Raw genomic sequence first — 61,971 nt, 5'->3', positions numbered from 1 at the left:
GTTTTGAAGTTCAGACTGTTTGACCTTCATCTCTCTGTCTTTTTGCATGTCCAGCTATGAAATGGCCTAACAGCTGATGCAACATAGATATGGGAGTAAACTACAGGGATAGCAATGGCATTTGACTTGAGAATACAGTCACTTGGCCAACTCATCCAGTGTGGCAGAGGCCAGCCCTATTCCTGCATGTTGCATCTTTATCATAACACTAATAGAAGTTGAAAGTCCCCTAGATCCTAGAAGGATTGTATAATTATGAGCAGAATTCTTTCACTTTTAGTTTAGCAATTTTGCAGTTTTAATATTTTCTGTATTCCAGAGTACCTATTTATTTAAACTTTTTCCTTTTTTTTTTGTGAGTGCTTTTTGCATTTTTCCTCATTTTTAGTGATTTTAGCAGTAGAGCATTTTCCTTTTGCCTTTTTCTAAGCCACGGAGTACTTAGAAGCAATAGAAACAGCAGGCAACAGCAGTCTGTCCCCTGGCTACATCAGCCTAATCATCTATTTACTCATTTCTGAAGATAAACCAGCAGATTTTCCAAGATCCTATCGAAGCCACAGAGAAAAGTAGAAAAAACATTCTTAAGAACAGCCTATTTTTAAAATTGATAAACAGAAATTAACATTTTTTTTTCTTATTTCACACCTCTTGTCTGTAGAAAGTATTTATGAACCTGCCCTCTTCAAATGGCTGGGAGGAATTCAGAAACCAGAAAGCCAAATTAGAGATGATGCAGAATAGTCACAAATTACGGATAACCCAGTGAGGAGTTTGGTCTCATGAAACCAAAACTGTTTTCTGAGAACATTAATAGAAAATCAAATTGTTTGATACCTATCACAGCTTGGGCTCAGGCAGTAAGCTTAATGTAGAAACTTAACAGATATTCTACTCTTACTACAGTGTCAGGGCACTCCAAAAGTTGTATTAAAAGTTTAAAGCTGTTGCTTTTAGTATGTTTTCTAGCATGAAAATAGGAAGAGACTTGTAAGTCCTGCAATAAATGAAATGCTTTTACAACAATCAAATCCAAACTAAGTCAGCTCTAAAACAAGTATGTTCTTTACCCCAGGATTTTAGAGTCCGAGGAATTCTGGGTTTTGCACATCACTCATGTGAAGGACCTAGTCCTACTCTAGGCACCACAGTTAAGAGCTTAGAGAACAGAACTATGACATCTCCTTGTGAACTTGCCAAGATATCAGCTAAACTTTCTGACAGCATAATAGATACATAGCATGTTACAGGTTTTGGCTTTTAACTGCCATTTGTTGAGCTGGAAGTGTAGCGGAATTGGAATGCCACTGTGCAACCCCAACTTGCCTAATAAATTAAATACTGCAATTAAAAATTAAATGCATTTTGATCCACTATTACAAATTGTTTCTATAACTCAGAACTCAGCCTGCAAGGATTGTTCTTTGGTAATTGAAATGAGTGATTACTTGCCAGGCACCAACATCAATTATGTGAGTTTTAATTCCCAAACAGATTCTCAAGTGAATTACTTTCACTGACCTGAACCAGAAGATTATAGGAGCACCATTTTACGGACTGCTTTAACCATTGCCTCCTCTTGCTGAGTGCAAATAAAACTAGGCAACTCTGATAACTGTCAGCCAACTAGTACATTCCTGAGAGCTATCAGGCAGTCAGAGCTGAAAGAATCCTACGTCATGTGTCGCAACCCATGAGCCTACAAATTAATCACAGTGCTAATAAAATGAACTATATTTCTTACAAACAGGAGCTGAGCTGAAGAACTTTTGGGGCTATTATGCAAATAAGGACTTACAATTTCTTAAAACCAAAATCATTCAACAACAGCATTTTAAATGCTTATGCTGCCAAGGCAGCTTTCATAGCAGCACATGCAATTTGTTAGCTATTCAAAATACCTTGATTTCAAAGTACACAGTGTTTGTGAGCTGTGATAAATAATGTTCTTTCCTCTCAGATATTTTCCATCTGAAAATTTCCTTATTCATTACAAAGATGGATATTTCAACATTCACCCAATTTTAGAGAGAGAGGAAAATCAATGTTCTTGAAAATGAAGTGATACCTCATTGATAATAAGTCATTAGGATAATCAGAAATAAACTTAGTCTTCTGTCTGAACCCAGGACAGCTTCCTTGTCAAGCATTTAAATATTAAAATAGGCTTCCTCTCTTCATTAGAAAAGGATTTCTTTTGTTAATGAAATGTGTCACACTTGATGTATTCAAATTCTTTCACAAGCTATAGGTAAACCTTACAATGCAGTATCTTAGTCTCCATTGCAAGGATGAAATAACAGAAGTGTAGAAACGTTAGGCCATTTGACCATGATCACATACTGAACCTGTGTCAGAGTACAATAGTTCAGCTGCTGCTCAAGTCTGCAGCAATGACACAGAAAATCTACCTCAAAAAAGGCAGATTCTGGTGGGCCTGTTGAGATGACCTCCCACCTATACCACTGATCATTAAAAAACTGAAGACTTCTCAGGTTATAAGAGAATAACAGATTTTTTGCCTTTTTTCCTGAGAGTTTTCTCTTCTAGTCCTAAAGATATGATCAAAATTCGCTAACTCTCCAAGGAGATTCATTCCAGATTTTTAAGAAAAATGAGTAACACAGAGAACACAAAAATGTTGTTCAAATCACTCAATCTTAAAATACATGCAGTTATGGTATCACAAACAGGGAGAAAGGCTGAGATGGGGCATAGAAAAAAAAGTGCAGAAACACTCAGCATTGCAGTTTTGATCACTAAAAAAAAAGGACAAATTGGTTCATGATAGAATTTGATAATGAATATTGTAAAGGTGATAACACCAAGAACTTCCGTCTTGCCAATCTTATAGTCAAAGGGAATAAGGACTTTCAATTAAACTAGGATTATATTCCAAAGCAGTAAAGAATTTTTTTTGTCCCCAAATAACATCTAATAAAATTCTAGAGCCCATGGAAATATAAACCCCAAAATTCAATTGGGTTAGTGTTAGTCATAATTAATGTTTCAGGCATGTTCACTACAGGCTTCAGGAGCTTCTACCAATCTCCAGCTATAAAAAGTCAGGATGGGACTTAACATATGGATTGTCTCACATCTATTAATGTTAGATGTTCCTCTGAGATTCTGGCCACTATAAGAAATATGTTGCTGAGCTAGACAGTTGTTACGGACAGCATCCACTGATATGATCATCCCAGGAACTTCACAGGGCTTACATTACCAAAGATCAGCATCTATTACAGGACAAGGTCAGTCTACTTAACCTGCAGTGAAGACACAGGACAGCCACCTCATCCACACTCTGGTTTCCTGGAATTCTGCTGCCTCAGCTACGCATGGACACCTAATGTAAATACACAAACTTCCCATTTTTGTGAAAAGTTGTAGCCCCAACATCACCTGGCAGAAACTGAGAAGACAGACAATGAAGGAAGCTTTCCAAGTGGGAACAATGAGAGAGCCAGAAGTTCAGCCACTGAACCATGAGCTGGATCTTCGCGTGAAGAGGGGTCACTAGTCAGAGTCAAATGAATTACACAGATCAATACTGTGAGATCTTTCAGAACATACTAGGGAAACCGCAGACTCGACAGTGAGGCTCAAATGAGAACACATCACTTGGTGACCTCTGTCACCTACTATTGATGAAGAGGCTTTCCTCATAAATCCACCTCTGCACGTACGACCTGCAGGTTAAATCGTCAGTGACTAAAACTGAAGTTTTCATAGCTGGGTAGAACTGATAAATACCCTGAAAGGATATATGGAACCTGTACCCTCACTACCAATTGGCAGAAGCCCATTAAACAACTTGTATATTTTTGCTCCACCTATCCGGCATACTACCTCACTTCAATTTATTGCTGAACAGGAACACTGGAGAAGCAAAGCTAGAACTCACAGAATAGTCCATAATTTAACATAATAAGAAAGCTGACCTCAGCATGGGCCAGCTAACAGCAGTTCCCAAACAGCCACTCCGGCAGTCAGAATTAGCAAGGCAGGGTAGAGTCCTCCCAAGTGCCTATTGCTCCTGATAATTGGCAAGGATATGGCAAAGCAGCTCTGCTCCATTTGGGGTTTGCAAGGTGTCAAAAACCTTCTGTCTTTATGAGAGCCCTGAAACAAGGCAGCCATGCAGATATGCCTTAATCCAGGCAAAAAACTACATGCAGTGACTGCAAAGGTTGTGTTAAGAGTGAACAAATTTCCAGGTCTTTGAGTTCTCTGTGCTTGCATGCAATAATTCAGACTAGCCTCTAGCAGGGAGAGGCATAAAAACAAGATGAAAAAACAAGAAGTGACAGAAGTAATGTCCTCATTTGAGAGCACACTATTTGCTCTCTGATAAAACCTGTACCAAGGTCTGGGATCAAGGTACCTGCTGGAGGTAGAAATGTGTTTCATGGATGTTAAAACATGTTGCAGAGAGAAAACAGAGCCCTATGACTACATGAAAACAGCACCACCAAGTCATAATTACTCCCAGTGCTCTGGGATAGAGATGGTCTCTAGATACCGTCAATTGATTGATTACACTTACAACAACATAAAAAAAATAATCTTTGAAAGGATCTTTGTAGTCTGGCAGCTTTTATTAGGATTTCTCTGGAAAACATCCTTCTAATGTTTGCTACATAGCTTTTTGTTTACACTAGAAATACAGGGACAAGACTTTCTAATTGAGTGATGTATCGGTGCTCAACACTGTGCTGAGTGCTGGTAGAGGAAAAAAAAGTAGATGTAGTCATAACAAATTGTTTCTGAACTTTGGAGGCCTTTAAAACTGCTATTACAATCTGAACAAAGCTTGACAAGGTTCATCAAAGATTCATCACTTGTTGTTTTAGACTTCAAATGATGAATGAGAGAAGGTGCATTAGAATTCTGCTGCTGCCACGACCACTTCAGGAAGCTTTTGGAAGATAAATACTGCTTCTACTCAAAGGCAACAGGTACTGAAAGAACGGTTTGCATTTTCCAAAACAATTTAACTATCTTATTTAATAATTAACTTTAAGGTACATTGCCTACTTGTGTAAGGCAAGCAGAAAAATACACCAGATTCCTTCACTCGAAGCCAAAGCACTGGCTGCTGCTGGAAGAATGACAGTGCCCTGGATTACAAGCAGGACTGATCAGCTCTCATTTTTCTCCAGCAGGCCTTGCTAACTGTTGTTAGATTTTCAAGGCCAAAGAGTCAAAGACACCCCTTGAAAAAAGGCTCTCAAGCAACCCGAGGTGGTGAGGCTCACAATGACCACGCAGCAGCTCTTCCGAACCCACCAGCAGCACTTGTCAGAAATGAATTTTAATATAATGTCTTAGAAAAGCCACTGCAGTCCAGGAATACAGCAGCTGCTTCTTGCTCAGTGTAATCCCGTAAGTAACATTACTGATTAGACCTGCTGTAAGTGGTAGATACACAGAGATAACAGAAGAGCACTTCCCTTTGTTGATTACGTTAACAGACAAGAATTTATTTAGCTTCTAGATAGCATCAAGGAGCATGAAGTTAAATACCAAAGTATTTAAAGGCTTTTAAATGGACAAATAAAGAGATACAGAAAAACCTTACATTCCTTTATAGTTCATCTCATGTAATCTCTTACAAAAATGCATACACACATATAAAACTCTTAGCCTACTTCAGTGTTGAACCCAAGGATCTAGAACTGAAACATTAAGTAGCCAAAATCAAGTGTGGAACCATGGTGGAAGAAACAACTGCTAAACACATACTCACTTTGCAGAAGTTGGGCACTGCTTAATATTCTAACTTCCCACATGGTTTTACTTCCTGTCCAATAATGAACACTGGTCCTACAGTGGTGGTAACCTGTGAACATTCCTCAGCCACTGCAATGCAAAATCAAGTGCATCAGCTCACAGGCCAGACATCCACTAGTAACCTCCATGACTCCACAATGCAGAAGGTTAGGGAAGGCTTACACCAGTGCTTGCAAATGCAGCACATTCCTGCCTGTGAACACAGCTCTGCTGTTTTGCAGCTAGGTTATGTCTACAAAAATCTATCAACCTTTGCCAAATGGAGCCAACTTCTATCTAGCCTAATAACAAATTTGTGCTAATGCAGATAAATGTTTAAATGTCATATTCCTTATACATGTGGCTTTATTCATATTCCAGAATAAAAAGGATTTCTATCAAAACAGCTGATTTCCACTTCTACCTAGTTAAAACCAAAATAGGATAATATTGTTCCCAAATAAATGTCCACAAGCAGAAAAATGACAGGGATTAGAACCAGGGGCACTGTTTTACTCAGAGCTTGCACTGGGTTTGCTTTCTATGCAGTTCTGAATGATGAGTAAGGCAGGACATCATTGTGTGATAAAGGAAAATGATAAAGGGTAGAGCAAAGAGGAATTAGAAGGGTGCAAAAGCACAGAATCATAGAATAGTTAGAGTATACTGAAATGGGGAGCTGTTTGTATTTATTTTTACGTTTCAGTACTTTTTGGCAGCATCAAATTACAGCATTACATGCATTCAGAGGCTGAAGGACTCTTAGGTTTGTCAGCAGACCCTAAGGCACAGCAACATACCAGGTCAGGTACCAATATTGGCAACAGTGGAACAAATACATTTTGACTGATTCCACTGAATTCAGTCGCTTGCTCCCATGAGAAAAAGTATTCATTACTTATAATACCATCTAGACATGAAATTCCCAATTTCAGCTATGCAGTGCCAGGCATTACTTGGAGGAAGAAATGGCTTCATGCACAAGAGTTCATAATCTAAAATGAGAAGACAGATAAAATGAGGGAGAAAGGAAGCACTGTCACCTCAAGTTAGGAGACGGTGACCTGGGAAATGGAGTGTCTGCCCAAAGTGACAAAGGCTGTGCAACAGCCAAGAACTGAACTCTCATTTTCTCAGTTCTGATAACCACGTGAACTTCATTTCTTGAGGAGCGATTACCTGGCTTTGCCTTATTTTTATATCCTTTCTGGTTAGTTGATTAAAGGATGTTCCCTGCAGTTAACAGGAGCGAGCAGGCCACACTCAAATAGCATTTGTAAGTGCCGTAAGTATTTAGGAGTTTAAGGGTTCACCTGTAGGGAAAATGAAACAAAAGAGCAACCAAGGCCTGAAGAATACGTTGGTTACCTTGCATTAACTTCCTCTGTTGGCACTTCCAGTGCAAATTGCCTATGAAACTGCAAACTTTGCTTTACAAATGCAAATTCAAGGACCACATGACAAATTCTTACTGTTTGCTCCTACACACTGAATTATTGGTATGTGGACAAGTGTTTTATCTCACTTCCCAGAGATTCTTAGGATCCTTAGCTCAATTAAGTAAATACTCAAATATTTGTGATAATTAGACTTACACTCTGAAGTCATCTAGGAGCTTCTCAATTTTTTATTCTCATTATAGAGAAGTTCTTAATTTGAAATGCAGTTTCTAATTCAGTAGATGTTCTGGATTTATGGTGATTTGGGAACAGAATCAAGAGTCCTTAAACAAACAAAGCAATGGTCCATCTGGCTTCAGCTGCTATTTCTGATTGCAGCTACCTCTAGACATTTCAGAACAAAGTGGAAAATCATAGAATAGTTCGCGTTGGAAAATACTTTCTAATAGATAAGCTGATCATAGGGTTAAATCATGTGCTGAATTCAAACCACTGGCAGTTGAATGGCTCCTCAAAGCTGTGAGTTTCTAACTCTTCTATAGTTTTATTCTTTCAAATGTTAACTATGGAAATGTTTCTTACCTATGTAAGGGTGTAAGTTCACATGGAACAATACTGAATATTTGGTGTCCTGATACTCAAATCTAAAATAGGGCACGTATTTCTTCTCATGTTTCACATCTGTGCCTCTCATTTTCCTTACAGTGCTCCCATTGTTTTTGTTATAAGAAAGATAAGCTACATAAGAGCCCTCCTCCACCAGTTATTTCATACAAGTTTATAATTCATTTATATACCTCCTTTATGGCTGGACGCCTACTCAGCACTGAAAGAGCAGGAATGCTGAAAATCAGACCTGAAGAGAAAAACACATTTCAAAGACATAGATTTAGTACACTCTGGTATGTAGGAAAAGGTGGGTGGGTGGGAGGATGGCTTCTAAAACCAACATAGTGATGCTGGTTTTTAGGGATAGGAAACAAATCTTCCTCTCAGTCAAAAAAAATCCCATCCCAGCACAGTAAAGGCTGAAGCTTAAGAACAGGCCAGTGAAAATTGCTTTTGCCTGGTGCTATTTTTCAACCCAGAGGCCAGTTTGAGCACAAAGGCAAGGTAGGTCAGCACTGCTAGCTGCAAATGGCTAAGAAGGGGTTTGCACTGTGATGTTCTTACCTACTTAAAGGGCAAGTGATTCAAAGTGACAAAGTGGATGTCATCTGCTCTGTAGTAAACGTGGCTACATGACGAGACGCTCCTGGGCAGCTGGGAAGACATAACCAAGCTTGTATTTGCTCGCATTCTTGCAGAACTCTTGCTGTTGGCAGTCCAGAGACCCACAATAAATGACATAAAACCTAGAATTTACCCTTGAAAAACAAGACACTCTAGAAATTTGCTAAAGAATCTGTCACATTTTCATATTAGTGTTTCATCTGTTGTTTTTTGTTCTTTTGATGTGGGTTTTTGTGCGTGTGGTTTCTTTTTTCTATAATACATTTAAATTTACTGTATATTCAGAGTCAGGTAAGGTCTAAAAATGTGTTAAGTATGTTTAAGAAGAAACATGGATTCTTATTCCAAAAGAAGCAAACGTATGTAATGCTAAAGCTACTAATATCATTACAATTTGCACCTCCAGTTAACTCTGAGCTGTCAGTAACTGTCAGAAGTAATTACTTGAAATGTTTAGAAGTAACTATAATCAAACTTTGCACTCCTGTTAACTGCCACAGCCTGATTATCTTCTGTCTTGTAATTTATACTGCTTTTTACACCAAGCAAAAATACTGTATTACCAAAAATGCATTAGAGATGGAGCAGAAAAACCTGCATTGCTTGCACTATATATTACTTGGACAATTATTTGCTTGGCATACTCTACATAACCATGCACAGGTGAGAGCTGTTCTGAAAGACTGGGTCCCTGTTGTGTTACTCAAGACATCTCCATAAACCTTGGCATGGTTTGCAAGAGCTGTACTTTCAGTCAGTGTTTCATGCTACTGATCACTGGTTGAAAAATCTACTTAAGAAGACTGTAACTGTCAGAACAGTGGGACAGTCAGATTTCTTTGCATCTTTTAGGACACTGGTGATATCAAGGATACTCCACAGGGAAAAAAAGATGCAACACCTATTCAAGCTTTGGACAAAATAAGAGATTTTTGCTTTTTAACTTTTCATTTCCATAATATATGACCTAAACATGTGGTCCCATTATTAGGAGAAAAAAAAATATTAAAAATTGCTTTGCTAACCTCGGAGCTTTACTGAAGAGTTTGACTACACAGATGGTCACAACTGGGCCATACAAGTACACTTTCTCTTACATGAGAAGTTGGCCAGCAACTTAAAGGCAAGAAAATAACTACCTTTAACTGTGTAAAACACTTAAAAATATTTCTAGAACTGTGGTTTATTAAAGTGCAGTAGAATATTACCTGCAGCAAATAGCTTCATTCTTAGGTTGAGGTGCATCACTGAAATACATCATTAGTATTTTGTTATAGAATGTTCATAGGTTATCTGGGAGAAAAAAAGAAGGGAATATTGTATTTTAGAGCAGAATCTTCCTTCCTTTCCACCTACAACTGCATTACTGTGTGGAACAAAAATAAATCAGAACAATGTGTTGATGAGCAATGATCAAAAAAAACTCTATATGGAGAATATGGACTGAGATCACTGACGCAAAGTTCAGTGATACATGGATGGCAGTCTAATATTTGTTGCTTCCCAAATATAAAGATCTTCCTTCAGCCTTTTGACCGCCTGTTTATTTGTAGAAACCTAAGCTTTATTTAACATCCAATGACATTTTTGATTAACTAAACTTATTGGGTTTGGGATTTTTTTCTATTCTTAATTTCCATTGACCTCTTGGTGGAAAATACAACGCTAAGTGGGATCACATGAAATAAGAGGTAAGATTGCCAGGAACTTCCATGAAGCCAGATTTTTACCAAGTTAGTACAACTTTCTGTGACAGTCTGCAACAAGCATTGAAACGTTACAGTTACTCCTCTGAAATGCATTTTCCTCTTCTATTAACATAATTCAGCTAAAAGGATGTGATATCAAGATCTAAAGGACGGCATCACTACTGGCAAAACTCTAAGGATTTTCCAGTGTGAACCTATTCCCCATGCAGCTCTAGAGTAACGGACATTAAGTGAAGACTATTGTAAGCAACAGAAAATCTCCAGTAAACTCATGGATTTTGAATCATGCTCTGTAAAAAAAAAAATAATAAAATAATATTTTACAAAAACATCTGTGTGAAGACAGAATGAAGAAAGGAAAAGCCATAGATTGCTAACAGCCACATAAATGTATGAGGAATCATGACCCAAACAGCAGTGCCAGCTCACAACACCCTCAGCGCAGTTTCTGTAAGGTGTAGGTTGAAGAACTTTTTCTTCCCCCTTCTGTGGTGTAGCGCAAAACACGAAGATTATGGCCCAAGGAAACAGATGGAAAAACATTTCTGACAGCTTAAGTGCAGTTAATTATTTGTAGGCGAAGCATTCTGCTATCAGCATTGATTTGCTGTAGTTGAAACTGAAACAGTCATAGCAGCAACAATTTTACTCAGCATCACTGCATTACCTGACTATAAATAGGATGGGCAGAACCACAGAACACCACCTTGCCAACGGGGCTGCCTTTTCATCCCTTCCAGGAAGGGGCAGCTATAGCCCAGCACACTGTGCAGTGTGCTTTTGGTAAGCACCTCAGCCAGGTCTCATTCTCTCACATTTTTTATGCGTTTTTCTCTCCTACCCTTTTCCTTTAAGCAGATTCAACAGTTACAAAAGTAAATCAACTAGATATTATATGTATGAAAAGATTTCACAAGCTAGGTATAGCATTTACACTTTACAGGTGGTACAAAGGAGGAAAACCACATTTAAGCAAGTGCTCATTGCACACCTTCTCGAAGGAGCAAAGGGAGGCAACATGTTTTCTTGTGTCTCTGTGGGATTTATTTCTATTACCAGAGCATATAAGAGAAGAAAACTGCTGCTCCTAGTAATGACATTCAGCCTTCCAGGAAAAGGGACAAGCAGAGAATAGGCTTGGGGAGGAAATCCTCAGCCTCCACCAACCAAAAATGAGGAACTGGAGACAAAGCGGTATCATCGATTTTTCTCCCTTAAAAGTGTGACATGGGGAAGAGACTGCCTTGTAACTCAGCATTTTTAATATTTTTCATCAGCAGCTATGCAGTTCTTTACTTCCCTTGCTCTGGCCAAAGCATGCTTAGCTTGTGTTTAGCCAGCCACATGGTCAGAGAATCTTGTATCCCTCATTCTTCCTTTCTCTACTTTTGCTTCTTCTCTTGTAAGACATTTGGCATGTCTAACAGAAAATGACAAATCAGGTCTTGAGAACACCCACCACAACTGCTCAGAGAACAAACCACACAGCCACAACACAGAATCCAGGATAAATTTCTGGACTTCTTACAGCAATCTTATACTTCCTGATACATAACAAGAGAGCTATTTGACTTTAGAAGAAAAAAAAAATTGGGGTGCTTTTTTTTTTTTTGTATCCTTTGACAAATCCAAGGAGACAATTCTGTCACTGTGTGAAAATTACTAATTTGAATGTCAGTATGAAATGGAATTGAAGTCCACCTACCACTATAGCATCATCACTGCATAATGGTTTAACACTGGCCTGCCATGCAGCCAAGCGGCAGTGTTCTGTTGGGAATAACCCAGCAAGATACTGCAGCCCACCTGGGTAACAACACAGAGCAAGGAACATGCCAAAGGCTGTATCTTACTGCACTGTCTATGAGGTCCATAGCACTAGCAGCTTCTTGATACCACCAGATACCTTAGAAAGTCTCATTACTTGAGTTCTGGGTTGAAGGTACCTGTCTTTTTTACATTATCTTCCTCCTTGGCCACTTTCATAGATTATTTTTTCTCAGGAGAAGCTTCACTAAATTCAATGAAGGAGAAAAGCATCCTCACATTAAACAATTTTTTCCATTGAGTTTAAATTGAGTTTTTTCTTAAAGAGGAAAAAAAAAATGCTATTGGGAACAGCAGGATTATTTTTTTTTAATTAGGATTACTGGCTTTCAGGGAAAACATAATCATACTTTCATCCACTCAACTTCACAAAAAAAATTCCAGGCCTCTTGATGAAACTGACCTTAAAGTAGATAATCTGGAAATGTGAAACCTGAACTGATTTGTTTCCACCTCTGATGCATCCTGGGAGATGCACTGAAAGATCATTCACCTGCTCAGAGCTCAGAGTTTTATAAGGTAGCAAGGTATCTAGAAGTTATTCAATGTGATTTGCTCTTCTGAATCTAGTTCCTATACTTCTGTAGAACGAGATGCTTTAGTTAGGGTGAAAAGAAGTAATTCAGTTACAGTCACCAGCTTTTTACAGGCTGTGCATTCACTATACCATGGCAGCAGAACCTTATCAGTTAGCTCTGTAATGACCCAGGGAAGTTTCTTAGCTCAAGCACATTCCAAGTGAGTATATCTACATTGCTTGTGGGGTCAGTGTCATTTCAAGAGCAGTTCAGCCACTTCCCTAGTGTGCAAAATTTAAACTAATGACCCATTAGAGCCCAAATTAGCTTCAAAAGCAACCTCATTTGACAGCCTTGTTGTATACTTCCAGAACTAGGAACGCTATGTTGTAATAAGTTAAACTACATTGAATAAGACCTACTGGCTATGTCTGTACTTGTAAATTAAAGAATGCCAGCACTTGGGACAACTTGCTCATCTAAATATTGTTGTAATGCCCCCGGTATAATTTCTGTGCAGGACAACTAGCACTCTTCCAAGAAATGCCCAGGCATGGTTTGGGAGTTGACATGTTCCAGGAGCAGTTTGCATGTACCAACTGTGCTTTGCAGGCTAACAGGATTTAATTTTGTTAACAGCCAGATCAAATCAGAAGGATTCCTGGCACTGTACACATGCAGCAACTACAGCTCAGTTTGCACCCTGCCAGACATGAGATACTCCATCCATCCATTGCTTCTGCACCACGCTCCAAAACAGGGTCTGTCAGCACAGAGGCAGTGCTGACTGTGAGACTGCCATCTCTCCTGCTGAAGCCCTGTGCCCGGACTAAAAAGTCCTCAGAGGTTGATATATGAACAATCTATCGGCTCTCAATAGTCAGACTAAATTTGGCAGGGTCAACAATGAGCTAGTGCTACCCAGACCAGCTGAAACCAAGCTGGGGTACAGATGGGCTTCTCTGCACTGTTCTCTGCAGCATCTCTGGTAGTAACATACCTTATTAGCTCATTCACAATGCAAGATCCAAGTGGTCTCTGTGCATGCACTGGGGTTAGTCTTGATCTTACAGGCTTGCCTACTACCCAGAGCACCAGTGGCTGTACTGAAATAACTTAGTGACTCTGAGGGACCCAGCCCTGGTCCATTATGTTCAGCACTGAAGTATATTTAGCAGGAATTCTGGACACTTGATGCCTTTGACCTATCAATCAAACAGATTTACCTAAATATAAATAGGTTTTGAGTATTTATGTAATGTGTATTTGTATGTACATATATATAAGGATATACTGCCCATATGTAAGAATTAAATGACAATTACATGATAAAATTTTAAAACATTTAAATTATAAAAACCCTGAACATCTTTCAGTATGAACCTCATACAAGACAAACATTTTGTACATTTGCTTCAGCTTAAACTTGACAGCAGAAATAAAGATGCAAAACAGAATTACAGACCATAAGTAGCTGGTCCAGTATTTTGTTATCCAGCATTTTGATTAATATAATACCTATGTTACAATCCTCTTTCATATATGCAGCTTTTACCTTTCTCTTGTTTATTTTTTCCTCCGGTCAGAGGAACACTATTCTGGTAAGTGTTTGGCATGATTAGGTGAAACCCAAAATACTTATACGTATCACTATGTTATTAGTGCATCACAAATGAAGTACAGGAACATACCAGATGTTCACCTACAAGAGCAGAATATCATTAGAAAGCAGAACACTGCAACTGCAAATTCTTTTGTTATTGTTGCTATGGGTGGAAAAAACCCCCAACACTGAAGCAATTCCACACGATCTGACATCCCTGTTTGATTAGCGTCATGTGCACATCCCTGCAGAACAGTCACACATCTTATTTGCACTCAAGTCTGTGCTCATTTTCTCAACGTGTTGTACAGCTGTTCCTTCTGCAAAGGATGTTCTTGCCCTCTGCTTCTTCAGTCCACAGCAGTCATTAAGAAAAAAAAAAACATCTTTGTTCCCTGGAAGACAGTAGGAACTATAGTTTATAATGAAGCCACTAAACCAAGCAGCATTATCCCTGGAGAGGTGAATAGCTGTGTAACTTAGCCCACCTTGTTGCAGTTTTTGTTTTGCTTGTTTTGAAAGTCATTTACTGCAACACATTGAGAAACAGGAGATAAACACAGTTAACTCAGCCATTCTCCCATAGTACTCTGCTTGTTCTCGCTGGGTCTTTCTTTCATGTATTCTGTGTACTTCCTGGGTTCAACGTTTTCCTCTTTGCTTTTTTTTTTGTTTGTTTTTAATCATGCATCACTTGGCTCACTCATCCTTGCACCTCCAAGCCTTTGTTGTTTTCAGTTTTTAATGATGATCTTGTAGTTAAGAGCTCACCAAAGTGTAGATCATGCTGAAAATAAAAGAAGGACACGATATGAAAGTATCCTTTTGAAGCATACAGAGCACTTTGATTTTTATCACCCTTTACTGTCTGTTTCTCAGGTCTGACCATAATGGCCTGTGCTTTCCTTTGCATTCTAGCTCTCTAAAGCATCTTAATTGTGGTGTATTCAAGACGGGTATCAAAAAGCACTCAAGAAATAACAAATTCATTATCGACATCCTACTGAACTACAAGCTGTGTTTGAGCTTATTAAAATGGAGTCTGATGTCTGAATTTGAACAGTGAAGAAACAAGCCCATTTTACTTCACAACATTTGATCTTTAAAACTTCAACCAGCAACTCTCAGCAGGGAAGGCAAGGTTTCCCACAAAACTGCATTATTTTGTTTCCTTTGGAAAAAAATCCATGCAGTAGAAGAAACATAAAACACATACCCAGCTGGAGTAAATCCATATATATTAAATGCAACTCTGAAAAGCAAAGACACCACGGTACATTGCCATGGCTTCATTTTACTGCAATTCTAATTCTGACAATACCCAGGAAAGCACAGCAAAATTGAATGTAATTAATACTATTTTATTTAGCACCAGGCAGTGGATTTTGGGGTATGGTCACATTTTAGAATTAAAGAAGCAGCACTCAGAGGAAACTACACAACAGTAGAATCCCAGCAGAAATGCCAGACCACAATACATAGCTGACTCTGCAGAGTCTTTTAGCCAACACAGAAATGTGGGGTTAAAATGCTTCTCTCTCCAGCTGTGCCTTGCCTCCTTGCAAGCACTACCAACAGAGTTTGTCTAGCATTACTGCCATGCTTTCCGCTCTTGGCCCTGTGAAGAGGACTAAGGCAAAGGTGCTCAGCCTAAACCCGCAAAGCTACTGGATGCTAAAGTCCTCCTCAGATTTTCATGCCCCATCCATCTTAATGTGAGTTAGGTACCTACTAGCTTCTGTGAGTCTGGGTCCTTCTGCTTTCTTTCTCTCATGTATGCAGACAGGCACTTATACATGCACATGTGGACAGAAATCTTTTTTCTCAATAGTACTTAAAGGTAGTATTGAGAAACAAAAACCTGCAGCAATAACTCCTCGAGATATGGGGAAAAACAGAACAGATACTGGGCCAGTAATCAAAGGAGAAATAACATTTATCTTCTTCCACTAGCATACAAACTTGCCTTACAGAGGGATTGCTGCATGTGAGGCTGGCTTGAAGAGGCAGTCTGTCCAAATGCATTATGGAAGAAGGAGCAGAACAAAGCCATCATAAAAACAACACCTCCATTTAACGTTAACTTTTGTTTCAAATATTTCTATGGTGTAATTAGAGGGGAGGCTGAAAGCACAAGGATTCTGAAAAGGACTTACCTTATATATGAACCTCACATATTCTTGCACTGAGCATTTGTGACTGTGCACTAAGGACATCTGACAGCAGAAAGGGTCAGGGAGACAACACACAACTGGAGTGCGTATCTTCAAGAATGTACTTAGATGAGGGATTTGGACAAGACACATGCTTACCCTGTCATGAAAGCAAGCCTGCAGGAATGACTACAGTCATGGTGCACTCCACTTTCCTACCCACCATCTACCTATGTATTAACCTATTACATTGAGCATCACTACACCAGCATACGTAGTATTTTTTCTTATGATTGTCTTGAATCATAAGAACGCTACCATTTTTATTTGATTTAATGCCATTACCATAACATTTGCCATTTCACCCATCCCAAAAAGCTATGCAGAGGAGCAAAAATTTTTCCCTTGGGCTGGCCCTGGGGCCTGGCTCAGCCCTTAGATAAACATTTAGTATTCTGTACTGAGGTGTCAGCAGATATAAGCACATGTGTAAGTGGGCATGTTTCCCTGAATCCAGATCAGAAGCGAGTTTTATAAGATTAAGGAAACAGGCCAATTGGCTCCAGTCATTCCTAAACACAATTTCACATGTCAAATGAAAAGCAGCTACTATTTCCTTAGTGAAATGACCAGACTCACCAGTACAGATAGTAGAAGAAGGAAAGGAGATAGAAAGCTAGCTTACACCAGGCCTCTTTCTGACAGTAACTCAAGGTATCTGCATTCATGACTGCAGGTGGATCATATGCTAGCTCTGAACTATCTGCTGGGCAACGAAAATACCTGAGAGAACAGAAGACATCTGAAGTTACTATAATATTCTGTATTAAATACATGCAAATATACACCCTCCTTATCACCCTCCCAGATGACAATCATTTCCACAATATAGGAGGAATTTTCCTCTCTTCTTCAAGCCTCTGTCTCCAGACGTTGTTAAAATCAGGACGCTAGTCTAAGCAGACCATTCTTACAGAACCAACCAATTCATGAATCTGGACTTTCTGTATTCTATTAATTCTTCAGATTGAAACATGCCCCCTTCCTATGCAGTTATTTCTGGCTTACTCACTAATAACTTACATATAGTGAGTGATAATATGTGGCAGCTTGTGATCACAGCATGGAAAGAGGATTACTGGGCTTTAACTGCACCTATACAACTGATTTCAGACATGATGAAAGCTGACAGTCTCAACCAACTGACAGGTAAGTTCCTTCAAGTCTGAAAAGGAAACAAGTCAATATGGAGTAATGCAAGAGCTGGCTGATTAATGTTTTCCACATGTAGGACTGCTTAAAAATTTATTATCCAAATAATTTTCATTGGACAATGTTTTTCGTCTTAATAGGAAAGATTTCTAATTATTCTCAGCAATGACTGGATGTTTGAGAAAATCCTCACAGAAGAACTTTTTTGGCAAAGGAGCTTTTGTTTCCGCTACTTTGCAGTAAAATGCAGAAGTGAACCAAAAAAGAAAAAAAGTCTTCAACAAAGTTAATGAATTGCTTTAAGATCAGGGTCAGATGTAATATTGTTATTGCTATTGCTCTGAAATAGTAAATAGTGAAGATTACTGGGATTCCTTATAAATAAAGACAAATGCATAGATAGAAAGATCTAAACCCCCCAAACAAGTGACTAGCATCAAATTTTGAAAGGAAATGTTCTCATAATAACTTTGTCTTCCTCCCAGCATTAATCACATCCACTTACAATCTTTAGTAACATTAAAAATTCTTTTACAGAGACCAACAGTGGAACCTTGCTTTATTATCTTAACAGAGATGAAGATATTACACAGTATCTTCCCATGTGGGGTTTTTTTCAGAGGATTACACAATGAACCTAAACCTATCTGTGGTTAAACCAGCAGAAATTCCGGAACACTTATACAGACAAACTATTATAGCGAAGCATATGGAGAATCATGGAAAGAAAAAAAAAAGACAAACAAAAGTTCCCTCCAAAGGTTGATACATTATTTAGAATCTGACCATTCTCACCTTGAATGTAAAATACAATTTAGTGTTTTTAAAAGCTTTCTAAACCAATATTATTGTCACACTTTAGTTGTTAATCCTTAGTCAAACAGCACCATAAAACATGATTATTTTTATTGCACCTAAGCAATAGAGAGAAAAGTACTCCTAGCTCCACTTAATTTAGCTTTCTGAGAACTGTACTGGCACTTTAACTTCTGAATAATACACTTTATCATATGGTGGTGTGCTAAGATTTTGCAGAAAATAGTGTAAAAAAGCTACTACTATTTAGTTCCTGGTTGGGATAATGGTTTTGCCTTCTTTACAGAACTCTTCAAGCTACCTTGCAACTGGAGATACTTGCTTCAATATGTGCCTTTGTAACACAAAAGAGAACTTGACAGACAGAAGTAATCCGTGCTTCTACAAACACTGCAGAAATGAAAAACTAGTGAAGTCTTCAAACTGACAACCACAAAACCTGGTATCTTTTGGTTATCTTCAGAGGCAACAGAAGGCAGATCCTCCACTAGAATGCAGATGAAGATGCAGCAGCAGCTGCACTGCCTGTCCAGAAAACATTAAAGCTGCTCAACAGCAGGTCTTATGTGATCAACTCTGAAAGTGCTTCAGTGAATATAAACACATCGCAGAGATCCAGAGCGGAAACACTCCCTGCTTTTTCATGTGGGCAGGGTGAAGACAACAGCTCTTCAACTACTGCAATCCCTAGTGCAATAGCATGTAAGAGACTTCCCTTTCAGAACAGATACTCTTTACTGTACAGAAAGAAACAACTTATTTTATACTGAAAAAAACAAAAGAAAGCTTAAAGCTGCCAAAGAAGATGAGAAGCAAAATTCTGTCAATCTGCCAGTCTCTATTTCACAACTTTAGCAAGGAAATCTTTCAACTGGAGATGAATGAATAGATCCAAGATCTTTCAGATATGAACTGCCTTCTGTGTTCGGTACTTCAGTTCAGAAGTAAATACTTCCTATCTGTGAAGTACTTAGAGCCTCACCAAGTTCCAGTTTTAGATTCCAGCCTATTTAATTTCCAAGTTTTCATTCAGCTGTGGCAAGTGTGTTCTGACATACTTTGCAATATTCACCTAAGTTAGCAACTAAACCCCATATTTATATTGTTATGTGTTTTCTGTACCCATAGCAAGCATTCATGAAAAATATTTACTTTTTCTCTGTGAACATTTCAGCTGCTCATAGGCAAAAACTTCTAGGTAAAAGATACCCAGCCATACTCCTATCACTGCATGTCATAGTTCATACAACCTGCATGTGTGATGAGTTGGCAAATAAGGCTAACAAGAAGTCAGCATATAAAAGATGAGCTTACCTCCAGAAGTGATAAAAAAGCAAAGGAACATTTAACCCCAGTGTGAGCCACTCCTGAGCGCACAAAAACATTATGCAGAAAAGACTATGAATAGAGTACTCCGGCAACACCAGCTAAAAAGAAAGGAACAGAAATAAAAGCTGTTTGTTAGTGAAACACCTCTTTTAATCAATTAAGCAGTTTTCCAGAAAACAAACCACCTCTGCAAGTCGCCTGTCTGTCCCTAGATATGCCTCAGCTGACAGCTTTGCTATGAGCAATGAACACAAGATGCAGTACCAGGTTCTAAACATGGCTGTGCTCCACGAGCTGCTACCACTTACAGAAACATTGTGAGAATAAAGCAATGTCTGTAAAAGGCTTCTTAGAGAACTAAGTTTCATTACTGAAATATTCTGAAAGGAAATAATAAAGTTATTACTGAAGCTTCACTTTTACACTGGAGCAGCATCCTTAGAAAAATGAAAGGCTGCTTCTATCACTTTAATGTGTTATATACACCCTATAGAGATAAAATCCATTACTAAATCAGCATTGCAAGCTATAACCTACTAAAACAGGAATCTCACTTCCTTAGTAAATCCATGGCTCCCCACACTACTTGTTTCAGACCCAGGATGATTCTTTCTATTAAAAGAGAAAGTGAGTAGGCAGTTGGCAGAAGCAGAAATTTATGTGCTGTTGATTCAGTGTAGTTATTTCTAAAGGCATTTTGCCTTTTTTTTTCCTCTCCACTGTTTTCCTATTTCTTAGCTGGCTTTCTTCTCTTGTTTTATTCCAGTGCCTTTTCTCAAAACCCTCTATTTCTTTTCTTCCAGCAGTACGTATTTCTCAAAGCTGGACAATCCCATACACAGCTCATCTGCATCCCTTGCCACATCTTGGAGCCACATCAACCAAAGTTAAATTATAAAAAGCATCTCAGTGGCTTCTTGGATGTGCATTCATTTTCATCTCACAAGCAATTAAAGTGAGCCCGATTTTTTAGAATGTAAAACCTACTGTATGGCTATCCCTAATGCCTACCTACTCCCATACTGCTGTGTAGCAACGAGTTCCATCTTCTTGGTACCATGAGTCTTTCCACCTCACATGGAGTGTATTTTTTCACCTTCATTTAACTTTACTACTTGAAGTACTTAACACATTTGGGTATCTCTATGTCTACACCTTCAACTTATACATTCTCAAAAGCTTATCTTATGTGGATGACAAATCGTAATACAATTACATAGTTCAGATTCCAGATGGTAGTTATTTATCACTGCTGGATTTTATTTTTTCCTTCATTTTTAGAATGCGATTTACAACATGACTATAACCTTTCCCCAAAGAATGATTCATCTTCATCACAAACTGCAGACAAGAAAGATCTTCACGATGCACATCTACCCATTAAACATCACAACACTTAAAAGCATGTTACATTAATTATCACATATTTGATTTCTGATTCCAACATAATCCACAAAGTTAGGCACCAGGCTTGTGTTCCTGCTGATCGGTGGGCTGGCTGGTAATAACAGGGAAGGAAACCCATGGTGAAAATTTATGCAGAGATTAAAAACCAAACCAAACCAAATGATCTGCTGTGAAGCCAGAAAGGAAACAAAGAACAAAGGAAGCCGTGGACTCTCAGAAACAGACTCACTTCCCCGTCACAGTTTCTGGTACAAATTAAATCTACATATGCTTTGACAGAACAATATATGAGTCACTTATGTCTCTTCACCCTTTTCTTTGAGGGATATTTTCCTGTGGATGTAAACAAAGAAAGGATCAGCACTGATCACAATTTCTGAAGGGAATTTATGCAAAGTTGCAAAGGAAGTGAAGCCCAGACTTCAAAGCCAATTACTGTTTATACTCAGGTGACTTCCCTAGGAGACCAAATCTAAAACGAGGAGAGAGAATTTAAAATATGAACTGTAGAACAGCACTAACAGCAAGGATTGTGAAGAAAATTAAACTGAATAACTAAATAACTGAAAAATAATGCTGCCTCAGTTCTTGGCTGTAAGAGTCATCTTGCAGTTTGATACAATGTCCTTTCAACAATGGAAACTTTTGATCAACTTTAACACACAAAGGATTTGGCTCCTGGAGAGAAGGAAGCTGGCTCAGAAACAACCAACAGTCAACCCTTGCTGTTCCCACTGAGGTAGTCAACAGCAATAGTGATTTCTGAGATACAGATAGCTGCGCAGTAGGAATTCAACTAAAGCCTTTAATTCATTCCTGGAAGAGCATACAGAGATGCCAGATGGTAAACATGTTGAGCTATAACCAGTATACTTCCATTGTGAACCAGGAACACTCTGATTCAGATAACAACCTCTGCTTTCTGACACAGCTCAAGATGAAACCTTGAGATGGTTAGAGAACATGGCACTGGAGGAAAAACTGTCAAAGCAGCACAGTTCTTAAGGGCTGCAACTTGGTCACTATGAGTCCCAATCTAAGGAGTGGCATTACAAATTTATCACCAGAAACTCTGCTGGCTGACATTTACCTGTGGAAAAAATACAGGAAAGCCTGAAAAGGAAGTCAGCTTCTAGACCAAAAGACTACTAATCAGAAACACCTTTTGCTATAAGCAAGGGAAAGAAACTACCATACATTTCTAAGTTTTGCTTTGATCTGTACAGTTAAATAAATAGCCATATCAGTAAATATTCAAAATCCTTATTCACAATCCATCAACAGCATTTAAAATGTAAAATCTTAGGTAGATAACATACTTGTATCATTGCCATCTCCCTTTAAATACTCAATACATCCTCATACAAAGGAGTACACACACACATGCCTGTGTAGACAGATTCTTCCTCCCTAATTCCAAAAAAAATAAAGTAGGCTTTGTTGTGCGTAGACATCAAGGTTCAGCTGAAGTAAAGCATGGAAAAAGAAGCACTGAAGCCAAGCACCTGTCAGCAGCTTCTTTACATTTATAGGAATACAAAGACCTCTGTAGATTGCAACTGCAGGCAGCCATCTCTTGGGAAGCTCAGTCCTAAATCATTTTATTCAGCTTCCTATTTCCTAAATATATTCTGTTGGTCTTATACAAAAGATAAATCCATCTTTTTCTGACAGTACTCTTCCTCCTTATTCTGTTTATTACAGATGGAGACATCCTTCTCAAATCTGATTTTGCTTTTACAGAACATTTGTGTCATTTTTACAAGGAGTGACTCTTACACTTTGGCCACTGAAAAGGGCACATAACATAACGCACAGAAACTAAAACTGGGAAGATATCATAGCAGGAATAGTAATCTCCCTTCACCAGTGCTATTAAATTCTCATGCTTACAAAATCAATCTGCAAGTGAATCAAATGGTTTTCCCAGTCACTGTTAAGCCACTGCAATGCCAAGATCTCTAGCAATTTGCTTAGTGTGCTAGAGTGCAACACAGTAATTCTCACAGAATTGTTGGTTTTCCCCCAAAAGACTCTGAGTCTACATCATTCTCTATCTCTGCATGTCAGCCTCCACACTGTAATCACAGATTCAGGACCATACACAGAAATTGCTAGCCATTAGACACTCTACCCTTGCCAGGGTTTCAGAGTTTTCATTACGCTGTTAGAGGCAGAGACAACTCCCCATCTCAATAGCTGCCTTCTCCTCTCACAGATGGCAGGAAAAAAAGCTGAAGAGAAATAGAGGTTGATTCCCCTTCACTAAGAGCTCAGGTGATACCCAAGTCAAAACCAAGTCACCTTGCGAACGCATAAGCCCTTTTCCATCCACCTAAAAGCAACAAGAAACTGAAAACACCATGCATGCATCGATTCAGTCCAGGGCCCAAAGTTAGGCCTGACCTAAGGGCATGTTGCTTTATTGCACTGGTTAATGCTACTGCATTAGCCAATTAAAGGACTGGCTCACCCATTAAAGAATGGCTGCAGCATGTCACTATGATTCTCACTTTGCTGCTTTTACACCATATCCCTCACTAAAGCTGACATGTAGAATTGGTCCTCATTGATAGAATGGAAAAAGAGGATGGAGATGACCTCAACGTTTTCAAAACTCAAAGGTTACTTTAACTACACTTTAAAGACCATCCTAATAGAGCCTGGCAGAGCTAACGTAGGTCACTGGGGAGTATCAACTGCTGAATTCAAGACATTGCGAGACCAAAGGAAGCCATTTAATGACTCCAAAATTCTCCTAATTGAACAACACAGACCACAAAAGTCAGGGTAGTGCAAAAAAGTGAAAAAAAGAAAGCAAAAACACACAGAAAAATAGCAGCAGCATGTGCATTAGCCCAGAGTGTGCAGGCATGTATAAAGTACCTACACTGAAACAACTCATATCTGTTCACTCCTGCTGTTGCACAATCTAAAGAAGAAAGTGTGTAATTTAAATAGACCATACATCTTAACATTTGCAACAGTTTTTAACGCACTGCTGCATTGATCAAACACATGAAAGACATTAAATTTACTGTTGAAATACAGGAAGGCTTCCCACTTACATGCCTTGTGTATCTTTCTAATCTACTTTAAATTATTTGAATTACTTGACTTCCAAAACTTCTGAGAGGCTGCCCTAGAGCCCAATACAAAGATGTTGCAGTAAATATATTAAGGTTTTCAGTTCAAATTTTCACGTTCAGTTTCTTTAAATTCTCCTGTCAAAATCCACACTTGCTTGTGTCTCTGCATGCTCTGTCCTCTAGTTACTTATAGCAATCACTCAGAAATTCAGTTGTGTAGTTGAAACTGTTATAACACAAACTGCTTCCCAAAGCATTTTAAGCAATTCAAAACCATGCTACGCAAACCTTTCTGAGTATTTAGCAGTTTGCTATGTGTATGTATGCAACTAGCTGAAAGAAAATGTCTGGAAATGGATTCCAGATCATCAAAAGAAAAACCCACAGCTGGACCACCCTAAGTTCACATAAACAGCTCGACATTTTATCTAGGGAAGAGTAATGGCAAGAGTCTTTGTCAGATGTATGCAAGAGTCAATGTTACAGACCAAATGCATAGCAAAAAATAAAAGAAAGGATATAACATGTATGTTTTCCACCCTGGACAACAACAAAGCAAAGCAGCACAAAGCCAATGCTTTGTAAAGGTAATTTCATTATTCTAATGCACCACTAGACATAAGTCACTCCACAGCACAGATACCAGACAATGAAATAAAACACAGAGAACCTAATTATTATTCCCACAAAGCACCCAATATCCGCCTGGAACACAGAACCAGATCTAATATTAAAATACAGTATTTCTGGGTGCTTTTGCTATCTCAGCTACTAAACACAACTATATTTAGGCCTATTGTTTCACTTCTCACTGTCTCATTTTTGTCTTCCGCAACATGGGGATAAATATATTCAGAATCTACAGATTCCACTGGAGCTAGTTTATGACTAGGATATTTAAGCTTTGTCATAGGACAAGTAGTAACTTTAACAAGAGTCAGAAGAAGATCAGGTCTTTATGGGACACTCATCAAGAGTATCTATAAATATTTCTGCACTGCAGAGTCTATTGGAGGTCATAAGAGCCAACAGGTAAAGAGATTATGAAACTTAAAAAAGGCTTCTCTACTATAAGACCTGCAGGGCACCAGCACAATTCGGAAGGTGCCCTGTCCTTGGAAGGCACATCATTAAGGCAGATGTGCTCTGATCTTACAAGTGTTCTTCCTCTGCAAACTGTTCTTTTCCACTCAGCAGGGACCAGGAGACAGCTTCACAACCTTTCTTTTTTGTAATGTAAATTCAGAACCAGTAACAGAAGCTGGGTTAGCAACCCTGGAGTGAGTACTTCTCTAATTTTCACAACGCTGACAGAAAACAGGGTAACAAATGCTTTCTTATCCCACACCAACTAGTGTGTTTCAAACACAACCAGCCAGGATGCCCCACAGCTGGGTTATTCCAATAGCTCATGCCGTCTTTGTCTGCTTATCCAAAACTGGTGAGAATGACAATTAGCACCACAGCAGTTCATTAGGATATAGGAATCCAGGCCCTCATTTCACAGGCAGGTCTATGAACGCAGAAATCTCAGTAATCATAAAAAGAAGTTCAGCCACCTGCACAACACAGGAAGGGCCCTCAGGCCTTCTCCTGAGGGTCTGCCTAACACTGACAGCTTCATAAATGCTGAAAACCAAGTGTTCACTGAAGTGCTGTATCCATATCTGCCATGCAAAGACTGTTAGTCTGAGGAAGCAGATTTAATATAGTGCAGGCATGGTAAAGACAATCCCTGCCCTGCTATTCTAACAGCTGTTTTGAAAACATCAGCATCTAAATGCAAGGTAGGACATTTAACTCCCAGCAGAAACAATTTTCATCCATTTAACAGGTATGATGCAAAATCATTGTACTCTATTTTTAGGTATTATATGGCTTTTTGTAATTGCACAGTGGTTTTATAGTGTTTGTTCCTGACTTAAATCCATAATGAACATTCTGCCAAATACAACACTGACATTTGATTTAACCCCTATTTCTTTAGTTTTATTAAAATGTAAATATTTACTTTACTGTATACCAAATTAGAACAAATATAGTGCATTAGCAAGTCAAATTTTGCCGGTATCTTCAACACAGCTCTGAGGAACAGATGCATAAATTACATTACCCAAAGCAGCTGAGAAGTATACTGCTCTCAGGAGTACATTCCAGGCAACAGTTACTCATGTACATTTTTGCTGCATCTTCGGCCTTATTCTGCTGTTACTTGTGATATTCTGATACTGTAAGGACATATGTTTACATATCCTCCAGAACAGTACTGGAAGAAGCTGAATTGTAAAGCAAGAGGTCATCTATTACAGGGTGATACTCTGTTTGCCATTTTAACTATTGAATAAACATTTAAGAGATGAGATTGATGGCAAAATACAGTTGGTTAACCTGAAATAGTTTTATAAATATTTTCATGAGTAATAGTATTATGAATAACCATACGTATCTCCATTCAAAGGAGATTTCAATTGCCACTAGACAGTGCACTGGCAAATATTACTTCCTCCCTGGAGTAAAAGGCAGGTAAGGACCAAACTATGGCTGAGTCTTAAGTGTGAACTCCTCACTCTTGCAATAGCTTTGTAACTTTTCCCCTTATGAGCTACCCCTGCTTTGAATACTCGTGTAGGCACAGCAGGATATAACTTTTCATTCTCCTTAGGTAAGCACACAGACATTCTCAGGTAATGACTGCTAAAAATACCAGTTGGTATGTTCTAACTTTTGAAAAGTGCTGAATTCGGGAACTTGTAAATTTGACTAAAATTAGTGCTGGCACAATGCACATCATAAAAGGAATGTCAGTAGTGAACGGATTGCCTGCCAGAAATATTCTACTTCCTCTAAAGTCCTATCTTGAGTACTTTCTTTCCAAATATGATACTCTATACAAGGAAAGGACAAAAAAAGGACAAAAGGTTGGTTACTTTTATTGCAAGAGTAGTACTTTTCTAGTAAATATGAACTCAATATATTCACAGTAAAATAAGAACTGTGAAGAAGCGACGTACTACCTCCAGTGAAGCAACATTTATGGGATTATTTGTGCAGAAACTGCGAATACTGCTGGCTCTTTGGTCCAGGTTCCGCTGTCAGTTCTGCAAAACAGCTACTGTGCCAAGTTCTACTCTTCGTGATGAAATGAAAACTACGTGGGTACCCAAGAGGGCAGACCCCCATTTTATCCCATTCCACACTTCATAGATGATAAATGCAACAAAAGAGTAGGCAGAAAAGGCAGGAAAGGAAAGAGAAGCTTTAGGACACTCTGTACTGAGTTTCCTATCAGAGCACAAAAAAAGGGAAAATGCAGCTTGGCAACAACGGCACGGAAGGCCTATGTTTTGTCCATACTGCAAATTAATTGCAAGATTCAGGGGAAATTATTATGTCCCTCATGTTTCCAGATGCAAACAAACCCTCTAGATAGTGTGATTCACTATTAGTTTAACTCCATCCTCTTTCAGGCAGAAAACAAACCAACATAGAGCTACTAAAAAAATATTGTATTTCAGTTAAAAATACTTCACTTGTTTTTCTTGCACCCTCACTTCCCCATCAAGCTACATTCTTCTTTCACTTGTGCAACATACAGACAGCCCTGCTGTTTACATGAATAGCATATTTACTGTTCTCATATCTCGTGCCTCTTTGACTAACAAGAGATGCTGTACCAAAATTGTCTACAAACCCCTCATCCATAAGTCAGGATTTCTATAAACTAAAATTGTGTGTTAATACATTTTTAGCTCTTCAAATTTTATCCTTGGAGTGTAAAGTTCTCATTTCTAATATAAAAATACCTTGTCAGAGCCACTGTGAAGGGCAGAAAAAAGTTGGCTTTGTCATCTAATAGCTTTTTAGCAATTTTCAAGTAAGTACTGAAATACACATCTACCAATTTTATGTTTCTCACACATGCATTCAGAGTCGAAGGTACTTTAAAAAGTCCTAATCACCTCAAGCAAGAGAACTTCAAACAAAAGAGAACTTAAAAGAATTTAGTTTTCTGAGAGATACTGTAATTACAGTCCAAGATCAGCTCAAGTCCTGACAGAATGCATGCAGCATGGCAAACTTACATTCTACAAAATATGCAATCCCGCAGAATGCTTTAGAAGCAGCAATATCCTTTATTCCAATGCCTGCATGCAAACTCTAGACTTCCTTCTGAGACAGCTTAGGAGCTAATTATGTGTGTATATGTATATCAGGGGGGTGTAGCTCATATTCATTATAATGTTGACAAAGGTCTATTTCATCTTATTGTCTGTGGTTATTAGGATTTCCGTAGAGCAAGCACCACAAGACTCTAAGCATACCACACAAGATAATTTTACTCCCAACAGTCATCAATCGGACTATAGTAATTTAAGTCTCTCTCCAGACTGCGCTGGATTTGAACAGCTGCTGTAGAGATTATAGACTACATGCAAGTATTAACTCAATGAACCATCAGAGCCCTCAAAAAAAGAGCAAACACATTTTTGGCTTCAATTAAAAAGAAAAGAATTCAAACTATGCTTGCTAACAAGAAAGTTAGCAACATAGCTAACAAGAAAGCTCTCTGGAAACAAGATTCCTATCATCAGATCAGCTGTACAACTTCTCCTTTCCTGCTGCATATGTGTTTTATGAGTGTATACAAATACTCTTCATATTATTACCATGTGGGCTTTGTAGCACCTGGCACAATAAGGCCTTATCCTTTATCTGAGTCTGGAAGCACTGCTTAACACACTAATGAAAACATAACAGAAAAGGAGAGACAAGCCTTGCTGAAAGGAATCTCTGGCTAAAGCACAATAGAGCCTTTAAAAGATCAAAGTATCCATCTAAGGAAATAAAGAATGCAATTAAAAGAAGGGTAAAACAGAAAACAGAAGAATACCCACCTAAAGACAACAAAAGCAGATTTGCTCCTGTATTATACTTCTCTTCCAGAAAGAAAACTAAACAGAAGAGCCTGAAACCACCTTTTTGAATTTACTGTAAAGTTTTATATGATAATGTTAATTTATAGTATCTGTGGTCCAAATAACAGATTGTATGTTTAAATGTGTACAAAAAGGATTTCTGAACAACTGTCTCGTCTTCATATTACCAGGCCAATTAATAGAAAGTTCAGATCTTAATAAAACTATCAATGTGATTAAATCAAAATGTACCCCAGCTTCATGAAAATACGTACAAGTCACCTTCCTTTATGACACAGTCCTCAGCCAGTAATGGCTAAAAACAAAGGGAAGAAAATTATTTTCCAGGACTAAAGCATTACTAGAGCAAGTGAAATGCTATGAAGGCATGTGCTGAACTGTCTAATCAACAAGTTCTGAGTTTCACTGGGAATTTCTACAGAAATTCAGTCATATTTGGTCCTAACCATCACAAATGCACTACATAGTTTTTATCTAAATGTCTAAATTATAACAAATACATATTTAAGTCCAGCCCTATTCCACATGGGTTTATACCAGAATATCAACACATTTCTCATCTCAGAGCAATAAGCACAGATTGCTCCAACCTGTCAATGTCAAAGAGAGACTGAGCATGCCCACAGAGGGCTATCATGGTCACTTTTGTTGGTATTTGACCTTAGAGATGAATGATAAGCATGAATACCAAACTTGAAATCAAACCCTTCCTAAATCCAGGGATGTTCAGAAAGCTTTTCGATATACACCAACTCCATTGCACTGAGTCTCAGAGAGATACTGAATAACTAGCTGGGTACCTGCCATATGTTTTCTACACACAATTCCATACTCATTCTTCAGCAGCTATCCACACTGTCTCTTCATTAGGTTTTATGCCCCCAGTCACTCAGTAGGAAGGGTCTCCTGACAGTTTTCCTCCTGCCCAGATGATTAGTCAAAACTCAGCAGTTTCATCATATTGAAGAAGTATGAAAAGAGAGAGCATTACATACATCAAGCAATACAACGTGCACTGAGAAATCAGTAACAATGATGAACTCGTTGGTCTCCAATGCGAGTGGACAAAGTTCATGTGCTCCAGCACTGTAACAGTCCACTGTTACTGGGAAAAACATCACACAGTGCTATTTTTCATCCCCTTTGTGATCTTTGTTACAGCACCAGTTTATCAGAGCTCTGGAAACATCAGCCTCTTTGTCCTGCAAAGCAGAACACCATGGCTATTCCCACAGTCAAAAAAATACCTTATGACTAGTCTAAAAATTCTGGTTTCTTCTCAGATGACACAAGATACACACCACTGTAAAAATTCATTGTGATTATACATCACATTTGCTAAATTTGCTTATATAACCCTACGTTAAGTGTTTTAATGAACCATGCTATAGGCTTACAGGAGTACTCTGCTAAAGTCTATCCGCCTGCAGACTGGCTAAAAGAATGTCACACATCTATAAATCCCTAAATCCACGATGAAGCAACCAACTGACATATCCAGAAACACACACTTAAAATCCATCACATTCTCAAGCTTCCCAGTGACTGTGAGGCAGAACAATGGAAGGAGCAATCATTGTAATAACCAGTAAATTTATCAAGAAGAATAGAATATGATGAGCCAATTGAGATCATCGAGACACCTGACACTATGCAAAGGGGTATGTTCACTGTAACTGCTGCATGCAGAGAACAGCAGGAGGTACTAGTAATAGTGAAGGTCTGGAAACTAACAAGGTCCAAGTATAAAAATTATTTCATACAGCAATCGCTCTAGTGCACACTGCTTAATCTCTTGCATCCTAAATCTGCAGGGAAAATAAAGTATCAGCTGAATAAGCATAAACAAGGACAGTTAGGGCTACTTTTTAAAATGCTGATTTCCCATTATATGTATCTATATGTGAAGTAGAAGAACCACGATACTCAGAAAATACTGTTTTCATCCACTATTAAGGAAAAGCTCAAAAGCTAACTTGTTCCTTGGTTAGCTGATCCAATGAGCTTCACTGAACATATCACGGGTATTTTTCAAGCTCTGGGTATGTACATTCGACACTGATAAACAGGCATGACACAGGCACAGGATCAAGCCTTACCTTCTCCCTTGGAATGTTCCATTTACTGTTGAACCTGTGGTGTTAACCCACAACCCTTTAAGCTTCTGCTTACTCATGCCTCTGAATTACTTTCATATATGTAAGTAATTTTGAGGTTTTTTTACAGAACATCTAAATACGGAAACACACCAAAACAAAACTGCACGCAGACACTCTGGTGTCTGGAATTATGTACTATGCTCACTAGGGTTTTACATTTTATTTACAGGATCTCAGTCTAAATGAAATGCCTTCTATAACTGCACTCTTTTTGGTTACTTACCAAAACCTGTAAAGAGAGTAAAACACAACTGCAGTGTGTATTAGGGTATATATGACAGAATAGACATTTTAAAAAACAGATTTTATTTTTGCAGAGTAGTAAAATCCACAATAGAATCTGGTAAACCCCAGAACTATCAAATATAGAATAATTTTTCACCACTACTACCAGAGATCCAGTTCCACTGGAAACACAATGACAGAAGTACTGGAACAGACCAAGCACTGGCAACCCCCAACCTCCTACCTAAAACAGTACCACTTGCTCCAAAAAAAGGTTAGGTGAGGAGGTTTTGTTGTGTGCTAAACACCCTAGTACCAACTACTATTGCTGTAGCTACTGCTAGTACTGGAGTACTGAAGTGGCTATGTTTGGTTGTTCAAGAGTTATCCCTGAAGGCTTTTTTGTCTATGTATTTACATTTCTCAAGTCAGTTCAAGTTCATCTGGAGCATCTTTGCTATTAATGTCACCTTGCCTGTGATTAGATTTCTTGCTGGATTTGCTCTCTTCCAAGTCCTTCAGGACTTGCAAAAAAAAAAAACCAACACCACCCCCCCCCCCCCAAAAAAAAAAACAAAACAAACCAACCCTAAAAAAAAACAAATAAGATAAAAGGATTGAGCTCTGGCACAATATTTTCTTACACTTGGAGTTTTACAAATTTTATGCCTATCTTAACTAAGAGGCTCAATTATAGTAGGAAACCAAGTAGAAGCCTGTCTTATCTACTTAATTCCCTCTCAGGTAACTTCCAGTTCTGCATTTCACAAATCACTCGTATTTCAGTTTTATAGAGTTTAAAAACAAGTATTTGCTGATAATTTGAGAAAGGTCACATATTGTTCAGCAGTGTCTGGCAAGAGCACATTGAAGTCTGAAATATGTTCGCTGAGCAAGAAGCAAGTTCAATCAACTCTCCTCCTTAGTAAGCATTTATCAAAGTAATTTAAAACATGACAATGCACAACATAAGCACAACTTAATTTAAATTTCCTCAAAGGTAAAGTAATAACATTACAGTGGCTGATTAATGAAATAGATGGTGTTTTAACCTAGGACATTCCTACCTGTCTTTAGTGCTAAAGTAGTTACATCCAACAGGAATCAAACAGGCAGTAGATGTCTTGAAATACAACTGCAATTCTGTAATATTGCTGCCATCATTAACTGAATGTATTTTAATAACCACATCAAAATAGATGATGACAAAAATCACAGTAGATCTGTATGGTGCACCTCACCTACCCCACTGCTCAGCAGGGCTCATCAGCCCAAGAAGCCTGTACTGCTGCATACTGTACTGCTTCCAGTAGCTCAAGACAGCTCATTCTCACCTAGTTTGTGTACTTCTGCACAGCATCGTAGTGTCACATAATCATATCCCGAGAAATAATGTCAACTTAGCAAAAAAAGATATCACAGACACAGACTCTACAGCATTTACCCCTATCAGTGTATGTCCCACGTGAATCATGTAACACTTCTATGACACGCCATTGTCCACACAATGGAATATTCAACAGTTTACAGTACACACACAAACACAAATCTATACTATAAATCCCCCAAATACACCACTGAATGAGATACCTGCATCCTTAGAGAACCTCACTTTGTGCTGGCTTCAGAAAAGAAGTCCTTCCTCTCATTTACTTCAAGGATAGAAGAGATCTGACCATGGCTACACAAAATTCATAGCTTCTTTATATATAATCCATCATTCTCCAGTAACCAGAAAGTTTAGGCTTCCTCCAACAACCAGGAAGTTTAGACTATGTAATGCTGCAGAGCCATAAAACATGGACCCATGCATACATACATGTACACATGCCAGCATCACATATATGTGCTTTACATGATTCCTACCTTTTTTAATCATACAGAAACATTTCCCCCACACCAAGAGTTAGACTATGCCTGGCTACAGCACAAGTACATCCTCTCTTTTATTTTTGGAAATGTAAATAAGTTATATAAGATCTGGTGACATATCACATACCTGGTCATAGTTTGTTATTAATCTTCTCCAAGTATTTTGGAGATAAAAACCAAAAATCCATCTTTAAGAAACGCTTTGCCCACTGGCAAAGATTTCTATGACATAGGAATGTCAGATTTCTACAACATATTGTATGCCCATTTAATTATTTCCAAGAACTCCTTCTAAAACCAGCATATAATGAAACTAAGCATATCTTTATAGCCCACCTATAACTTCCTTAAAAAGCAGATTCACAGCAGAACTTCAGCATTAAGTTCTAATGTCATAAATAGCAAGATATCACTGTTTCCAAAGCCTTTTAAAGGAATTTTGTCTTCAAGACATAGGAAAACAGATATGTTGCTGTTTCATAGAAACAGACCTAAAGCCACACAATGTTATAATGAGGGATATATTTAGTGCTTGCTGAAAGCATCATAGCTGCTATTTTCTTGTATAGCTGGCACTCAGTTCTCTACTGTTTTTCCAGAGTTTCAGAGTTTTCCCCCCTCAGCAAATCCTTTATACTACATAAACTAGAGCTATTTTTAGTGATTGTCAGATTTGAAGACTACAAATCTCTGTAATTATTGCACCTTCCTCTTCTTGCATATAATCTCTCAATTAAAACAAATGTGTCCCAGAAAAAACTTTGAAAAGGCTGAATCAATAAACTGCTTAAGTGAACGAGATGCAAGCCAATCCCTTACGAATACAAAGCATATAATTAGCCAAAATGCTGTTCACAGTGAGGTTGAGGCTCAATAAAAATTAAACACTGATGCAGGCAAGGCATTCCCATGGGGCTCACGTTTATTAATACATTACCACTCACCAGTTGCTTTATGTCAAAGTAACTGGGACACTGCTTGAAGTCGGCTGGCTATTTGATAAAATAGAAAGCTATTGGTGATATTTTCTCTTATTTTCATATCCCTACTGTCATAAACAGGCCTCTAACAATCACATGCTCACAATGGTGCCAAACAGGAATTACTCCAGTTCTGACTGATCAGAGAAAGACACTTCCTAGATTCTGCATGTGGACACAGTTATGCCTTTGAAATCAGTCCAAACCAATACAACCCAGCACCGGCTTTCCCAAAACCTCTAAGGATGAGGCAGGCCATCAGTTTCCTAAAACCACATCTGAATTTACTTCTTAGCTTGATTAGGATGCAGTCAGCAATCCACACTGCAGTGATGACCTTTTTAAGCAAAAATGCAAAACAGTTTAGGTGGCTTCATTACTACTCTTCATGTTTCTATAAATTGCCTTCTGCATATAGAGAATAAAATAGTTTGGAACTATGATTATTTCAACTTCAACAGGAGAGCGCCAGAACAATGAATGTTTACAGAAACCCTCTTTCAAGCTACAGATGAGTAACACATGAATGTATCAACCCTACAATTCATAAACTCCTTCAAATCCCTCAGAAACTGAGGCACTCCTGTGTCAAGTTAAAATAAATAGCATATCAACTTTTCTAGTAAGCCAATTAAAACCCTTAAACATTAAATATGTAGCTAATAAAATGCTTAGGCTATAAATAGTAAGCCATTGTTAAAAAAAATAAAAAAAATAAAAAATAAAAAAATAAAAAAATAAAAAAAATAAAAAATAAGGGTATTTCTGAAATCTGTACTACAACAGTATCAATCGATAAGGCTACAAAAGCACCTCAAGCTGCAACTGCAAAATGATTCACTGCCTTCAAAAAGCATGCTGCAAAATGAATGGGATGATGTCCTGAAGTTTCAGTTCTTATCCAGAAATCCCTTATTATGTTAACCTCATAATTTGTCTTACTCTGTTCTTACAAGGTCACCTTGATTCCCACTTCTGCAGCAGAATCCAGCCTTTCGTCAATGGAGCATGAGGATCATTCAAAGAGAAAATGAATACATGTTGCTACTGGATGGCTTTAATTCTTATAAACTTCACAAATCCTAGGCCAGTTTATACTCACCTTTCGCAGGAGGAAGCAAATACGCTCAATATTTCTCAGGCGCTCTCTCTGTCAAAAAAGTGCAAGAAAAGGAGGAGATTCTCTTGTGTTCTCAATTACAATGGGTCAAGATCATAATTAATGATTGCAGGGAAGCAATTACTCTGAAACATTAGCATTTGCTTCTCACCTACTGCTTCCAAGACAAATGATTTACCATTTCAAAGTCATTTTTAAATCTGTTACTGGGTGTAACAATATAAACTGGGGATTCAAGTCCATGTCAGCCTTGAGCCAGAGATTGTAAGTTCTTTTTAAGTCAATATTTTTGGCTCTATCCAATGGTGCCAATCTATACCACAGACACTTGCTCTTGCATTTTCACATACCCAACCTTTGGCTTCAAGATAATTCTGAACGGGAAAAACAAGTACCAAGGTAGCATGGCAGTCCTTCTTCTATCACTAAGGGGTGTCTGAATTTAACCCATTAGTGAAGAATACCTGAAAAGTCCTAGAAAGGCCACTTTAAATACAGATGCATTCATAAATCTTGTAAGTCACTGTAATAAAGCACTATGACTCGAAATGCTCTAAGCTTGATTCACAGAAAGAAGTCAAAGGCAGGTTTTCTTTTAAATGGCTCAAAATGAGGAATTCAATAGTAAAATCAGATTTCACTCTGCATAACCCATCACAGGAGTTACCATGAAAAATTCTACTGTTAGTTTTCTGAGGATAAAAACCCATTCTGCCTTCTGCAGTGTAACCATCTGGTAATATTTTCATTGAGACATGGAAAACGATATTCTGCACAATGACCTTTTTTAAGCAGGTAATGTAAAATACCAATGTGAGAAAGCCAAGTCTCCCTAAGCTTTTTGCTTTACAAATGTTTTAAATTTGCTCTAAGTTGGAGCTTCATTTCTATTTTCCAAAGAAATGTCTCTTTTCCTTTCTTATCCCCAAGTTTAAGCCATTAAAAAAAATAAAACCAGTATAATTTTGGAAGGACAATGAGACAGTGGCAGCTTGACAGACACCAGACAAATAGTGTGCCTCTCTCTGATGTCTGTGATCTAAAAGAGACTAAGAAATTTTAGACTTATGGTTACAAACATGTGAACAGACTTGCATGGACGTGCCTGTGAAGCTGCAGAAAACTTCTTGCATTAAGTAGGAAGTAAGTGGAGAAAGAAAGATAATTCTCTCACTTCCCTTTAGAAGATAGATGCCTAACTGCAGCTGGCCTTGGAGAAGTTGGAAGTCTATCTTTGAACTGTAGGTAAGAGAGTGTGAATTAGGAAATCTGAATTAAATTCTCAATACTGCCATTGTTTTTGGCTCTAATTTCTCCATAATCGAGTCTTCTCTTGTCTAAAAGTCTGTCATGAAAACATTGTGGAAGATAGATGAGTAAACAGCAGACATACTTACAGTGCACTGAAGAAAAACTACCCCACCAAATAAATGGAATATGGACATGAGCAACTATGCACAGGGAAAACAGAAAATACATCTTCGATCAAGTGTAAGGAACACCTGCAAAAAGTATTCCTTTCATGTCAGTATAAAAGTCATTAACATGTATACTGTGCAGAAGAAAGCAATCTGAGGTTATTGTTTGAGTTATCACAGCAAGTTTCATAGAAGATAGTGAAATACGTCAACTGATCACTGAACATTTTCCTGTGTTTCCTGGAATCTCTACGATAAACTTTTTGATCACATCACTAATATGACTGAAACAGATTTTTTTTTTTTCTTTATCCTGGAGACCCATTCTATTAATATTTTAAAATAAGAGAAAATTATCACCAGGAAACATCTTACAAATTTTAGGAAGAGAACAAATTACTGGAGTTTGGTACATATAAATACCTTTTTCTTGTGTGCAGTTCTCAAGATGGGAAATAAAAAAAACAGATAAAGTGAATTCAAAACCAGAAAACTTCCAATTAAGTCCTCTATACAATTTCTTCATATAATTTCTTTCTTCTGCTCTCATTCTTTGCTTGTTAGTGAACTGTAGACAAGTCTTTTAAATCGAAGATTTTGTAAATATCATGGTTAAAATCATCAGCTGTCTAAGGAATACCACAAATCCTCTGCTGAGTTATGAAACAAGGTTAAATGGCAAAGCAGTAGCTACTGAATTTGGCTATCATTTGCAGTAGATTAAATAACTTGGTGCTCTGTAGAGATCAAATTCAGCACCTGTCGTAATCACTGTAATTCCCACTGAGATGAGAGAGAGCCCAGTTCTGCTCTCAGTGCTGGTAGTACAGATTTTATGCACGTTTAACTGTAGTCAGCTAAAATCACTCTAGATTACAGCTTTAATTAACAGAGAAATTTTCATATGCGTAAATCTGAGTTGCATTTTGGTTCATTAGGTAAAACTGAGTTTATAGTCCCAGGGTGGTATTTCACCTTTTCCGTAGCAGATGCAGCAGAAAGTGTTATTTACTCCTAAAGCAGAGAATTTAGAACCTGCTACAGGACAGAGAGGTCTAGGATGTGCTTCTTATCAAATTCCCTTAAGCTTTTGACTCATTGATATAGGCAGTATGGGAAAAGGTGGTCATCCCATGCATGAACAGAGAAAGCAAATGATCTCAAAAAAGGAAAACTTGTACCACAGAATGAAAGATAAAAAGAAGGCATTAGCATCACATATATCCTTTAAATCTGAACTTCCAAATTATTTTCCTGCCTCTTTCAGCAAAAAGGAAAGCTACCAGCTATCGGCGTAGTGTCAACTACACTTGACTTCACAACAAACTGCATGCTCATTTCCACTCATACTTTCACTGACAGCTCAGTGCATCTCCCTTTCTTTAAAGAACAGCCACTGGTTGTACTCACCGCATGGACTGGGTTGCACTGGTCTATTGGGTTTTTGAAGTCTGTCCGGAGTTCATCAAAGGCAATTATCTGAAAAACAATTTTTTAAGTATTATAATGAATTCTCATTCAAACACTTCTTTTTCCTTTAGGGACTAGTTAGATGCATTGTATTCCTTCCTCTCTTTCCAGAGAAGATAATGGAAACTAGCTTCCCCAACAAGCTCCTTTCAGAACTAACTAGTTAAACCAAAACACAGGATACTCCTACATATGACACATGGAATCCATTACTATCACTGTAAAATCATACCTGCAGCCTTTCCAGCATTGTTGCTTTCCAGATTTCTTCCCTCGTATCAACTAGAATTCTTTTCCCAAACTTTCAAATAAACTATTCTGCAAATGAATACATCTCCAGACTTGATGGAAAATGTCATTAGCTGTCTAAAACACAGAGATGGATCAGATGTGCTATTCCAGGTTTAATACATAAACAACAACCCCTTTTCATTACTTGTTAAACGTACTTCAGATAGTAGATCTGAATTAGTATCAATTTAATTACCATTAAGCTGCTATTTGTTAACAAGCAATCTCCTCAAAAGGTAAACCACTCCACAGGAAAATGTCCTTCCTATAAATTCTGCAGGTTTTAGAATCTTACTTCAGACCTCATTGATAGAGAGAAGTCCTTTGCTAGTTTTCTCCACTGACTGATGGATTGAGACATGCTGGTAATTACTGTCTGCTTTTAAAGTACAGCAGATAAAAATGCCCATAAAAATAATAAAGTTTGATAATGTTTTCTTGGAAGAAAACAGCTGTAATAACCCTCAGCATATTTCATTCAGAGATCTCAAAGGACAATCTTAATGTCATGTTTGTATTCTAGTAATACCTTTTCTTCTGCTTGCTCCACCCAAAGAATGAAAGCTCACCGTGACAGGCACCACATAAAGAGATGTTAGAACAGTGATTCCTTTTTAGACAATTCACAACCCAGTAAAGTATTTGTTCTCAAAAAAAAAAAAAGTACAAGGTAGCAGTTGTGTAATTAACATACAAGCACAACAACTGCTCTATGACATGTTACAGCATGCCAGTTGCCTAGCTGTCCAAAAGATACCCAACTGGGTATCACCACAGGCCTGCTGCATAAAGCATGTTCATTTTACAGATATGGAATGCAGGAGCAGAAAGCCTATCCTTAGTTCATATAATAATCTGGTGAGAGGCTTGAGAATAAAACCTGGAGCTACAATCCACAACTCTAAGCACGGATCCCTATCACACTCGAATGCCACATTCATCATACTGAAGCATATTTAAAAATCAAAAGTGTGGCATTTTACAAAAGCACTCTACCGAATTGAATTTATGCAACTATGGCAAGTCAAAGTGCCAGAACAAACCACAAAGGGAACTATAAAATGTGATTATAATTGAAGCACTTCTCCCTACAGATGCACTATCTCTACAAGTTAGGAATTAGATCTGCAACAGATGTTTAGACTAAGATAAAACAGCAAATAACAGAAACTTTGAGGGGGTTGGAGGACAATTGTGAAGAGTAAGGCTCATGACACCTCTATTTAATACCTTTTGAATAGGCTTTCATATTCTCGAACTGGGCCAACTGTTGAGGGTAACTTGAGTCAGATGCACGTATTTCTGTTTGTAATTGGGCATCAAGATCAGCACTGACAGCAAGGGAGAAGGACAGCCCTGTGACAGGTAAGAGAGCCTCTGCTCCTAGCTCTGCCACTGATTTACTCAGGGATCCTGTGCATCTCCCTTGAATTCTCTTTGCTTCACTGCACTGGTACTTACACACGTAGCTTTAAGACAGAAAACTGTTACGAGCTTTGAGAGATGACTATTTGTAATAATGTACAGTGGTAACAGCCTTTCCTTCTGTTGTAAAGGTAGAGATGAGCTGAAATGTGCTGTGCTCTTTTTTTTTGGTAGTCAGGAACAGCAACTAGGAGTTTGAGATAATAATGAAATGAGAGCCAATACAATATCCAGCTTGTGAGGGAAGACTTGTCTGAAACAACAAGATGGGGAACCCAAATGCTGAAATCCAAAGATGGATCCCCTTCAACAAGTCCAGAAAAGCCTCTGAAGAGTCAATGAACGCTGACAGGATGACAACCCTGAAGCGTGTTTAGATGAAGAGCGAGACTGCTCTGAAGGACAGAATCATTAAGGCAAGGCTCTGTTGAGCTAGCCTGAACTACTGCAGCTAAGTCTTGAAGAAATCCTAAATGGCAGCTTTGGAAAGAGATTAGACTCAAACTACATATTCACATTTCCCAACTTTTTTGCTTTCTCTTTTTTCGTGAGCATTCCCAACTTAGTAGTCAAAACCCTACTCTAAATATGCTGGCATGCAATTTATTTTATGCTATACTTGCATTATATCTAAACACACTGAAAGAAATCTGACAGTAGTGAGCATATTATTTTCATGTAAATGTAAATACTATACCAGTAAGTGTAAATACTATAGTCTCATAGACAAACCTCTGGGGATGCCTGCAAATTATGACAATACTAAGAGACATTCCCACTACACCTGCAAGAAACAGACTGATGTGTGGTATCAAGCACACAGGACTGGAGGAAAGCTTCTTGAATAAAAGTTCCAATGCCTCTCTGGAAGGAGTCTGACTGAAACAAATCCTCCTCAATTTTAATACATTATTTCAGAAAAGCCCCATAATAGTTTATATTTTGTTAGATCTGCAGGAATAGAAATCCATTTTCACTTATGAAAAAGTGCATTCCTAGTTCTCAGTCACAGTGAAAAGCTTTACAGGGTAAGGTTAGGCAGGCTCACAATTAAAAGGAATGTAAAGAAACACACAAAGTTTGGGGGGGGATGTTTTATTGTGGGTTTTTTTGCATTTTGTTTTGGTTTTAATTTTTTTAATCTCACAATGTTGAGTGTCCCAATTCTAAAGATGCAATTGAGAAAGATGTTGCTTCTTAAGATTGGCAGTTGCTGGCAATACAATACATAAGTGTGCAACAAATTATACTGTATTACTGAAAATCAGGCTGGGCTGTGCTGCAGTGTGGTTTACATCATTAATTAGGAAGCATCTTCCACTTTCAGTTACAACCAGCCTTCTGCAGCAGTTAATGGCCTAGGGTTGGCCAGAGTTGTCATTTTCCCCCACAAAAAACTACTTGCCTCCATTGAGTATTTCATAATGTTTTCACAGGAGGTGCAGTGGTCTGGCCATACTCTGGAGAAACGATCTTCTGCCTGTTTCCATTTCAGTTGGATGCAGTATAGCTACCTGTTTCCCATACATGAGCTGCTTGCTCAGAGTTGCTGAATGACCTGGGATGCCATTCAGGTATGCTCAAGGTCTGTTTCACCTCTGAAACTGCCACACTTGTCAGCATCTTGACAGAGCAGTTCATTTGGACACAAACTATATAACAGATCCCAGTCAAAGCACTTCACCATACGAATTATTTATCCACCTAATAAAACTAAAGGTTTATAGAAACACTGTTTGCATTCCCTGGTGATTCACCTTCATAACTGAACATATTTTATAAATCATTTGATATATTTCAATTACCTAATTTGATCCAGGATGGCAATTAAGACTACAAAACATACATAGGCATGGACATCAGCGACCTCATCTCTCCAAAGGCCACACAATAAAGAGACTGTTCCAAAGAAAAATGAGTAGCCTCTAGTCACAAAGCTAAACAGCATGTGGAAACATGTGCTAGGGACTGATCTTAAACAGAGGAGAAACTTATTTCTATTAGTAAATATTAACATTGTACACTGCTTCATTGAAGGAGAGTAAGAATCATTTGCTATTCAGAATCAAAGAATCATAGAATAGTTAGGGTTGGAAAGGATCTTAAGATCATCAAGTTCCAACCCCCTGCCATGGGCAGGGACACCTCACACTAAACCATGTCACCCAAGGCTCTGTCCAACCTGGTCTTGAACACTGCCAGGGATGGAGCGTTCACAACCTCCCTGGGCAGCCCATTCCCGTGCCTCACCACCCTTACAATAAAGAACTTCTTCCTTATATCCAATCTAAACTTCCCCTGTTTAAGTTTTAACCTGTTACCCCTTGTCCTGTCACTACAGTCCCTAACGAAGAGTCTCTCCGCAGCTCCCCTATAGGCCCCCTTCAGACACTGGAAGGCTGCTATGAGGTCTCCATGCAGCCTTCTCTTCTCCAGGCTGAACAGCCCCAAATTCCTCAGCCTATCTTCATACAGGAGGTGCTCCAGTCCCCTGATCATCCTTGTGGCCCTTCTCTGGACTTGTTCCAACAGTTCCATGTCCTTTTTATGTTGAGGACACCAGAACTGCACACAATACTCCAAGTGAGGTCTCACATGAGCAGAGTAGAGGGGCAGGATCACCTCCTTCGACTTGCAGGTCACGCTCCTTTTGACAGCCCAGAATACAGCTGGTTTTCTGGGCTGCGAGAGCATTTATCTAGGAACTTCAAGAAATAAAACCATGAAGTTCTCTATTTGCAAAGCTAAATCAGAAACAAAAAAGCATCAGGTTGAACCATATTTATGATTACTGCAGAATGTGCCCAAGGATTGACAAGGCCATGGATGTTGAACTACCTTCTGACTTACAGAGCTTTCCCTGTGATTCTACATTGCAAAACACTGCAGGAAGTTTGTTCTGCCACTGTGCTATTGTCTGTTTACAGAAGTGCACTTGTGGGTGTTATCCACCTAATAAAACTAAAGGTTCATAAAAACACTGTTTGCATTCCCTGATGATTCACACCATCTGCAAATCTCAAAACTCCAAGTGTAAGTCAGTTAGGAGCTTGCCCCAGTTTCAGCACATACCAAACAGATGAGATTGTGATAACAACGTATGTTTCAGTACAGCTATAATTGCAATTATATTTATAAAATTCATTTTCATTACCTGCACTCTGAGCTCATCTTTCCAGACAATAACAGCTTTGAATAATGAAGTGCTCACAAGATTGAACCTGAATTCTGTTTTTTTTTTTTCCTATGCTTATGCATCCATCAAACTGAAAATTTCACCTATTAATGGTAGATATGAATTATGGTCTCTCATTTTTAGGGGAGACACTTTATGAAATCACTGAGCTCTCACAGAAATATACTTTAATTAACAATATGATGGTTTAGGGTGGTAGTGGAGTGGGTGTGAATTCAGTGACAGCAAAGAAGTTGGATATCCCTGCTTACTGGCATCTCAGAAAAGAAAGATAAAACAGAACTTGTTGACAACCACACAAACCACATTATAGAACAGTAACACTTAACATATGTTTCCTTGCTACCACACTGTCAATGCACCACAATCCCATCTTGAAGAAACTGTCTTTAATGGTTCATTTAAACAATTTACCTACCCCTCCACACTCACAGGCAACTTCCACAGCACCCATACCAGCAGTTCATACACTGTCTGCAAGTCAGCATGTGGACAGAAGTTGGACAAGGTTAGGAACATTCTGTGCTCCTAAACTTCATGCCTGTCCATCAGCAGCTACGTTTGGGAAAGTGCTGAACATATATAGTGGTTGAACCACGTTGATGCAAGGTGGGCAAATGTTAAATTTTGTTGAGAGAAGGAGCAACTAATAAAATGTGAGAGAGAGGGTCAGTCAGGTAAGAATGACAAATAATCTGAAATGGAAGATAAATCACTGCCTTGACACGATGGAGTTAGGGGAGCCCACAGAGAGATGCAGAGAACAGTGACACTGACAAAGTGACAGACTGAGAACAATTTCTGCTACCCAATTCTTATCTTGATGTGATATGTGTGTGCAAAAGAAATTTAGGTATGTGGTTGGTGAACGTTTGTTCAAGATGGTGGTTTCCCTCTTTCTCTTCTGGTTGAACTGACGTGGCTCATGGTACCAAGCATGAAAGATTATTTTAAATTGTATGAATAGATGGGCAACCTGCCTCAGAAGCCAGAGAATTTTATCCCCTTGTCATATTTTCTCTCTCGTTTATATTCTTTTGTTAAACATCTCCTATTTAAAAAGGTAAAGAGGCTTAAAACTTGGTTTTCATCATACTTGCCATGTAATTTGTTTCCCAGGCCCATGGGTTTGAAATGCTGCTTTTGATGGGAACTTTACAGCCAAATAAAGTGCAGAGAGGAAAGTGACAAGAAAGGGATTCCTTTCTTCCCTATCTCTTCTCAGTGTATTTCCTTTTCTGACTCTTATTAATTCTCCACAAAACAGTAACGACGAACAATGCCCTGCAGTTATAAATCTCCCTTCACGACAATGAAGGTCTTAACAAATGCAAGGAAAAGATAACTCACTTTTTATATAAGGGGAAAAATGAAGCTCAGAGAAATTAAATTATTTACAGAATTGGTGGCAAAAGAACCAAAGCTTCCAGATTGCTGCACCATACCAAATATTAGGGGACACAAAAGGATACTGTCAACAGACTTCTAACATATGAGAAGTGAAACTATGCGTTTCTGTCTGATTATTGTACTGTTTGCTGTTCATCTCCAGAGCAGAGCATTGCTTTAAGCAGTGCCTTTTTGGATTAAGATTGCAAATGTTTTTAAATCATTCAAGGGTAGAAAATTCTTCTGTTTGTCAGATTTCACACTAACAATTGTATGGCATTTGCCCACTCTACTTCACTGGAATTCCATATGCTGCCACCATTGAACAACTTTCCACCCAAAAATGCAAACACATTGCTAAAGGAAACAAAGCTCTTATGGCTCCATCCCAGGTGGCACAAATATATACCTAAGCACCTATTTTTCATCTTTTTATTAAAGTTCATTTGTCTGTAAGAGAATGTTACATTTAGGCCAACATGATTTAAACTTTTTAGGCTCTAACTGGAAGCTTAGGCTAACTTAACAGCCATGAAAATCTTACTGCAATGTTCAAGGCCAGGTTGGATGGGGCTTGGAACAACCTTGACTAATGGAAGGTTCCCCTGCACATGGCAGGGTGCTGGAACTGGATGAGCTTTAAGGTCCCTTCCAACCCAAACCATTCTATGATTCTACGAAGTATTTAAGTCAGAGCCTAAGCTTTTTTCCAACAGAAACTCCAATATGCAAAATTGAAAACACATTATCTCCATTCTGCAAACAAGATTCAAAAAGCTTTCCTATCTACCTATGGAAATGTAGAGATATACCACTGTAAGTAAATATTGATGAAAATCCAAATCAGAGCCTTTAGGAAAGCTCTCTTGCTTAGAGTGCACACGCACACAAACATATACAATGCACTGGTATAGTTACACCATTACATTCCTCTGCATAAATAAAAAAAAATTATACAAATAAGGAAAAAGAAAATGAAACAAAACAAACACCACCTACACAGATGGACAAAAGCAGTATTAATCTTTCAGCTATGCCAAATTAGATGTCCAAACCTGAAGAGAGGTGCAGGAGAAACCACTAAGAATTACTTGGTAGTCACTTGAAGCAGTCTGCCTGTTAGTATAAGAACTAAAAACTCCATCCACATCGTGAAGCAGACAGAAATTTATCTTCAGGAATACAACCATACTGTAGTGAGCTTTGAGTGCTTTGAATAGAAAGTTATACCTCTATGAGTTACTGGTTATTATTGCAGCCTTACAGACAAGAATTTGAAAAAGCAACCTGGTTTCTGAATGGTAAAGAATTCATTTACTAGTTTTGACAAATCCACTAAGAAAACCTCAGCAGCTGCAAAATTCTGTTGTGAACACAATGTTCCCAGGAGGATGATTTGACAAGCATCTATTGATAGATTTCTACAACTGCTATGAAATCCTTTCATCCAACTGCAAGGACGAACAGTTTTACCATCTAACAATAGGACTCCACACACGTATTTCACTTGCTCACCACAGTCACTGAACTATGCTCCCCAGTTATCCTGAAATTGAGAGACATCAACCCACTCCTTCAGAATAGAGACAAATATCCCACCTATTTCCCCAAGTACAGAGTTCAGAGATTACGTGTGCTTGTATCACAACTTCATACCCACTCACTGCCTTCCAGTCTAGACCAGCTGAAATCCAGCCAGGCAAAAACCAGCTGCACGCATATAAACTACAGTTTATTCAGAGAAGGAAGACAAGCAAGCAAGCTGCGCAGGAGGGATGATGCTAATATAGCTGTACAGAGCCTGTTTCTAAATAGGCTAATAGTTTTGCTCCCTGCAGATAGAACACATTTCAAAACAGACCTCAAGCGGAGGAGGAATTTTTAAGGTAAGTCCAGACTGCCATGCTTCCCTCCCACCCCACAGGATCTCATCATTTTGTTGTCACAATTCTTTTTCCTTTTTTAAACCTTACATTAGTGCATTCAGTACAGGGGAACTATTGAGAAAGTAGCAGTATTGTATGAATCAAACATACCCCTCAACTGTTTTTTAGTGATACAAACTGTTACCAATATTAAGAAAAAGAACGTATTTTCAATTTGCAACAGAACTGGTGAGTATTCCACATTGTTCTGAACAGAAAAAAGCTTGCATGTACATAGAGATGCATTATTTAAGTTTAATTACATTCAGCGTGATAGAAATAATTCTGCCTCAGTTACTTAAAAAAATCATGCCTTCTGTCTCTCACAAGAGAATCTGAACCATCAGAATACTAATACCAAAACATCAAAATACTAATTCTTTTGAAACATGGATAACAGCATTAGTTCCACTGCTGGTATCATGCCACTATGCATAAAACCACATTTCACTGAAGGGATTACAGAGGTAACAGGCCAACTCTTATTTTTCTAAGAATTTTATTCAAGGTGAGAGCATTCCATTTAGCAGGATGCCTGTGTCTGGAGACAATATAAGTCAGTAGTGAAGCTATGTCAGGGTCTAAATCAGAGGCAGCAGATATAAAATTTGCCCTTCCAACTGGTTTTATGAATGCTCTTCTTCTACCATAAAATCTTACATGGATTTGACAATGTTTTCCACCAGCCCAAAAGCCCCAAAATCTATGCACCTTTGTCTGCTATGAGAAATACAGGTTGAATCTCTGCAGCAATAGGGAACTGTGTATAATAATCTCCCACACTCCTTGTATTTTTGACAAGAGCATTCCGCCAGTATTCTGCCCTACATATGGTCTCCTCCTCCTACATGCAATGGAGTGTTTAAGGTGGATTCTTCCTAAAACAAAGCAGGTTTTTCCATTTAGATAACAAGAACAAAAACTCTTACACATTTGAGTACCTAACTGCTTCCGATTTCTTCAGTTCAACACCAAAACCGCAAGATCACAGAGCACCAGTGACAACAAATTGACATGGCCTGTCATGAATGCTGGAACTTGTTAGTTAGGCACTAATAGATCTGATAGTCATGAGTATCTTGAAAAGCAGACAATCTATTACAGCATGTATTCACAGTCACAGCCACACATTCAGCAAGCTAGGAAAGGACATCCTACCAGAGATCTTCTCTCCTGGAAAGTATACAAAGACCATATCTGCAGATAAAGTGAACAAGCAGATGCATAAAGTTAAGCCAGAGCCTTGCATGTGCTAGTCTTGACCTCTGATTCAGCCAGCAGCTAATGCAGATGAACTGGTTTGCAGACCTATTCAAGGAACCAGGGTAAGAAGAAAACAGCATTATTCTCTACCCATGCCCAGGAGAGGCTGGGGAAATTTGCCTTCAGCACAAGGCACAGCACTGCTTTGCCTTTGTTTCTCTTTATACTAAACTCTGTATTAACTGAGAAAGCACAGCCAAAAAAGAAACAACTCAGATGTATTTCTCACTAGCTCTGTATCACAGATTCACTGCTACAGATTTGTACACCTTTTACATGCACAGGCCAAGCTCTTCACTACACAGCTTTTTTCACATCAAACTGGGGACAGGCTAGAACTGAGTAGGTGGAAGACCTAATTCAAAATGCTGGCCAGAAGAAGGCAGGAGAAAGGGTGGTAGTTGGTCAAATTATACCAACACATTAATTCTGGCTGGAGACAGTATTACTGCCTACCCATGGATGTGAGAGGGAGTACCCTTGTGTCCTTGTTTTTCCTCAAAATTACAAATAATTTCTTTTACCCCACTTTCCATGCAACGCGCTCCCCCTGCAACATTTCTAGTTGTCTTATTCTTCTCATCAAACCTACAGTATGGGGCATACACAAGGAGAAAGGCACAGACACATTAAAGCTGTAAAGCTCCCTCTTCATAAATAATTCTCAAAATGAACTGAAGCACTTTTTCTATTAGTTACCAACACAAAGATGATAATCCCAAAGCTAGGAATAAACAGGATGTTTCTGCAAAATAAATTCAGAAAAAGGGTAGTAAATAGATAGGAAAATGTACCAGAACAGATACAACCAAAAAAATATTCACTCCAAAGAAGGAGGTAAGAGAACAAGATTTTATTTTCAGCATCAATAAGACAAAATTCATGGACGAGAGACTGGCCAGTTGGCTAGTGCTGTCTCCAAGCAACTTTCCAACCCTATCACCACACAACAATTTATCCTATCCCTCAGTTTTCAAAGATTCCCACAAGTTGTCACAAATTATTGTTTTGACATTTTACATTTCTGTTACACTGATACATGCTTGGGAGAAGTATTACCTTCCATTCCCTCTCATGCTCCTTACACAGCGTTCTCTTCCATTTCCCCACATTGCTGCAGCTACTTTTTTTCCCTTCTCTAGCATTCTTCATTCCTATCAGCAGCGATTTATGCATATTTACCAGAATCCAGGAAGATACCCACATAAGGGTATCTGGGTTCTGTTGCTAAAAAAGATTCTGTTCAAGCATGTCACATATTACACCATACCCACACAGAGGACTCATTACATAGGCTATCCAAAAATGTCTGCCACCTGAATTCAACCAGACCTTCTGGATTCAGGAGCCTTCTCTTTTCAAACTGTCTCCCAAACAAGAACTCTGCGTTCTCAGTTTTCCCTCCTGTTAGTGACTTGCTCACAGGTGCACTGTCTTCCTCTCATTTGCTCTTTCCTTCACATCTTTCTTCCTGAACCCCTGCTTCCCACAGTCCTGTTTCCCCCCTTCTCACAGTATTTTATTCCTCATTACCCACTCAACAGTGGGCTCCTACCAATGCCATCTATGGAAAGGAGCCCACTGTGGGTATGGAGGCAGGAATGCTGCTAGATGCGTGCTTCGTGCCTCCCAGAGGCACAGCAGGAGCCCAGCTGGACCAGCAAGAGACAGGAGAAGGGAGCAGAGGCTCTTCTAATGCAGGTGGCATCAGGCAAGGATGCCCAAACTCAAGACCTTCCCAAGTTGTCTTCCTTTCCAAAAAAGAGGCCAGGCAGAACTTGGAGGAAGTAACTCCAAGGCCAAGCCTCACACACACATACACAAATGACCATCAACTACAGAGCTGTGTTTTCAGAGATAAGGCAAGGTAAAGCAATAGAGCAGCAATGCAGCTGTGGTTGCAGGAACAGGGAAAGAGATACAGCAGCCAGTATAAATGGTCAAATGTTAAAAGTAAAATAACAATAGCCAAAAAGCATCCTGAACTGTTTTTATAAAACTCCTTAGCTCAATTACAGGAGCGTGATCAAGGTTAAGGATACATTTCAGCTCCAAACAGCCCTGCCACTTAAATGATCAGCAAGTCAATTTTCTAAAGGATCTGCTAATAGTGTTTACATAATACTGAGGGAAGAACAACTTTGAAGCAGATGCAATCAAACTGATCTCAGTGGAACCTTCATTATGTTTGCCTGTAAATGCCCATTCTGTGAACCTACAAGGTAGTTTATACTTAGATAAGGGTGGTGAGGCACTGGCACAGGTTGTCCAGAGAAAGCTGTGGCTGCCCCACCAGTGGCAGTGCTCAAGGTCAAGTTGGACAGGGTTTGGAGCAACCTGCTCTAGTGGAAGGCATTCCTGCCCAGGGCAGGGGAGTGGAACTAGGTGAGCTTTAAGGTCCCTTCCAACACAAATCATTCTATCACGCTATGATGATAGAATTTAGCCAGAACTCAGAATGCAATAAAATAATAATGCTGCAGAAGATTGACTAAATGATCAAACACTTGAAGCAGTGACTCACAGCATGAAGATGTCTGGCATTTAAATGCATTCAAAAATCAAATGACATTCTATTAAAAAAGTGGAGCTTGTATCAACAATGCCTGGCACTTGGCTGCTATCTCAGAGAATTGCAAAGATGAGGACTTAGTAATTCTCATCATTTTACTGTAGATCTCCTTCATTTTTTAAACTTCAGTTCCTCCAGTGATGTGCTTGGCTTAGGCCTCCATCTGTATTTAAAAAACAACCAAAATCTATCTCTGACAGCTAAGTTATTACATGACCCACAGAAACATAAAAATACAAAAGGATCCAAAACCAACCCAAAGGTTTTTCATGACCTACTGCATTGGTGAGGAGCTGTAAGTAGCGTACTATCAGACGACTCTGTAATGGCACTATTTCTCCATCTCCCTTATGTTCTGCTTCATGAGCTCACATTATCAAAACCAGAGCTGCAAGTTCAGCACTCCTGCAGCATCTTGCTGAGAAAACCTACTTCTATTGTAACTGTTCTGTGATTTTTTTCCATTGCCTTCTAGTGTAACTTTTCACAATGACATTCCTAAAATAAACCCTTGCTTTTTATAGTAATACTTCTTCAGTGGGAAGTGGAGAAAAATATAAAGACTCTTGTCCTGCCCCACAAAATGTTCCTCCGAATTTTCCTAGGCTCCTAATGAAACACTAAAGCAAGAGTATACTCAGGATGATCTGCATGATCTTGCCTTCAGTTTTCTGGGGTGGGTTAGACAGAAGTAAGCACAAAGCATTTCTCAGGGGCACACACCAAAGAAGGCAAGAGGCAAAAGTCAGAAGTTGCACCCACAGAAAATTCCAGCTGTGTGTAAGAACACAATGTTCACAATGAGAGGAGTAAAGTACTGGAACAGGTTACCGGAGAGGCTGTGAACTCTCCATTCATAGAAAGTTCATAAGCCCTGAGAAGCCTGGCCTCATTTTGAAATTAGGGCTGCCCTGAAGAAGAGACCTGACTTAATCATGTCTTAGGTCCCTTCTAATTGAATTTTTTCTATGAACCTTTTATTGTTTAAGAGGAAACAGTTATTTCTTAAGTTGTAACTATACCAAGGAATACAGGAACCATTCTGTCAATGTAATTGCATCTTCTCTGCACAGCATTAGAAACATGATTTTTTTTTAATGGAAATTTCCTGTGAAACACAGGAAGTTACCTAGCAAATCAAGTATTATTTGACATTCTTCTACCTTTATCTCACAAACTGACTCTGCCCTGTGGCTTTAAGTGACTATCTCTTGGGAGGATGGAAATAATAATTCTTACCTGTTTCTTATGGAAGAGATTTTCTATACAAATTGGAAGTGTTTCCTAACTCCACAAAAGGAAATCTGTCAGTATCTGCAGCTTCCGAGTCAAGACCTAGTTTCATTGCCTGATAGAGTCACCTTCAGCTGCCAGGCAATACACTGGTTATAAATGAACTGCATGTCAGAGGCACTAAGGAAAAGGAACAGGTCACAGAGAGGTCTAATATCTATAAGGAGATTCTTATTCTCTGCTGAGCTTCTTCCTCTTTCTGAAACATTATTTTGATAAAAGGACACATGTTGGGGTGAGGGGAATCGACTAAGCCAGAGGTCTGAGGGTTCAATTCAATATTTTAGGTGTGACTTAATGTAGTATTTGGTGGCTGAATGAACAAGTGCATGTAATGAGCTATAACCTCCTGCCTCAGACTCAATCTAAGATTTGTACTCACAATCTAATAAAATATGACAGATATTGTCTTGTTATTCATAAGCACAGCAGCTTAAAAAAAAAAAAAAAAATATTTTTAAAAGCACTAGAAATACTTTACCAATTTGGATATAAAATCCCTCTAGTAAGTAGATTTTCCAATTAATCTTAAGACCAAAAAAATCTTATATATGTGACAAGCAAATAATGTTTAAATAGTTCTGTGCGCATTTCTGTGGGAAGCATGAGACTCCACAGCTAATTTATTTTACATAGATAATGGAGTCACTATGACTTGAGAAGCATCTGGAATTACAGCCAGTGGCAACCACTCACAGTTTAAAATCATTCTGGAAATAAATCTCATCATGACAGTTCAAGCATACACAGAGATCCAATTTAGTCTTTCCACAGCATTTAAGTCTGTGCTACAGTCCAAAGCCTTCTGTGATTTTTTAATTATTATTTAAGCATGACGATGTAACTAAACTGAAATATACTTATTTTCCAATATATAAAATATAGTTGGCTCCACAGCTAGTGCTGCCTGGCCTAATATCTGTCTGTCAGCATTAATGTGACAAACTTCTGAAAGAAAAGTTGTAAGGGAACTGTCAAGCTGTATTATAGCCAGCCCAATCTGGTTTTTCTCTGTCTTTAAAAAGAGTGAAAATATCAGACTCATTCCTCAAACTGTCATGACTATGAAACCCTCAGGGACAAAGTGCTTAGCTGCTTAGAGAAGAAAAAATGCCTTTAAGAAATGTGTCTAACATAGAGCAACTGCATTTGTGTTTCCGTTCATCAAGCCTTAATCTGATGTTATTTTTAATAACATAATTATCCAATATTCTTAGAGAACTGAATTAAGGACAGCACTGAACTTCAGTATCTGAAAGAAAATTCAACCTTGACCACAAGTCTGTAAGGAAATTACTTTCTTTTCAAGACAAGCTTTAAAAGAGCTTAATTGAGATGCCTGGCAGCCTTTACTGAAGAGAAGAGCAGCACAGGTTCAAGTCAGCTCATGGATATTTTTATTGGTTTCAGGTGAGACAGATAGCTATCCTCCAAACCAGAGTTACAGAAACAATATGATTTTTTTATTGGTTTCAGGAGAGACAGATAGCTATCCTCCAAACCAGAGTTACAGAAACAATGTAACACTGATACACAGAGAACATTCATAGACTTGCACCTAGTCTGTCCCCAAAGTGCTTTGCTCAACTGAATTTCCTATCAAACCAAGCTTCAAATGATTCTCTTGTATACTTTTTTTATGTACCTTTAACATTAAGGTTGTACAATCTATCAAAAAATACGCTAGGAATTTTATGACAAAGCCTAAGTGAGTCACACACTGAATACTCACTAAATTCTGCATATATACCTAATGAAAAGCTTTTGATTTTTTTACCTAAGCTACTGCAATTTGAGTAGTAATAAAACAGTCCACATCACAGAACAGTACAGTGACAAGCACCAGAAGTGGCAACATCTTATATGTACGTAGCATCTTCTGTCAAAAAGCAAAAGCATTTCAGGGATAGATGGTAAATGATATGCAGTATCTGAAATTTAGTTCTATTACCCATGCTTAGTAAATGAGAAAACAAGGCACAGGTAACTCAAACTGTGTACTAAACATAACACGCTAAGCCAAAAGCAGAAACAGCACTGAATATAGATTCCAAGGGCTTCTTTCCCTGGTGTTTGTAAAAAAAGGATGCTTTAATTTAAAATTAAAAGTCGATCTTAGCCTGTATTACTCTGTTCAGTCACTGCCTCCCACTGTTCTTAAATATACCTGTGAACTTGTAACTGTTAAGCCAGAATCATATTAAGGCAGTTTATCAGGATTAATACTATCCTCACACTTCAAAAGGAAAATAAGGGAAAAGGAAAGCATAAAACAAGAAAATAAAAAAATGTTCTGCTCCTTTATTCTTCTTATGTTTGGTTCAAATAACTGTCACCAATTTCAGTGCACGCAACTCTAGAAAGGAATGTGGTTATGCCAAATCTTGATGGGAGTTCAAACAGACTTGACATAGCCCAGTTAAGTTTTAACAGGAAAGTAATTTTTAGTTCAAGATAGTTTAGGAACAGAGTAAAACTCATGAGTAAAAAGCTTGTTCTTTTCTATAAGAGCTGAAGAGAGCAAAACAAAGTCTCTGTGATTGTTAGTAAGGCCATATACTTTGCCACTGAGTTTACAACATATATTCATAGGATCAACTAGCCTGTAGAACGGCTTTAAAATCATCAAGTTCAACCTTTACCGCAGTACTGCAAGGCCACCACTAACCCATGTCGCTGAGGGCCTCGTCTACATGGTGTTTGAACACTTCAAGGGACAGTGACTCCGCCACTGCCCTGGGCAGCCTGTTCCAATGCCTGACCACCCTTTGGGGAGAAAGTGTTTCTAATCTCCAGTCTAAACCTCCCCTGGCACACCTTGAGGCCATTTTCTCTTCTCCTGTCACTTGGGAGAAGAGACCAACCCCATCTCACTACAACCTCCTTTCAGGTAGCTGTAGAGAGCCATAAGGTCCCCCCTGAGCCTTCTTTTCTCCAGACTAAACTCCCCAGGTCCCTCAGCTTTTCCTCATTGCACTTGTGCTCCAGCACCTTCACCAGCTCCACTGCTGAATTTTGGACATGCTCCAATGTCTCACATCTGGTGCACAGCTTAAACAAGTGTTTCTAATAGTATCTAATTTGGGTTTGGTTTTTTTTTTATCATGACAAACACCACTGACAACCTGTACAAGATCACTCAGAGACAGAAAAAAAAATTATCATTACATGTTCCAAATGTCTGAAGGAGTCCCTGTACTTCAGCTACAATTCCGTTGAAGTGTTCTGACCAGCTTCATTCTGTCCGCCCCTAAAGAGCACAGCAATGTATAAAGAGCCTTTAATTTCTCAAAGGAAAGGCATCAGAAAAGCACAGTTTTCAACAATAAAAATCCTCATTTTAACTTCTTCTGTTTTGGTTTCAGTTTTTACTGAACCTATTACATCAGTATTAATGAAAATTATAATTCATCTGGCTTCCCAGCAGGAAGAAAATGAGATTTTTATTTGATCTGCTGTCCAAATAACTGCCCAAACCTCAGCCAGCTTCAGGCCAGAACAATATAAAGTCCAAATGCTACAGTTTTTTCTTGTCCTTTAAAATAAGTTATAAAATTCAATCTTAGAACCTCACAAATATTTCAAGGTTACTGGACACTCAGATCAACAATTTAGTATAGAAATGTGTTGTGCTACTTTTTTTTAATAATACTTTAAATGCATTTTAACAGGCAAATATAATTACCAAAATCCTCCACTGCCTTTATAAGAACCTATTTAAAATATATTTACTGTCCCTCACAAGTATATTACAGTGAAAAAAATCAGGTCACAGTAAACGAGTAAGAATTTTTTTTCTTGGGAAGATTTTCACAATGAGATGCTTAAGGTAAAAGAAACTCCTATGACTCAACACATAAGCTACATGTTAGACTGCATTTTAGAAGAAAGAAGGAACCACATGATAACAGCTCTTCTAGAAAAATCTTTATGTTTTGTGTATGTGGGTAACTGTATGCTTAAAAGTTTATTCTGGCAGGATATTAAATCTGTTATTCCATGACCTTCACAAACCATGTTTTTAATAGAATGATCTATTTATAAGAAAAGATACTGAAAGATATCAAAAAGTACCAATTCTTGCTCTAGTACAATAGAACAGCATTTTCAGCCATTTTCAACCTCAATCCCTCAACAGTTTTTCAACAGATGTAACAAACACGCACCATAAACATCAGCCTATTGACAAAAGGTTTCCCTTCCCAGTTGCTTCCTATGGAGCTCTACAACTAATGGATCACTCTCCATGAGCGTGCAGATTCAAAGGTGGAAATGTTTCACCAAAAGTAAATTTGCAGTAACTAAACTGATTTACACAAGAATAATTCGCCAGATCTGCTACAAGTACTGCGTGTCTTCAGACAACAAATTCAGTGTGGGAACACTGACAGCATGACAACAGACTTCAAATACATTAAAACAAAAATCCTTAAAAGTGTGTTACTAACGAAGAAAATAAGCAATCTGGTCTAGTGGAAGGTGTACCTGCCCATGGCAGAGGGGTTGGAACCAGGTGACTTTTAAGGTCCCTTCCAACCCAAAGCGTTCAATGCTTCTGTGATTACTTTTTAGCAAGAGATTCAGAGTAGAACCCTTTAAAGAAGCTGTAGATTTCTTGCTTTTGAGCACCTAAAGGTTTGGGGAGGAAGCAATAAGAAAACATGAGTAACCATTTAACTTTTGCTACTCTTTTTTTTCAGAGAACAGAAGTGCAGTAGGTGACTGCTAAGAGACCTTACAGTACTTGAGATCCCAAAGTACTTGGCATTACCACCACGCTTTTGCAGTTTCATTCATAAGAAAAAACTTGTGACTGCACTATTAAGAATTCAAAATAATTTGACTTCAAAGAATTCTCACAACAGAGTGGTATGTTTCACACTTAAGATGCTTAAATACAAACAAGCTAGCAGCTTTACTTTCGTTTCAACAAACTGTATCTCCCTTGCTTGTTAGACAAGGGAAGGGCTTTTTAATCTTACTCTGCCAGGTGTATCTGTAGAGACATTCCTGAGACTTGCTCTTTTTTCAACTTATCCTGTTCCATCCTGAATGTTTTTGGCATAAAATTATTTGTGTAGCACACACATAGTGTAAATACGTAGCCACTTAAAAGAATTTTAAGTCAAGCATAAGAACAATCCCACTTCTGTGGAAAGAAACACTTCGCAAGTTCCATGCTTATGCCTACCACGGCCACCCCGGGTACAACACGGACTAAGCACCACCACTTCCGAGTGAAGCCAATGGAGGTGGGCTCCAATACCAATTCATGCATTAGAAGAAAGAGTAAGTTTCACATTCAAATCCTACTTTTAAAAGAACTTACTAACGCAGTAACTACCGCAGGAAAAAAACACCTCACCGCTTCATCAGGCGCGGGGCGGCTTCTGCCTCACCACGCTGGACTCTCGGGCAAGAAAAGGAGGTGTTCTTACCTGGAGCATCTCCCGGTTTAGCACCTCTCACAACCGCAGGGCGCTCCCCTCACGGCTCAGGCAGCACTCGGGCTGCGAGCGCTTCCAGCATCGCGGCCGGCTGGGCTCGCACAAGCGATCACCACCGTTGTTTTAGGGTGGTCGATTTGTAAGAAGTAAGGCCCCGCACGCCGGGGTTTCACGGCGCCCTCGGTCTGTGCGGGCACCGCCGGGGTGAAAGAAGGGAAGTGCCCGCTCCCGCCGCGGGACGCCGGCCGCACACAACGGCCCTGGGGGCTTCACCTCAGCAACGCGGGAGCAGGGCTGGCCGCCCCAGCTCCTCTCCCTCATGGCACGACACCCTCCCACCGGGCTGCAGCCGGGTTTAATGGTCTCCGCGCGCGGCGGAGGGGCCGGAGGGCATAAGGAGCGCTGAGGTACTCACATGCCAGATGGCGAAGAAGATGAGTGCTGCGCAGAGGACCAGCGACAACATGTAGCAGAAAGCGGCGAAGGTGAAGGCCATGGCGGGGAGAGCCCTCCGTGTCCCCCACCGCCCAGGGAGTCCCGGGGGGGGCGACCGGGAGAACAGTGATCCCCGAAATCCCGACGGGGAGAGCGGCGAAGCGAGCGGGCGCCCTACGCGGAGGAGGGGACTGCCTCACACACTCGGACCCGGCGGCGAGCGCCGCGCCGCGCCCCCTCACAGTCGTTCCCCTCGCTCCGCCGAGCACAACCTGAACCCCTTCGCACAGGCAGCCCCTATGCTGCCCAACCCCGCTGCTCTGCTCGGCCCTGCTGTGCTCCGCTCCCCCCGCGGAGGCGCGGCGGTGGGCGGACCCCGCCGCCAGGGAGACCCCGAAGGGCGGGCCCACTCAGCGGGAAGGGGGGGGTTCGGACGGGAATCCTGTCACGGCAGCGTGAGGGGAAGGAGCGTGGGGTGCTGTGGGTTTAGGCCAAATCCGCAGAAGATAATTTCATGCTTAAACTTCAAGGGTTTGGGTTTTTTAATTATTATTATTTTTCTTTTTAGGATCAGATAAATGTTCTCCTTGCAAGAGAGAGAGTGAGTTGCTGGAGCAGGCAACAAAGGGCAACACAGCTGGTACAGCGTCTGGAGAGCAAGTGTGATGAGGAAGCGCTGAGGGATCTGGGGGGTTTAGTGGGAAGAAGAGAAGACTCAGGACCTCATCTCTCCCTACAACTACCTGAAAGGAGGTTGCAGTGAGGCAGGGGTCAGTCTCTTCTCCCAAGTAACAAAGGATGGGACAAGAGGAAATGGGCTCAAACTGCACCAGAGGAGGTGTAGACTGGAGATTAGGAAAAATGTCTTCCCCAAAGGGTGGTCAGGCGTTGGACAGGGCTGCCCAGGGCAGTGGTGGAGTCACCATCCCTAGAAGTGTTCACAAACCGTGCAGACAAGGCCCTTGGTGATATGCTTTAGTGGAGGCCATGGCAGTGCTCGGGGAACAGTCGGACTTGATGATCTTAAAGGTGTTCTACAGCCTAGCTGATTCTATGTTTTAAGCTCAAGGGTAGGGTATATGGTCTTCCTAACAGAGACTTTTTTTTGCTGTTCTTGTCTCTTTTTTTTCTCTATCAGCTTTTTATTAATCAGTTTTACTCCATTCCTCAACTATCTTGAACTAAGATTTAGCTTCCTGTTACCATTTAACTGAGCTATGTCAAGTCTGTTTGAACTCCCATTAAGATCTGACATGCCCAGCTCCACTGAGTTGTATCTGGAATGAAGCTGACTGACATTGACATTGAGAGCTGGCCAGGCAAATAAGTTGTGGTTTATTTGTCATCCTTTAAAATGTAACACACCTGTGTGCGATCCCACCACCTTGTTATTGTATTCAAATACACTGGCTTTGGGCAGTCTGAGCCCTTCCCTTTTGTAATATTTTAAAATGAAATTACCTGCTTTAAGGTTTGTTAGTTTGAGGAAAGATTTAAGAGAAGAGTTTTTCAAAGTGCTCCTTTTATAATACCTCAGTAAACCAGTTAATAAACACCAAGAACATCCCCATTATAAAACAGAAGGGGGTTCAGTAACAAAGCTATGTAGAAATTTTCCAGGGGTCACCAGTGAAAAGTCAAACTTCATGGTACAAGAGATTGTAATTCCACCAAAGCCAAGTTCAGTACAAGCTTTCCACTTAGATGTTTGCAACCTATTTGTGTTTAAAGTTATGGTGTCTTATTTTGAACATAATATGCACTTTTATCCTCAGGAAAGAGTGCTGACTGGATCAAGAGTCAAGGCCAGTCATTAATAAACAGGAAGAAACTGGTGGATGTAACCTTTTATAATTGAGCTGCTCCAGACTATACATGTGATTTGATGCTTTAATTAAGGACGAACACGGCAAATAGTAATGAACTTTGCTGTCATACAGGAATGCAGTGAAGGCATTGTAATTCTCTGACCTTTTAATTCCTTTGTATCTGAAAACCTGCAGAGCCTATGCTTCTGAAAGTAAATGGTTTATTCATAACCACACATTTTGAAAAGAGCTGCAAATTAGGTACAGAAGAAGTCTTTGGAATTCTTTTTTTATTATTCTATTTTTTGCCATGGTTACTTTATTATCTGGATATACCTGTGTTAAGATTGAAATACTGATACTTGCAAGAAAACCAAAATAAAACATTTCTTTCTGGAGCACTTGTATGTATATACACACATACATACATGCATATCTATAAAAGTAGAGATATACTGTAGGTATTATAAAAGACAAAGTGAAACCAACCATTAAACTCAGTTTAGGACTACACTCCAAGGCAACTATTCTCCTGGTTTTTACTGCCTCTTGTCTTAATTTACACTCCAGCTATGTATTTGGAGATCTTCAATGAACACACAGGCAAAAGACTTGTTTCGCATTTTGCCAGGAGACAGTTCCACAGCCAAACACTTTCAAGATCACACAGTCTTTCCTAATACTGATTTTGAAATACGTATTGTCCATTAGCCATATTTCTAGCCATTATTCATTGCTAGTGGCTGACTAATTACAACAGTTTCTGATATACAGTGACAGGAAAATCTATCAAGATGCATTTAGGACACTTCTGTCTCGCTGACTTCTTACACTATACCATGAGGATACCTTAAGTATCCTGAGACATTTAAGTGATGGAAAGATTTACCCTTCACTCAATACATCTCTGAAATTTGTCTCAGTACTGACTGAGAACTCTTAGCTCCATGTTGATACAAACTCATTGCAGCTCTCTATGGCATGAGGACCTCATAGCAGGGAGCTGCTCCTTTGTCATTCCTGACCAAAACTACTACAAATCATGGCATCTGAGGCAAAAAGTGAAATAATATGGATGTGCCTGACCCTTTTCTCCCTTTAAGTCTCTGTGAACACAGCAAAAACATCACTCTGTCTATTAGCTCTCCATCCACTTCCAAGGTGCTGGTTCAAATAAACTCATGGATGTGGTCCTAGCTGCATGAGAAATTACAGTCCAGCAGGCAGTTGTGCTCCTTTGAAATACTGCATGTTACAGAGGCCAGGATGGAGGGTGTGGGACCTGAGGATGCAGCATTATCAGCTGAAGGGAACTGGAATAGGGAAACCAGACAAATACAGAGAATAGCCACCTTTAGAAAAGAACTTTTGCTTTCATAACTGTTATTTTATTTAACATTTCTTCTCCCAAAACAAACAAAATAGCATCCACACCTTTGAGACACACTTGGGTTTCTTTTCTATTACTGGAAATAACAGGTGCAGAGGTTCTGCAGCTCTCCGGTGCTCAGCAGCTCATTTTAGCAGCCACAGCCTCAGATTTAGTACCTTTTGTATCTTTTGTTCTTCTGTCTTCAGAACTTCACAAATTCTCATGCTTCCTCCAGGTAATGTATTCCCAAGCCATTTCCAGAAGGGACTGATGCTCTCACCCTGTGGCATACACCTGTAACCCGGGACTGCAGCATCAAAAAATACTCAGAAAGCTGACACACAGAGATGAATTTCAGATCAGGTAGAAAGTCTGTAAGAAATGGAAAATAAATTCATGTTCAGATTGTAAAAAACAAACAAAAAAAAGGTTTGTATTCTCTCCTTTCATCTTTAACCAGAGGCTATTTCTTCTAAATGTATTTGCTGATGGGTCACAAAAGGTACTTCAAACTTCACAACAGTTCCTAGCAAAGTTTTTACATGAACTGGTTTTGTAGGCTGTATCCCACAATACACACAAACAGATCATGACAGTGTGTTTTAAAACTTCTGTAGAAAGAGTTTTTTACAAAAAAAAATAAGTGTCCTTACTGTATTTGAGCAGATTGAACTTCGGAATGCTACACTTCCCACTGAAGCATGGTTTCTTGTCTTCCTAAACAGAAAGTATTTATCCTTACCATGCACATTTACTGGAAAACATGATTGCAGGTTCCTGAAGGAATTAGAGAATCAAGCAGGCCTTTTTTTGCAACACAGTCTGATCCCAGTTCCATAGAGAGGCATCACAAGAGCATAGATGGTGGTGCTGCTTCTGTACAACTGCTACTGAGATGCTGATTTTCAAAGCTATCACTCTGCAAATATCATCACAGGTCAAAGCACAGACAGAGATGATTTGGGAATTTTTACTTAAGGATGGCTTTTCACTTCATAGAGTGACCTCTATGAAGAGACCGTAAAATTTCAGTCACTAGATAAATAATAACAAAGGGCTACATCTGGTGAGCAACAGACTGCTCTCCAAATGACATCCAATGTTCCTACGTACATGGTGAAAATAGATTTAGTTAGGTTTATGAGTTCAGGATGTCCTTACATTAGCAGATCTTGGAGCACTTGATTTCATATGAAATGACCTTTCGTGCTAGCTAATGAAAAAATTTGAAGGTACTGAAAGAAATTTCCTGTGGTTAATTTATAGAACAGCATCAGAGATGAGCAGAGACTGCTAACAAGTC

General features: G+C 39.0%; 1 protein-coding gene across 2 annotated transcripts; it reads right to left on the bottom strand.

Annotated features, from left to right (window-relative positions):
- Positions 1–13,699: 13,699 nt before the first annotated feature.
- On the bottom strand, positions 13,700–57,712 carry CNIH3 (cornichon family AMPA receptor auxiliary protein 3). Of its 2 annotated transcripts, XR_009962249.1 has the most exons (7): positions 57,469–57,712; positions 38,193–38,261; positions 35,347–35,394; positions 19,561–19,673; positions 16,858–17,001; positions 14,554–14,852; positions 13,700–14,460 (listed from the first exon to the last, which is right to left on the bottom strand). XR_009962249.1 is itself a non-coding variant. In XM_062606046.1 (6 exons), exons 1-6 carry the CDS (start codon positions 57,547–57,549, stop codon positions 14,825–14,827), a joined length of 483 nt encoding a protein of 160 aa, XP_062462030.1. In that variant the 5' UTR covers positions 57,550–57,712; the 3' UTR covers positions 13,700–14,824. The 2 variants fall into 2 exon arrangements, 1 of the variants encoding a protein (XP_062462030.1); XM_062606046.1 differs by having other exon boundaries at positions 13,700–14,852.
- Between the last annotated feature and the right edge of the window lie 4,259 nt (positions 57,713–61,971).

Source organism: Pezoporus occidentalis, unplaced genomic scaffold (genome assembly GCF_034315485.1).
Source record: "Pezoporus occidentalis ecotype Australia unplaced genomic scaffold, CSIRO_AGI_Poc_V1 ctg93, whole genome shotgun sequence".
Lineage (NCBI taxonomy): Eukaryota > Metazoa > Chordata > Aves > Psittaciformes > Psittacidae > Pezoporus > Pezoporus occidentalis.
This window is presented reverse-complemented; position numbering and strand designations above follow the sequence as displayed.

Excerpts from the sequence above, each read along its gene's own strand:
- CNIH3 (XM_062606046.1), bottom strand. The coding sequence starts at position 57,549 with ATGGCCTTCACCTTCGCCGCTTTCTGCTACATGTTGTCGCTGGTCCTC. Across the intron at positions 17,002-19,560 it reads CTTTTTTATCACTTCTGGAG|GTATTTTCGTTGCCCAGCAG; the intron begins GTAAGCTCATCT and ends CTGTTCTCTCAG. Across the intron at positions 14,853-16,857 it reads TTCTTCTACTATCTGTACTG|CATGATCTACACTTTGGTGA; the intron begins GTGAGTCTGGTC and ends TTTTATTTTCAG.